The following is a 72089-nucleotide window of genomic DNA, read 5'->3' on the forward strand; positions in this document are numbered from 1 at the left end:
ATTCCAATTTGGACAATCTTTGTTCATATGTTAATTTGGAAAGATTTGGTGCCAACTTTGTCATTGCTCTTTGTATTCTTTCTTACATACATACATACATATACCAAAGGCTTTTTCCCCCTTACACAGGGGGGTAGCCAAAAAGAAAAAGGCATAGAAATCACTCCCACCCATTTCATTTCCCATATATTCCACTCCCCTCCACCCTCCCTCCTATCTTGGCACCTCCTGGATGACGGGTCATCCCTGCATCCTGTCCACTGCCCTGGGTCAGAAGCAGTGTCGCAAGACACAGCACATCCACAGCAAGGCCGCTTCATAAATTCGGCGACCCCCCCCCCCTCTCCATCCCCTCATGCAGGAAAGGAGAAGACGGGGAGAAATCCCTTCGGGCTGCGTCAAATTTTTTTCTCATACATACTTCCTTACCCCCCATCCCCCACCCACTCCCCCTCATGCATCACAGCCTCATCTATACACAACCCTTCTCCATTCACCCCTATCTTCTGTCCCCTCCTGTCCTTCCTCTACAGACATTCCTCTTTTGTAAAGCCCCTTTCACCCCATCCATCCATCTCATCCTAGGACACCCCCTCATATTCACTCCTTCCACCTCTGCCTTCCACACTTCTTTTACTAATCTTTCTTCACTCATTCTTTCCATGTGTCCAAACCATCCCAATACTCTTTCATCAACCCCATCTCCCAGCTCCTTTTCCACCCCTGTTCTCCTCATCTCCTCATTTCTCACTCCAGCTAGCCTAGTAACCCCCATCACACCCCTCAGACACCCCATCTCAAACACATTCAAACTCCTTCTCTCTTCCTCTCTCATGTTCCATGTTTCTGCCCCGTATATTGCTGTTGGCACAATCACTCCTTCATATAACTTCCTCTTGGCATCCATTCCCAGATGTCTATTTCTCATTACACTTTTCAATCCACCAAGGCATTTACTCGCTTCTCTCAATCTACATTCTACCTCCACCCCCACTCCTCCCTTTCCTGTCACATTCGCACCCAAGTATCTGAAACTATCCACTTCCTCCAGTTTCTCACCCTTAATGCTCACTTCCAGCCTACTGTCACTCTCTCCCCTTGTACATCTCATCACCTTACTTTCTTAATTTCTTTGTATTCTATTTAGTACTGGGTGTCCATAGTATTGCTGCATACTCCAGTTTTGGTCTTATTAGTGTAACTAATATTTTTTTAATCATTTCCTCATCCAAGTAGTCAAATGCCACTTTCATTGACCTTAATAGGTTGAAGGTTTCTCTGACTATTTTATTTATATGTTTGTTCAGTGTCAAGTCTTTGCTGACTATAACTCCAAGGTCTCTTTCAAAGTTCATTTTTTTTACTTCTTCACCAATTTTATAATTTCTTGATATTCTGTTTTTACTTTTTCTCTCAATCTACATTCTACCTCCACCTTCACTCCACCTTTTCCTGCCACATTTGCACCCAAGTATCTAAAACTATCCACTTCCTCCAGTCGCTCTCCCTTAATGCTCACTTCAAGTCTACTGCCACTTTCACCCCTTGTACATCTCATCACCTTACTTTTACCCACATTTATCTTCAGCTTTCTTCTATCACACACTCTCCCAAACTCTGTCACCAACTTCCTCAATCCCTCCTCCAATCCTGTCATCTGCAAAGAAATTCATATAACACTCGACTTCTTCATCCTGTCATTTATCAATACAGGTAGTTCTCGATATATGCGACTTCGATATATGCGAATTCGCGTATATGCGATTCAAGAATTTGCACCACTTTTCGATATGTGCGGGGATATATTCGAAGATATGCGATTTGACCTAAAAAAAATAAATAAATAAAAATAGTCGCGGCCGATTATTTTTTTCAAAATACCTATTATATATTTGAAGTTGGTGCGCATAAAGCCGTGTGGTAACACTGGCTGCATCAGCTAGGTAGAGCTGGCATCACTGCGGCGTTATCACAACAACACCGGCAGCTGTACAGACGGCATCGTCTTAGGCATCCTTCCTGTTTCATAGGCCAAACCATTGTCTTTCTGCAGGTAATTAAGCTTTTTTGATACACAAATTAATTATTTTTTTCACAAACAAATTAATTTTTGATACTTATTACTGCCCCAATTAATTTCGTCAATTTTCACTCTCTGCAAGAATTATCGTTTATTCTCCGCACTGGATAAACTCTAAGCAGTAAGCCTGCCTGTGTATCTCCAGAGCACATCAACAGTCAGTTTAAGTGTAGCAAGCAGTCTGAAATGTGAATTGTAAACAGACTGATTTTTCAAACAGCTGAAGAAAATACGCTTGGCGAAATAAGTGATGTTTACGGTAGCGTCTTTTCCCGAGGTTAATACTTACATGTCAGCCCCTAATCCATTGCCTTGTGCTAAAATGTATGTAAACATATATGAGATGCAGTATGTAAGCCCTTTGCCAAAATAAAATATGTAAAAAAAATAAAATAAAATAAAAAAATAAAAAATAAAAAATAAATCAATCCGAGTTGAGAACGTATCCCCCTTTTTCCCATAGGTTCAATAGTTCGATATATGCGAATTCGTTATATGCGGGGGGTCCGCGGAACGGAACCCCCGCATATAACGAGAACTACCTGTATATGGAAAACATGATTGAAGCCAGTACTGGACCTTGCGGGACACCATTTATAATTTCTTCCCAATTCGAATACTTATCTCTAATTACTACCCTCATTTTTCTCCCAGTCAGAAGTCTTCCATCCATTCCAATAATTTTCTTCTGATGCCACCTACTGATTCTATTTTTCTTATTAGTTTCTTGTGTGGTACCTTATCAAATGCTTTTTGTAGGTCTAGATAGGCACAGTCTGCCCATCCATCCCTCTCTTGTATTATTTCTATTAGTCTCGAATAGAAGCAGATCAGGTTTGTTGTACATGATCTTCCTTGTCTAAATCCAAATTGATTTGGATTCAGTATAGTTTTTTCTTCCAGACGTTTAACCCATCTACTTTGATAACTTTTTCACATATTTTTGCTACTGTGCTTTTTAGGGAGACCAGTCTGTAGTTTGTTGGATTTTCCTTGTTTCCTCCTTTTTATATTGGTACAATATTTGCATTTTTCCAGTCTTGTGGTACCTTTCCTTCTTTGAGTATTTAATCATATTGTATATTTTATCTGTTAATTCCTGTATGTATTCTTTCAGTATCCAATTTGCAATTCCATCCAGACCATGTGATTTTCTAACTTCAAGGTTTTTTATTTGGTCACTGATTTCCTTCTGTGTTACAGTTATTTCTTTCATTGGGGGGGGGATTTCTCTCTATTCCCTCACAGTTAGGTGAGTTCTCAATTTAGATATTCCCTGTATGCATTTTACTTTTTAGTTTATTTTCCTCCTTTTTCAAGTCATATGACATTTCTGGGAGAGTGAGGTAACCAGACTATATCAAAGGCCCATTCCTCTTTATAAGCTGGGTGGCCAAATCAAAGTACACCCCCACTACCTTGACATGGAAACCCATTTAGCCAGACGAATTTTTACCTTATCTTTCCATTTTCCTCGTTCCTGCTTCAACCATTGGACAAATACACAAGCTTCAATCAATTGAATCTTCTCCGATTCAGTCAACCAAGAGCATTTTCATATGTAATATATTTTTCTTGAATTGCACTAAAAAGACAATTTCAAGGGAAACATAAAATCCACAATAAGATTTATTTGTAATATTTCTAAATGTTACAATGCCACCTTTAAAAAATTTGCATAATCTGGCATTATATTTAACATTCGAGCATTTACCAGTTTCAGAAAACAAACCATGACCAGTCCGCATGAGTTATTTCACTGCAAAAGGAAAATTTTTGAAAAAAAATACAACCAAGAATACATCCTTGTAAGGAATACATTTCTACAACAAGAAAATTAAATCATGATGAAAATTGGTGATATATGTCTAATCACAGTTAGAAGCAGTTCTTTTACCTACTCACCTATTATGCCCACACACCTTTGCTTACCCACCATATTGCCTCATCAAAACAGTGCATTTCATAGGCAGTCTTGAAAAGTTTGATTAAATGTGTGTGAATGAGCATTAACCTACTTGTGATTTACATCAGTCACTGAGAATGTCCAGAGAGAGTAAAATAGAAAAAGGAAGAGAAAGAGATACACCATCCAGCCCTCTCTCTTGAAGTACATCTACTGCTTCAAGTTCAATACATATGATCGCCCAGTTCTGAAACTAAAGTGATTGTCTACCAAAATGTTCTATTATTTCAAAATATTCTACCCACCTGTCTTTCACAATCCTCCTACTCAATGCTGATCAGACAGTCTGGAATTCAAGTAAGTCTTCTTCATTCCTTTCTCCTTTATAGACTGGTACCACATTGACCCTTCACCAATCCTGTGACATTATTCCTTCTTCAAATGAATCCAATTTGGCTGTACATCTTGTCGTCTCCCAATTCTTTTCTGTATTTTTGAAGACCCAGGGAGTTTTCTCACATCTAGCACCTTTAGTAATTTATATATTTCCCTCATTTCTATTTATTTCTTTTTTTCTATCCATTTTATCCTCTCCCTTTTCATTCACAATCTCATTTTCCTCAGTAAAAACTTATTGAAAATTTTTATTCCTCATTTCAATTTGTGTTGATGCATATTTATGTATCTATTTTAAGTTTAGTGATTCCTTTCCTATGTCTACTTCTTTCTTACTACTACTAAAAGCCAGTGACAAAGAAATGGCCACACACTAACACAACACAGACACAGTCTAACATTTCTTCCCTCAGAGATCTATGGGAATGTCTGACAACCATTGCAGGCCATTGGGGTTTCAGATTTCCAAATAAATGTCAGATTTTCATGCATTTATAACTTATTTTTGTGTATTCTTGTTCTACTATTTCTTTTCTTTCTCCATTTTTTCTTGCCACATCTCATATTTTGCTGTTTCACAACTTCTGTTGTACTTTTTTTTTCACTAACCCTTGGCAGAAAATTTTCCAAACCTGAGTAGTAGAATTTTTGGAAAGTTTCCAGTTTTTCCATTTATTCTCAGTTGGTGGATTTCCTCCAATCTTCAAAGATCAATCAATGTGTTACTCCAGGTCTCTCTTGCAGAAGACTCATGACCCCAAGGTAACCAGCCACAGCCACTGGTTCAGCCCATAAGTCACTCAGAGAGGAGATTTTGTGTTGTAGTCTGGACATGATGAGAGTAGGGCAGTGCAGAATAAGGTGCTCAGTGTCTTTCATGTGGTGGCTGCATCTGGGGCAGTTGGAGTCTGTGGCCAGGCCAAGTCTTTGTTAAATATGTTAGCAGGGTACATACATGTCTTGGAGGTAATTCCTCAGTCCAACTGATGCCAGGGGTAATTTTCTCACACATGTAAAATATGTTTTCCAAGAGTTGTATCTGGCATGTATATATAATCAATTTCTTGTTTTCTTCTATCAAATGAAATTTTAGTACTACACAATTACTTTTTTCTATAAGATAAAGTGTTGAAGGGACCTATGTTAGGTACATGTGAGTGATAATCCTGAAAGATTAATGTTAGAAAGTCTTATCTCTCTGCCATCCATCTTCAAAACCCATTGAAACCCTTACCTCCGTTTAGAAGTGCAGCCCCTTGTGCTTATTACTTGGTCTCTAGACCAGACCCAAGATCTCTGTCAAGTTCCCTGTACTTCCTCCACCTTTCCAAATAAGGAGAGCCAACAACCAGCAACTGGTCCTCTCCTCCTACAACTATAAGCCAGTGAAACAGAAACTGCCCTATACTAATAAATCACAGACAACACACCAAAGATTCTTCCCAGGAAGATCTAAGGGAGAACTAGAGGACTGCTGCCACCCACTTTGATACTGCAGGTTTCCAGTCAGTCAAACTTATGACAACAATTGCACACTTATGTACTTTAATTAGTTAACTATACTGTATCAGGTTCTTGGTAAACAATGAATCTCTTCTATCTGGCGTGTCATATCCTCTTGACCTTGTCATACCTTTGACCCACTGGGGCACTGCATTTTCTGTCTACCTATATACCAAGGGCTTTTTCCCCTTATAAGGAAGGAAACCAAGTCAAAAGGCTAGTACCCACTCCCATCCACCACCATTTCCTCCTCATCTTAGTACCTCATGTATGACAGGTCATCCCTGTATCCCACCCACTGCCCTGGGTCAGAAGCAATGCAGCACGACACAATATAATTTGATTGCATTTTCCATTACTATATATTCACACAGCATACCCCAAAGTCACTACTTTCATGCGCTTCCCACTTTGGTCAATCATGAAAGAGGCTGGGACAGGCCATGGTTCTGAAGTGAAATTTGAATGGACAATGTAGTATACACACATGCCACTGCATGTACAAGGTCCTTCTGAATCTATTTCATAATAACATTTAATCCATTCATGCATCCTCTCTCTGACAGAGCAAACTCCTACATTCAAAATAATGAAAATCGTTGCCTTAAGTTTCACTGGCTACCTGCAGCCCCACAGTGGTTGGCAATAGTCACTGGGCCCTCCAATAGATCTCTGGGAATCCATCAATCCACTGTCCCAGGTCTCTGAGATAAAACACTGGACTGTTGGTTGTTTTAGTGTGGGACAATTACTATGTCACCAGCTAACAGAAGGGAATCAGTCAGAAGTTGTTACCTTTCCTCACAAGAAAATGTAGAGGTACTGTTAAAATTGACAGATTATTGGTTCAGTCTAGAAACTGAGTATCAGCCCTCTGGTGCCGTACCTCTACATATTGGTGATGTTGACGGCTTCTATAGATGACTGGCAAGGAGCTGATTCTCTCCAACATACGTCTTGCAAAATCACAATTTAAAAGTACCCATCATTGGCTCCAGTATATTTTCATACTACAAGCATATTATGAACCCTCATAAATCCCTGTGTAAAAGTGCAGGTCTCCAGAAGTACACTTCACCAGACATATTGTATTCGTGTCTGCATGTTACCAGTGCTGTTCAAGCTGTGAAAATATGTATGGGCATGCATCACCTTTTGTACTGCCTATTGGTATGTTCTTTGTACTGTGTGTCGACCACAGCAAAATCTGCTTTAGTATACTCCATCTGTCTTGATTATATCTGGGCCACTAGTGTAATGGAAGTTGGCCAAAGATCTTGTTTAGTTCCAAACCAACCAGAACTCTGTTTCAGAGTACTGTAAATATGTTTGCTCATGTTGGTGTGCTGATGCAGAGGTGGTGGGATGGTGTTACATAATGTTCTGTTATAACGTTCTGGAGTCTGTTGAATATGTTTATGTGTTGGTGGGTGGTCTCTCATGTAATGGGATGGGTGTTGTGGGTTTTGTTGATATATGCTATGTACTGTATTTCATGCACATCAAAGTGTTTGATTTCATTACACAATATTCACAAGAACCAACAACAAGCAGCAGCAAATGGTGGTCCTGGAAAACAGACATCAGGTAGAATCATCTCTTTAGCAGCTACCTTCAAAACCCATCAACACGTTCACCTCTATTTAGAGGTGCTGAGCACTAGTCTCTACACCTGACCCAAGATCTCTTTTTATTAACTTCAACTATATTTCCTCCACCTTTACATGTGAGTAGAACTGAGAACTGGTGGCTGCTCCCCTTCTCCTACGGACCAGTGACACAGAATCTCACTTCAATGCAACACAGACTTTCTTCCTAGGGAGATCTATGGGAGGGCCCAAGGACCACTGACAGCCACTGTGGGGCTGTGAGTTTTCCAGTCAATGAGGCTCAAAGTGACTATCAGTTATAAATATTTACATACAATCTTTCACACTTGATTATGATATGATGTAATGGAGAATGAAAGTTTTCAAGCGCAGCACAAACATCATATTTGTTACTCCACTCACAACTTCTAGTAAACTTTTGATCATTCCAGATAAAAAAAAAAAAAACTCTTGAATTAACAAAAATATCTAAATTAGGAAAACATATATCTATTGAAGACACATAAAACCAGTTAAATGAGCTACATCAGGCAAATTATGGTCAACACATGAGCAGACATGAAGTTGGAGGGTCATTCTGTTATGCCGTTCTGTTATGCATCATTTACACCAGACCAAATCCTTCTGCCTGTTGAATTGCCTGCAACAGTTTGTAGCGCAGTTTCTCCTTGGTATTATACTTGGGTAGATCTAGCTGTGCAACACATGTGTGGGCTACTGGAAGATAATTGGTGTCTGCAGTAGGCTGTATTACCAACTTGATAGTCTAAAAATAGAGAAAGTTAAATGTTAAGGAAGAAAAGTGTGGAAAAAAATTGGATACAGGCATAACCCATCACCCACAAGAAGCTAAGACAAAAGGGACAACAAATGAATATTAGATGGGTGAAGGGCAGGTGTATGCCATGGCTGGGCCACTCCCTTTATATGGGATAGGTGGCCTTTTGATATATCATCATGTATCTACTCTTTTGTGGTTGGGACACAGGGAAGTTTCTGTCACTCCATGGGGGGAGGGATGAGAGGAAGAAAGAAAGAAAGAAAGAAAGAAAGAAAGAAAGAGAAAGAGAAAGAGAGAGAGAGATAGAGAGAGAGATAGAGAGAGGGAGGGAGATAGAGAGATTGAGATTGAAAGAGAGATTGAGATTGAAAGAGAGATTGAGATTGAAAGAGAGATTGAGATTGAAAGAGAGATTGAGATTGAGAGAGAGAGAGAGAGAGAGAGAGAGATAGAGAGAGGGAGAGAGATTGAAAGAGAGATTGAGATTGAAAGAGAGATTGAGATTGAAAGAGAGATTGAGATTGAGAGAGAGAGAGAGAGAGTGAGAGAGAGAGAGAGAGAGAGAGAGAGAGAGAGAGAGAGAGAGAGAGAGAGAGAGAGAGAGAGAAGAATAAGAAAATCAGCTACTCACCCTATCAGCCCTAAAGAAATTCGAAGATTCCTTTAAGAAAACAAAAATACTTACTTTCATGCCAAGGATGGGGATTCTGTCCGTTCCAGTAAGGAATAAAAGAAACTGTTTCTTCTGGAACAAATTCAGGTCATGGAAAACCTCCCAGAACAATTTGATGGTGGCATGATCAGCATAATACTCCCCCTGGAAAGCATAAATGGAAAAAAAAAAAAAATATATATATATATATATATATATATATATATATATATATATATATATATAAATTAATGCTTCAGTACAGTATCTCAGTACCTATCTGCTACTAATATTTCAGTACCAGTTAAAAACATAAAATCATATTTCACAACCATTCTCCTCTTCACACATAAAGACATGTTTACATTTTCATCTAGTATGGTATTCAACATTTCTATGAATACTTTTTTTATATGTTTTAGCTGGTGATAGTTCATACACAAAAATGAATCAACATTTTTAACTCCAAATCAATCAATCCATTGTCTATGGTCTCTTGCAGAAGACTTGTGGGTTCCACTTTAACTCCAACATCATTATCATGAATTCTTTTTTATCTGTAATTAAGTGGTGATTGTGAGGAGCACATGCACAAAGGTATGGAGCTGTGACTCAAGTCATCACCTTTGCCCTATGTGGTGGAAATCAAAGAGAAGTGTGGGGCTAGAACCCAAAACTATGAGGATGTGAGACCCAAGTTCCCAATTAAGCCACAAAGATAAGAACTGTTATTGTAAACCAACATATGATAAAAATCCTCATACTTTAAAAACAGAAAAGGGACATGACTCGGTGGCATGGTTGGTGGAGTCCCTGTCTGTCACTATGGTGGTCCGGGTTGGAATCCTGCCCAAGGCTGAAATAATTTCAGCATCGCTGCACTTCGAGTTGTTACTCCAACTCTCGTGGGCGGGGAGTTTGGGGTGTATGTGCATGTAAGGTCACAGCATTACCCACAGATTGGTCATATGAGCTCTGAGCTCTCTTCCAAAAGGGAAATAGCTGTCTATCATGAGTCCAACACGTGATCCAAAGACCATGGCGAATCCCATACACACGACTCGACTTTGCAGTGGCAGCGTTTGTGGCCACCAATACAGTGGCCCAATTTCAAATCCCGCCCAGGGCTGAAATAATTTCGGTATTGCTGCACTGGAAGTCATTACTCCAACTCTCGTGGGCAGGGAATTGTGGGTGTGTATGTGTGTAAGGTCAGAGCATTACCCATAGACTGGTCATTTATGAGGTCTGAGCTCTCTTCCAGGAGGGAAATAGCTGTCAATCACGAGTCCAACATGTGATCCAAGACCATGGTGAATCACACTGTGTGGCACTGGGTCTGCCAACTTTGAAAGATTGAAAATAATGAAGCGATATGATTACAGTTATCAGGTCACTAAAGAGGATAGATTGCATTGACAGAAGAGATCTGATTAAAGATGGAAGGGCTCTAAAAGGTCATAGGAGGAAATCAAGAAAGACCACATGTCTAATGGAAGACACAGTTTCCCATATAGATGCATAATTACATGGAATTGCTTAGGTGATATAGCCCAATCTCAAACAATACACGAGTTTAATTCTAAATATAATTGGAAATCAATGATAGATTAAGTTGGAATTGTACATGAATTTGAGGCTAAGTACGATAAAAAAAAATTGGAGAATAAAAGACAGGACTCAATGAGCTTTGCTCCTTTCCTGTATACTACAATTAGGTAAATACATACACACATGTGACATGGCCCAAGCTCAAACAATACATGAATTAAAATCTAATTATGATAATTGGAAATCAAGGATATAGGTTAAGTTGGAACTATATATGAATTTGAGGCTAGGTAGGATAAATTGGAGAGTAGGTGACAGGACCCAATGATCATTACTCCTTTCTTGTATACTACAATTAGGTAAATACACACACACACACACTGGATGTGGAGAGACACGAAAACGGGTCACTAAGAGCATAGCCCTCATCCCGTAAAATGAAACTCAGTAAATACACACAGAAGAGGTGTATTCATTCTATTTCTTCATTATTCTCTTCTCTACCACACAATGATTTATTATTTTAACATCAATATGAGGCATTTACATTTCACTAAAACAACTCACCAGTCACCTCATATTTTCTCCTAAAACAATTTATGCTCACCTTGTACTCTGTATTTTGTTGGAATTCTTTCCAGTCATAATCCTCATTACCCGTAACAAGAGCCATCAGTTCCAGAGGAAAGAAGAGCTTGACTATCTCGCTACCACATACACGGTGGAATCCATCATGGAACTTCCGGTATTGCTTCTCAATACTTTTGTTTAATTTATAGTCCACATAAAGATCTGCATATTCCTGCCTAATAAAGAGTAAAAATAAGAAGGGCTTCTTCAGTGAATAAAAAATTAATTCTGACTTAATTTGAAAAATATCTGTCAATATACAAATCTACACACTATGGCTGGGAAAGGTGAGTCTCCCATGACTTAGAAAAAAATAAAATAAAATAAAATAAATGAATAAGAATATATAAATAAAAATAAAATAATAATAACAATAATAAAAATAACATTAATAATAATAAATCAATCAATCAAATAATCTACCTATCTATATACCAAGGCCTCTCTTTGTATGGGAGATAGCCAGTCAAGGCACGTACCCACTCCCACCCCCCCACCCACCCGTTTTTTCTCTCTCATTTTAACTCATCATAGATGAAGGGTCATCCCTGTCTCCTGCCCACTGCCTGGGTCAGAAGAAATGCAGTAAGACACAACACATCCACAAGAGGGCCACTTCACTTACTCAGCAACCCCCACCCTCCTCGTCCCCTCACACAGAAAATAGAGATGACAGGGAGAGACCCCTTCAGGCTGCATCAAAACATCATCCATACACAACAATTCTCCATTTACCCTTATCCCCTGCCTTCTCCCTTCTTTGTTCAACAGACATTCCCCTCTTGTTCAAAGCCCCTTTCACCCCATCCCTCCATCTCATCCTCAGGTGTCCCCTCAAGATCATTCCATCCACCTCTACTTGCTACACATCTTCCCCCCTCCCCCATCCTCCACTAAAGAAAAAATAAATAAAATTATATATATAATAAAAATAAATAAATAAAATAAAACAAAATATGGGGGACAAATAGGTAGGGTGAAAACAAAATCAACACACCTATTTTCAGTTGTGACTGGGCAATTCTCACCATTCTTCTTCAGTTCAATGACTTTACTCTGCCCAAAGAAATCTTGTGTGACAGTGAAATTAAGGCAAAATACATCTTCCAAATCAGCACCATCATAGTCAAGAAGCTCTTGGATACCTCTGGGGAAGATCAAATAGATTTCAATCACTAATCCTCTGCATGGCATACTGATTGTGTAAGTTTTATACAGTCATACTTTAGGGACTTCAGTGACACTATTATTAATCGATCATGCAATATTCTTTTATCACAAGAAATTAATTAAAGAATATTCATTTACAGCATGTAAACAAACTTCACTACCTGACCCCTCCCATCTCAGTACTTTATGGACAAAGGGTCATCCTGTCTCTGTCCACACTACTTGAGTCAAAAGCAGTGAAAGAAGCACATACACAATTGGACAAACTTAGATTTAACCCCTTCCATATGGTGACGCCTACATAGGCGTCATGAGGAGCAAGTGGGTACGTGAGGATGCCGATGTCGGCATCTTGATTATATTGTAGTTGTACCTGCGTGACCCCCATACTCTGTAAACTGGCTTCATCATATTTTCTAGTTATCAAAATTCACGGGTGAAAGAGAGAATGTATTATGACGCAACATCGCACGTCTGGCAGCTAATGCCACCCGCGAGATTTTGGCCCGGAGTGAAGGGGTTAAGAAAGAAATATGGAAGAACTAATTTACCAACTGAGTGGTTAACAAATGGAATAAACTTAGTAATTATGTAGTGAGGACTGAAACAATTGCTTAAGAGAATACTAGATAATTTTATGGATTAAAATGACAAGTGGTAAGGGAGATGGAACTCCCTAGTGTAGGCCTTTTGGTCTCTTGAAGTCTCCTCCATTCTTATGTTCTTGAAAGGTCAATACACTGCTTTATATTCTAAATAGTTGAAATCCTAAAGGAAAGAAAACATGACTAACCTTGCAACATGGGGATCCATTTCTCCCAGGTCATCAAGGCATACAGACTCACCTAAAAGCTTCTTGTAAAGAGCTAAGGGGAAGGGAAGGTTGATGATGGTTGTATTGTAGATAGCAAGTCCACATATTATGCCTGCAAAATTAAAAAGTATTCTCATTAATGATTTGGTTTAATGTCGCAAAAATCCCCCTATCAGGATGAATACAATTTTCCCTGACCACTTCCCCCTTGAAATGGGTGTGATGAAATGGGTAGGAGTAGATTTATGCCTTTGACTTTGGCTACCTCCCTTGTATGGGGGAAAAAGCCCTTGGTATATGTATGTACTTCCCCCCCTTTCTTGTTCTCACATAATTATGAAAAATAAATTATTTTATAATGGTCATATTACATACATATATAACTCTTCCTCCTTATAATAATGGGAGATGGACACATCAAAGTATACCCATCCAAAACCCATCCCACATCCATTGGTTGTCCCTACACAACATAATAACACAATAAGTTACAAAAGTATAGGTTAATAATGTGAACCTTTAAATATCTACAAACAAGACATACTATTGACCCAATTCATTCTAGACAAATCCAAGCACCAGTCTATGACACTGTATGTTCAGGCACATCTAACTTTACAACTCTCACTACAAAAACTGATTGTGACTATGCATGAATATTAACCCTTGAAACTTCCATGACTTTAAAGATTTTCTTCTGGATAATGCCAGATAACTTTATTCAGGATGCTACAAGGTTACAAGTCTTGATTAACTCTTTAAGCACCATTGATGGTAGTGAAGGTGTTGAGGGGGGAAGGGGGTATTCATGGATTTATGAAAAGCAGATACAAATATATATACATATATATATATATATATATATATATATATATATATATATATATATATATATATATATATATATATATATATACATATGTGTGTGTGTGTGTCGGACTGACAGTGAAGATTGGAACTCCGGAAAAAATGCAATTTTCGTGGATTTCAGTGAGGGAGTACCTGTGTTGTATTAGTAGAGAAGGAGAAAGCTTGTGGTGTAGTAGGCAGGTGAAGAAAATGGAGAAGTGGAGACATTATTGAGGAAAATGGAAGAAAATGAGGAAGTGGACAAACGGGCCCCGGACGTCAGAAGGGGTGTCAACAAAAGGTGTGCAGATGACACAGACGAGGTTGAACAGGTGAACAGAGGTATTAAAAGTAGAAATATAGATAATAGCAGCTCAATGGAAAGAGGAAATAATTACTTCTACGGCTTCAATGAGGGGGGAGATGACCTCCCCAGACTAGTAAGTCTAGAGGAGAGACTAAAACAAATGAACGAAACATGGGAGGTTAGGTTTAACCAACTAACACAAGTTACACAAAGAGTTGATAAACTGGAAGAACTAAAGAAGGAGAATCAAAACCTAACTAAAGAAATAGAAGAATTAAAAAGACAGTTAAGAAGCAAAGGATGAGAATGAGGAATTAAAGAGGAATAATAAAGAGAATAAAGAGTCCATAGCAAAAGATGTAAGTGGTTGGAAAAAAGTCCAAGAGAATACCAAAACTGAATTTAGAGATATAGTGAAACAAAAGCTGAATGAACAAACTAAGGACACAGTTATTAAAGTGATGAGAGAAGGAGAATATAGTAAGAGACTTAGCAGATAAAAAGAAATATATAATTATATTAGGAATGGAAGAGAAGCATAATCCAAATAGGACTACAAGAGTAAAGCAGAAGGAAAAGTAAACAAGGTATCAAAAGTAGTTCAAGAAGATGAACAAGAAATAGGGTAAAAAACTGAAGAAATAGACTATGGAAGTACAACATTGACATGACCAGGCCAACTAAGGTTAAATTCAGGTCACAAACGACAGCAGAGAATATCTTAGCAAAAACAGGGAAACCGGCAAAAAGTGACTAGTATAAACAGGTATGAATAAAAAGAGAGATGAATAAAGAGGAAAGACAGGAAGCAAAAACAAAAAGAATAGAAGCTAAGGAAAAAAACAAGAACAGAACAGTCAGAAAAAGAGAAATTCTATTGGAGAATAGTGGATATGAAAGTGAGGAAATGGTTCATAGAGAAAAACGGAAGGAAAACAGAAAACACAATGAAGGTAACAGAAAATTAAAAGAGTCTTTCATAAATATAGATGGCTTCACAACAGGATTGAATGAACTCAATGATTACCTGAAAGAAAAAGAACTGAACATAATTGGAATTGTACAAAATTGAAAGGTCCATTACCACCCAACAGTGTAAGACATGGTGCATATAATTATTGGATTAGAAACAGAGAGGTAAAACAAGGGGGTGGAGTTATGTTCCTGACTAAGGATATAGATGTGAGGAATGTCACATATGGAAAGAATAGAGTAGAGATGATTATGATGGAAATAGAGGACAGGGACAAGAAGAGCAGGAAGTTTGTGGTAAAATATGTGCCTCCTAAAACGGCTTTGTGGGAAGAGAGAGAACACAAAAATATGTTATAAGACACAAGGATAACACTAAATAAGATAATGGAAGATGGAGGATGAATAGTTATAATGGGGGACTTTAATTGTAATGAAATCTACTGGGAAGAGATGACAGTGAAGGGTGGAGACAACCTATGGGGAAATGTACTACTTGATATGATTACACTGGGTAACAGCCAAAAAATCGTCAGGGGTTTCTCAGCTGATTTAGACTAATTTTGGTGTTCTGAGTCCGAATATCACATTGGTTTTGCTCAATCAGGTCAACTTTTTGAGATACAGCCATAGGCCTACCTGACGAGCTATACATATGATAATTTGAAGGGTTTTGAGTTCAATCCTATTTTTCTTGAAGAATATAGCGCATTATTCATATATAAATGGTTGCTTCTGGTGTGTTTCTGTTTGAAATTGACTAATTGACTTATTTCTTTCTTTTCAGGGTATTGATATGGCTTCGGCACGACGGTCATGCAGGAATAATCCTGACATTTTCTGCTACATTTGCGGAGAATACACGCTGTCAATGCACAGGAAGAGCATCACAAGCTTTGTGAAGCGCGCATACCAGGCTTACTTTCAAGTCAAGCTGGGTGACCAAGATAAGTCCTGGGCACCGCATACGGTGTGCATGACGTGTGTGGAATACCTCCGGCGGTGGACGAAGGGCACGAAAACTTCACTGAAGTTTGGGATTCCGATGGTTTGGAGGGAGCCGTCTGACCATGAATCGGATTGTTACTTCTGTGCCATCAATACTACTGGCATCAACCGGAAGAATCGGAGCAGCCTCCAGTACTCCGACCTTCCATCTGCCCGCCGTCCAGTTGCTCACTGCGAAGAACTTCCTGTACCAGCGTGCAGAGAGCTTCCTGACAGCGACGACGAGGCCACCACTGCATATGAGGGAGGAGATACAGAAGAAGAGTATGAAACACAAGATGGTCCGCAGCCCTTTTCACAATGTGAGCTTAATGATCTGGTTCGGGATCTCAGCTTGTCGAAGACTTCCGCCGAGCTGTTGGCCTCCAGACTCAAAGAGAAAAATCTACTCGGCGAGGACGCGCGTATCACGTTCTTTCGTAGAAGGCATCAGGACTACATGGGCTACTTCTGCCAGGAGGAAGACCTCGTGTACTGCCGAGATGTCGCCGGTCTTCTTGTTAAACTCGGCGCTCCTCAATATGATCCGAGAGATTGGCGACTCTTCATAGACAGTAGCAAGCGCTCTTTGAAGAGTGTGCTCATCCACAACGGGAACGAGTTCGCCTCAATTCCTCTTGCGCACTCCACAACTCTCAAAGAGAAATATGAAGCAGTCAAGTATGTGCTCGACAAAATCCAATATGAGCAGCACCAATGGCTCATCTGCGTTGACCTTAAGATGGTGAACTTTCTACTTGGTCAGCAGTCCGGGTACACAAAGTACCCATGCTTTATATGTAAGTGGGACAGTCGAGACAGAGCCCAGCACTATGTGAGTGGCCGGCGCGAGAGCAGTTAGTACCTGGGGCGAGCAACATCATAAACGAACCTCTTGTTGACCGGGAAAAGATTTTGTTCCCACCGCTTCACATCAAGCTTGGGTTAATGAAACAGTTCACGCACGCTCTGGACAAGGATGGGAGGTGCTTCAACTACCTGTGGCGAGCCTTCCCTGGAGTGACCATTGAGAAGCTGAAGGCCGGCATTTTCGATGGCCCACAGATACGGCAGCTCATCAAGGACACAGAGTTCGAAAACTCCATGAACACGCTAGAGTGCGCCGCCTGGAGGTCGTTTGTGCAGGTGGTGAACAACTTCCTGGGGAACAAGAAGGCAGCAAACCACGCCACACTCATCAACAGCACGATAAAGAACTTCCAAAACCTCGGGTGTTTGATGAGTATAAAGATGCATTTCCTGTTCTCACACATGGAGAAGTTTCCTGAAAACCTTGGTGCGGTCAGCGACGAGCAGGGAGAAAGGTTCCATCAGGACATGCGTCAAATGAAGGAGAGGTACCAGGGGAGGTGGGACGCAGTCATGCTCGCGGACTACTGCTGGTCGCTGAAGAGAGACAACCCAGCAGCTGCTCACACACGGAATTCAAGGAAATGGCGATTTACGCCGTGAACTCCGAACTTTTGTGTCACGTAACGCTCATGTACATGTATTAAGCTTATCAAATGTAATCGAGTATATAAAAAATGAATGAATTTGGATACGTTGACTTTTATTTCCCCAGGAAAACGAAAAAACCGAATTTTTATGATCCGCAGAAATTGGGTTTTTGGACGAAAAATTGTTTTTTTCTTAAATGTCTGTAGCGAACAATCCTGACCTGATTGAGAAAAACCAAGGGCATTTTCGGACTCAGAGCATCACAATTAGTCTAATTCCGCTGGAAAACCCTGGACGATTTAAAAAAAAAAAAAAAAAAATTGTTACCCAGTGTTATAGAACATACAATGACGCAATGGATACAAGAGAATACTAGGTATAGAAATGAGGAAGAACCATCGAGACTGAACCTAATAATCACATCAGAAACTGAAATGGTGGACAAGATTGAATATAAGATGCCAATAAGTAAAAGTGACCACATATTGGTTGAACTGGAACTAAATGAGGAAAATACATAGAAAAAAACAAACAATACAGAAATGGAAGATTGATGTATGGATTTTTTTTTTTTTTTTTTTTTTTTTATAAAATAAGAGAATTCTTTCAAAAAGCAGATTGGGAAAGGATACACAAGGAGGAAACAACAGTAGAAGAGAAATGGAATATTTTGACAAAAATTTATAAAGGAGTGGAAAAGTATGTTCCAAGACAAAAACAAGAAAAAAAGATATGTAAAGTGTTGGTACAACAAAAGATGTAGGGAGTTAAAAGACAAAAGGGATAAAGCTTGGATAAAATTGAAGAAAGACAAAAGACCTGAAAAATGGAAAATATATACTAGTTATAGAAATCAATATGTACAAGTGCACAGAAAAAAGAGAAAATATGAAAAGGATGTAATAGAAAAATGTAAAGATCATCCAAAACTATTTTACAGATTTGTAAACAACAAACTGAAAAACAAACAAGAATTAATGAAACTACGACAAGGAGTTGAATACACAGAGGAAATAGAGATGGCAGAAATTATGAACAAACATTTTAAATCAGTGTTTACGAGGGAGAATATACAACTTAGAGATGTCAAGTGGGAGGAGAAAGTCCCCCTATGAAAGAGATAGAAGTAACAAGGAAAGAAATAATGAATCACTTGAGTATCTCAATGTCAGAAAATCGCATGAACCAGATGAAATGGCAAACTGGATTTTGAGAGAATGCAGGAAAGATCTAACAAATAAAATAGTCTAATAAGCAGTTCACTGAAAGAAGGAAAAGTTCCACAAGAAGGGAAAAGAGCAAATATAGTACCAATATATAAAGGGGGAAACAAGGAAGACCCCACTAACTATAGACCAGTCTCTCTTACAAGTACGGTAGCAAAAAATTGTGAAACAATTATCAAAATTAGATGGGTAAGGCATTTGGAAAAATGCAATGCACTAAATCCAAGGCAATTTGGATTTAGACAAGGACAATCATGCATCACAAACTTGATGTGTTTCTATTCAAGACTAATAGATATAATACAGGAAAGAGATGGATGGGCTGATTGAGCATTTCTAGACCTGAAAAAAAGCTATTGATAAGGTACCACATAAGAAGTTGCTAAAGAAATTAGAAACTGCAGGAGGAATACAGGGCAAACTGCTGAAGTGGATGGAAGACTTCTTGCATGAAAGAAAAATGAGAGTGGTGATAAGAGACAAACATTCTAATTGGGATGAAGTGATTAGTGGAGTTCCACAAGAAACAGTTTTGGCCTCAATAATGTTTGCTATATATATTAATGATATGGATAAAGGAATTGAAAGTTATATGAGCTTCTTTGTGGATGATGCAAAATTGTTGAAAAAAGTGAACACTGTAGAAGATTGTGAATTGCTGCAGAAAAATCTCAATAAAGTATGGGAATGGAGTAGGAGGTGGGAGATGGAGTTCAATATTAAGAAGTGTAGTATAATGGAATTTGGAAGAAGAAAAAAAAGAATAATGGGATCATATAAATTGGGAGAGGATGAAATTAAAAAAGAAGAAAATGAGATGGACCTGGGAGTCATTATTATAATATGTCCCCTGAGAAACATATAAACAACATTTTTGGAGAAATTTATAATTCAATAAGAACAATCAAAGTGGCATTTACATACCTGGATGAAGAAATGGTGAAGAAAATACTAGTCACTTTGATAAGACCAAGATTGGAATATGCAGCGACGATGTGGTCACCAAGTACAAAAAAATGTATAACAAAACTTGAAAGAATACAAAGAGCAATTACGAAATTGGCACCAACACACTCAGAACTATCATATGAGGGGAGACTGGCAAAACTTGAGCTACAGACATTAGAGCAAAGAAGAGAGACTTGATAACTATTTATAGAATCATGAAAGGCATAAAAATTATTGATAGAGAAGATCTAATAAAATGGGATAGTAGAGATACAAGAGGACACATAAAGAAAATCAAGAAAGACAGTTATAAAAAACCTGAAAAAGAACAGCTTTCCCCACAGGGTAATAGACGTTTGGAACAAGTTAGATGAAAATGTGGTGTGTGCAAAAACAATACATGAATTTAAAAACAGTCTAGATAAAACGAGATATGAAGATGGGACTCCACAAACATAGCTCCCCTTCCCGTAAAATACAACTAGGTAAATACACACATCAGCTACAACAGGAGGAATGTGTAGAGAGAGAAATTATTGAGTATACAGTGACAATGTGGATCAATTAATTTTGTTCACAACTTATTACACTTAATTCATCTATCAAATACACAATATATTTTTCTTTCACATATAATATTCACTACAATAATGGAACTAATTTAGATATATTGTGTGGTACATCATGGACTTGACTGTGAAAAAAAAATTATATATGAAAATAAATAAATAATTTGATAAACATACTGAAATCATACCAATAACTGGCTTCAGTCAGCAGAAACACTAATCACAACATAGTTACCTATCTACCTATCTATATACCAAAGGCTTTTCTTCCCCTTAATAGGGATGTAGCTGTTACCTATCTACCTATCTATATACCAAAGGCTTTTCTTCCCCTTAATAGGGATGTAGCTAAGTAAAAAATTAAGTACCCATTCCCAACAATTTCACTCTCACCCATTCCACTCCCATCCACCACCCAGTTACCATAAATTAAACAACAGACACCTTACAGACAACACAAAACAAAGCTTTGATATAATAACCAGACACACTAAAACCATTCGAATACAGTCTATACAAAGTCACAGAAACCAAAATCCTTCTCACAAAACATCACTCCAAAATGATAGGTACATAATTCTATGCAAGAGCTTTCAAACTGCACCCATCCTTTACATTTCACAAATACAAACAACTTAACATAAAAGAAACATAACCCTAATATCATACTACTCAACATCTACAACAACCTCCCACCTTCACAACACATCCATACAAAAACCATACACACTCACATCAAAACAAACATTCCAAGAGACTAAGACCAACTCACAAATGCTATACTCCACCACTCCCCCAAACATTAGCCTAACAGAGAAATCCTTCCTGAGCAAAAACCACACTGGTACAATAGTACAACAGGCCACCACCCAACACTGAAACAGTACATCATTCTCGCCAACAACACGATATATACTCTATAAAGGATTTGTAGGAAAACCCTGTTCCTGATCTGGGAGACAGAAATGCTAGGCCAGACAGTCTTGGGAGCAATAATAACAACAATACAAACATTGAACAAGCCTGGGCATGGATTCAAATTGTGCTAAGTGTAATTAACAAGCAGAAGACAAAAAAAACTAATACTACACAGCCCCACTCTTGCCCTACCCAAAGAACAATACACCCATCCTTAAATAACTTGTGTGCAAAATTGGTGGCTGCTGCTGATTATGTAGGAGCCATGGTTCTACTGGGAGACTGATTGATATTAGCCTTTGAATGGCAGTAATCAGCTCTGCCTACAGAGGGTATCAATACACTTCTGATAACTTCATTATAACCCACTTTGTTAATCAATTAACAAAAATAAATAAGAAAATAACATATCAAAATCAAAAGGAGTACAAGAAAAATTAATACAAAAAAGCTTAGCAATAAATATCTGCCAAATCATAAAAATGCTACACTAATAAAACAAATTCTATTTCATACTTCATATTATGTAAGCTCACTGGCCAAGCAGGTTAAAGCATCACTACTTGTAGCAGAGGTCAGGAGTGGAGATATTTCAAGTCCTGCCTGGCAACACACAAGTTTGTAGTCAGGGCATACTACATTAATGTCCCCGCAAGTAAACACCATCTTAGCCCTCTCTATGAGGAGTTTATGACATCAAACCAAATCAAACTGAATAATTCCTTACTACACCATATGCAAACATAAATATCATACATTCCATTATTAATAACATCAACAAAAAATTAAGCATAAGCAACTAATTCAAATAATTTCAAGATGCAAAATCAATGAGGTCTAAATAAAACCAAGTTAAAAAAAAAAATATATATATATAAAATAAATTAAATAAAAGATAAAAAGTCCTAGAGCGCATAACACACATCATCTTCTACTCCTGTACTTACAAGCATTACTGGTATTTCACTTCAATGCAGAGATCTAGATGGTGAAGAAGGAGAGGAAGAAGTGAAAAAAAAAAATAATGTTCTACAAACCTTTGGCTTTTAGAAAAGAACAGAAAAATATCCACATAGATCTTTCTAACATGTAAACATGACATGATAGAGTGACCCTTCACCACCAAGATGATGAAATAGAAGTGGTGGTTAAATGGGTCTTGTATGTAATGAGATGAAGTGTTTCAGAAATGTAGAGGTGAGGTAGAGCATGAAGGTAGAAAGAGCTGCCAGATAGGGCAGATCAAAGAATACCAGAGTTGGTTCCAAGTACATGTACTTGTACTTGGACTTAGGTACAGATTTATATGTACTTGTACTTTAAAAATTTAGTATTACTTGGACTTGTACTTAGACACAAAGTAATTGAAAAATACAAAGAACATTCAAGTACAAACAATTACATTGTATTTAATCAAGAGTTATACACTGTATGTAGATTCTAGCAAACTTTGTGATGATGCTATTGGGTACATTGAGTGTTATGATGCTCTAAAAAACAATGAAAGGATTTCTTTTATCACATAAAGTACTTGTACATAAGTACAATGACATGTACTTGGACTTAGACTTAACTAAAGTGCAAAATGACTGTACTTGTACTTGAAAAATATCCAGGTACAGGTACTTGGACTCAGACATAAGTACAGTTGCCTGTACTTGGACCCAACCATGAAGAATACTGAAATAGTTTGGGCATATGAAAAGAATGAGTGACAAAAAAATAGTGCAAAATATGGGAAGTGCAAGTGAATGGAGTGAATCTGAGAGGAAGACCAAGAATGAGTTTGATGGATAGAGTGATGGGGGTTTTGGATGTATGAGGAACGCCTGTTGAATAGGGAAGGAGGACTGAAAAATTGTATCAATAGATGTAATACAAGAAAGAGATGGATGGGCTGATTGTGCATTTCTAGACCTGAAAAAAAGCTTTTGATAAGGTGCCATATAAGAAGTTGCTAAAGAAATTAGAAACTGCAGGAGGAATACAGGACAAACTGCTGAAGTGGATGGAAGACTTCTTTCTTGAAAGAAAAATGAGTGGTGATAAGAGGCAAACACTCTAATTAGGATGAAGTGATAAGTGGAGTTCCACAAGGAACAGTTTTGGCCCTAATAATGTTTGCTATATATATTAATGATATGGATAAAGGAATTGAAAGTTATATGAGCTTCTTTGCGGATGATGCAAAATTGTTGAAAAAAGTGAACACTGTAGAAGATTGTGAGTCACTACAAAGTGATCTCAATAAAGTATGGGAATGGAGTAGGAAGTGGGAGATGGAATTCAATATTAAGAAGTGTAGTATAATGGAATTTGGAAGAAGCAAAAAAGAATAGTGGGATCATATAAATTGGGAGAAGAAATTAAAAAAGTAGAAAATGAGAAGGACCTGGGAGTCATTATACTGAATATGTTCCCTGAGAAACATATAAACAACATTTTTTGAGAAACTTATAATTTAACAAGAACAATCAGTGGCATTTACATACCTGGACGAGGAAATGGTGAAGAAAATACTTGTCACTTTGATAAGACCAAGATTGGAGTATGCAGCGACGACGTGGTCACCAAGTGCAAAAAAATGTATAACAAAACTTGAAAGAATACAAAGACCAATTACGAAATTGGCACCTAAACTCTCAGAACTATCATATGAAGACTACCAAAACTTGAGCTACAGACATTAGAGCAAAGAAGAGAGGAGACTTGATAACTATCTATACATACATACATATACCAAGGCTTTTTCCCCCTTACAAGGGAGGTAGCCAAAAAGAAAAAGGCATATAATCATTCCCACCCATTCCATCCGTAAATACACTCCACTCCCCTCCACCCTCCCTCCCATCTTAGCACCTCCCAGATGACGGGTCATCCCTGCACCTTGTACACTGCCCTGGGTCAGAGGCATGAAAGGCATAGAAACTACTGATAGAGAGGATCTAATAAAATGGGATAGTACAAATACAAGAGGACACGAAAAGAAAATCAAGAAAGACAGTTATAGAAGAGACCTGAAAAAGAACAGCTTTCCCCACAGAGTAATAGAAGTTTGGAACAAGTTCGATGAGAAAGTGGTGTGTGCAAAAACAATACATGAATTTAAAAACAGTCTAGATAAAACGAGATACGAAGACGAGACACCACGAGCATAGCTCCCTTTCACTTAAAATACAACTAGGTAAATACATCCTACAACTATACAAATCCATTCATTGCTACTTCCATCTTATCATACCATACCAGACTACTCAGGTCTATAGCAATACATACATACATATACCAAGGCTTTTTTTCCCCTTACCAGGGGGGTAGCCAAAAAGGACAAGGCACAAAAACATTCCCACCCATTTCATCCCCGAAAAACCCCTCCACCCTCCCTCCCATCTTAACACCTCCTAGATGACGGGTCATCCCTGCACCCTGTCCACTGCCCTGGGTCAGAAGCAGTGACGCAGGACACAGCACATCCACAGCAAGGCCGCTTCATTAAATCGGCGACCCCCCCTCTCCGTCCCCCCATATAAAGGAGAGGGCGGGGAGAAATCCCTTCGGGCAATACAGTGAGACAAATTACTTCCACAGCAGCTAAAGTTCTCCTCCTAGACTCTCATATGCCACGACACTTAACTGGAGAAATATACAGAGAGGGGGATCCCTAGTCCTCATTATCTGTCCCATTTAGTTACAGTCTTTGACATGCACAGGAACATCTATCTATTTATATACCTTGGGCACAAACCCACTCCCACCCATTCCATTCCCATCCACCACCCTTGTAGCAATATTCTTCTAACCAACAAAGGAGGAACTTTCAATGGTAACTATCTGTAGCAAACCCTTAATATAATGAGGGGGGGGGGATTTGCTTATTTATAGTGATTTTCAGATATAACAAATTACATTTCCCATCAGAACTACCCAATGATATAATGAACTTGGTTCATTATGTATAATGGAAATCTGCAAAGAATGATGCTGTCAAATATAATGAACACCACATTCCTTCCAAACTACCCAATGCTACTGGTGATACCATCTGAGAAACTTACTATGACTACAGTTTACTTCACAACACGTCCAGTAGAGTACTGTAAAAATACCTTGTAGTACATTACACTTTATTGTTACTATTGAATTTACATATGTATCTATATGTTTTAATGAATGTGACAGCAAAACATAACCTTGGGTACAATTACTTTTTGGTTATAGCATCAGACCCTTCACTCAAAATGGTTCCTTATATTGAGGAGTGTCTGTATCTATACACTATGGGCTTCTTCCCCCTTATTAGGAAGGCAACCAATCAAGGCATACACACACTCCCAACAATTCCTCTCCCATCCACTCCAATCTATTTGATTAAATTTTATATATATCTTTTTATTGTTCATTTATCTTACTTATTCATTTTATTCATTTATTTACTTTCTAAGAGTAACTGAAAAAAATAAAATAAAATACATATATATACCAAGGGCTTTTTCCCCCTTACAAGGGAGGTAGCCAAAATCAAAGGCATAAATCCACCCATTTCATCCCCACATACTCCACTCCCATTCACCACCTCTCCCTGCCTTTTTTCTTGGCTCCTCCAGGATGATGGGCTATCCCTGCATCTTGCCCACTGTCCTGGGTAGGCAATGCAGCAAGACACAGCACATCCACAGGAAAGCCACTTCATTTAATCAGCAACCCCCCTTCTCTGTCCCCTCATGCAGAAAAAGAGAAGACAGGGAGATATCACTTCAGATTGCATCAAAATATCATTCACACATACTCCCTTACCCCCATCCCCTACCCATTCCCTTTCATGCATCACAGAATCATCCATATACAACCATTCTCCACTCACTCCTATCTTCTGTCTTCTCCCTTCCTCAACAGACATTTTCCTTCTTCCCAATGCCCCTTTTACCCCATCTATCCATCTCATCCTCTGCCTACCACACCTTTTTTTACTAATCTTTCTTCACTCATTCTTTCCATGTATATAATGTAAATACATACATACATATACCAAAGGCTTTTCCACCTTATATGGGAGGTACCCAAAAAACAAAGGCATAAAAACCACTCCCACCCATTCCATCCCCTGCATACTCCACTCCCCTACACCCTCTTAACTTGGCACCTCCTGGATGACAGGTCATCCCTGCATCTTGTCCACTGCCCTGGCTCAGAAACAGTGTCACAAGACACAGCACATCCACAGCAAGGCCACTTCATTATATCAGCAATCCCTCCCTCTCTATCCCCTCATGCAGAAAAGGAGATGGGGAGAAGTCCCTTCTGGCTGCGTCAATTTATTTCTCATACATACTCCCTTATCCCCCATCCCCCACCCACTCACCTCATGCATCACAGCATCATCCATACACAACCTTTCTCCATTCACCCCTATCTTCTTTCCTCTCCCGTACTTCCTCAACAGACATTCCCCTGTTTCCCAATGCCCTTTTTACCCCATCCATCTAACTCATCCTAGGTCGACCCCTCATGTTCACTCTTTCCACCTCTGCCTTCCACACCTCTTTTACTAGTCTTTCACATCCACAGCAAGGCCACTTCATTAATTCAGCAACTCCACCTCTCCGTCCCCTCATGAAGAAAAGGAGAAGACAGGGAGAAATCCCTTTGGGCTGTGTCAATTTATTTCTCATACATACTCCCTCACTCCCCATCCCCCACCCACTTCCCCTCATGCATCAAAGTATCATCCATACACAACCTTTCTCCATTCACCCCTATCTTCTGTCCTCTCCCGTACTTCTTCAACAGACATTCCTCTCTTTCCCAATGCTCCTTTTATCCTATCCACCCATCTCATCCTAGGACGCCCCCTCATATTCACTCTTTCCACCTCTGCCTTCCACACCTCTTTAACTAATCTTTCTTCATTCATTCTTTCCAGGTGTCCAAACTATCCTAATACTCTTTCATCAACCCTATCTCCCAACTCCTTTTCCACCCCCATTCTCCTCCTCACCTCCTCATTTCTCACTCTATCTAGCCTAGTAATCCCTATCATACTTCTCAGACACCTCATCTCAAACATATTCAAACTCCTCCTCTTCTTATGTTCCATGTTTCTACCCTGTACAGTGCTGTCAGCACAATCACTCCTTCATACAATTTCCTCTTAGCATCCATTCCCAAATGTCTATTTCTCATTACACTTTTTAATCCACTAAGGCATTTATTCACTTCTCTCAATCTACATTCTACCTCCACCTCCACTCTGTTTCCTGCCACATTTGCACCCAATTATCTAAAACTATCCACTTCCTCTAATTTATTTCCCTTAATACTCACTACCAGTCTGCTGCCACTCTCTCCCCTTGTACATCTCGTCACCTTACTTTTACCCACATTTATCTTCAACTTCCTTCTTTTGCACACCTTCCAAAACTGTCACTAACTTCCTCAATCCCTCCTCTGATCCTGCTACAAGTGCAAAGTCGTCAGCAAACAACAACTGGCTTATCTCCCACTTTTCTCCATTTTCCTCAACCAACTCTAATCCCTGACCCATTACCCTTGTATTTACCTCTCACACACCCCATTCATATATAAATTGAACAGTCAGGGTGACATAACACATCCCTGATGAAGTCCTAACTTTACCTCAAACCAGGGCCCTGACAAGGGGAGGGGCAGGGGGGGGGGGGCAATGCCCCGAGGCGGCACGTTTTTGGAGAGGGCGGCACTTTTGGTGAAATGAAGGTAAAGCAAATTCCCCCTAATGTACTTTTAATGCATGATTTATTTATTATGAGTTGTATGTATGAATGATATGTGTATAAACATTGTTTTGTGAATGAATGTTACATGTGAATCGTGCTAGTGACCATCAGATGTGGAAAGTGGTGGTAGTAGTGGTGGTGTGTGTGTGTGTGGGGGGGGCACTTTTCAACTCACCCCAGGGCAGCACTTTTTGACTCACCCCGGGGCGGCACTCACCCACATTGGGACCCTGCCTCAAACCACTCACTCTCTCCATTTCTACTCCTAACACAAGCTCTACTACGTGCATAAAAACTCTTGACTGCTCTTAACAGCTTTCCTCCTATCCCATATATCTACAATACCACTTACAGTACTTTCCTGTCTACCATCATAAGCCTTTTCCAAATCCATAAAAGCCTAAAATACATCCTTACCTTTTCCTACAGGTTTCTCACATATCTGTCTTACCACAAACATCTGATCTATGCAACCTCTACCTGCCCTAAATCCACACAGTTCCTCACCAATTACTCCCTCTGTTCCTCTCCTAATCCTCTTAATCAAGACCCTCCCATAAGCCTTCCCAACTACACTTAACAAGCTGATCCCTCTGAAACTACTACACTCACACTTGTCCCCTTTTCCCTTGTAAAGTGGAACTATACAGGCACTCCTCCAGTCCTCTGGCACTCTACCCTCTCTTAAACAAACATTAAATAACCTTATCAGCCACTCCATCATCACTGTACCTTTTTTCAGACATTCTGCATGACATCCATCCAACCCAGGTGCCTTACCTGCTCTCATCATCTTAACAGCTGCCTTCACTTCATCTTTCTTTATTTCTCCTCCATTTTTCTCACTCATCACAGTCATTTTCTTTGCACTTCCCACTGCAACTACCTTTCCCTCCCTACCCTCCTTCACATTTAACAACTCCCCAAAATACTCTGCCCATCTTCCTCTTACTGCCTTCTCTTCCATTATCTTCTCCTCTCCATCTGCACCTTTTACCTTTTCTTCTCTACTTGATTTGCTTCCTCTTCCTCTTAATTTCTTTCCAAAACATTTTTTTATTACTTTCAAAATTTTATGTCATACTCTTACCCCTTTTCACTTCTGCTCTCCTCTTTCCTTCCTTTATCTTATGCTTTGCTTCTCTTTACTTTGTACCTCTCATATGATTTCCTCATCCTAATTTGTAACCAATCTATGAAAGCTTGCTTCTTCTCTTCTACACCTTTCTTTGCTTCCTTATCCCACTATTCACTACCCTTCCTTCTATTTCCTCCCATCCTTGTTCCACACACCATCTTTGCACACCTTATGACTCCCTCCTTGAACCATCCCCATTCCTCCACTCCACTCTCAGCTTCTAATACTCCTTCTCCTATTCTTTCTCATTTAAAAAGTTCACTCTAAGTACCTCCCTACCTTCTGTCCTTTTTCTCTTTCACTTATCCTCCACTCTCAACTTACATACATATACCAAAGGCTTTTTCCCCCAACATGGGGGGGGTAGCCTTACTTTCCACCAAAAAATTATCTGATATTACCCTACTTTCTCCCCTTAGCGCATGTACATCCTTAACTCTTCCTACTATACTACTGGTTACCATTATATGGTCCATTAACACTCTATCTACCACCCTTCCATCCACCACCATCTCCCATGTGTACTTATGCTTGACTTTCTTCCGAAACAGACACATCTCCACAATCAACTCTCCACTACAATTTTTTCCTTGAACTCCACACTTCCCAATCACTCCATCTATTGGTTCATTTCCTACCCTAGCATTACCATCTCCCAATACAACTACATTGACATTTCTCCCTCATCCCCTCTATGCACTCATTTAAATCCATTCAAAATAATGTAAATAATAATAAATAAATAAATATAAATATTGTAATAATACATACATACATATACCAAGGCTTTTTCCCCCTTCCAAGGGAGGTAGCCAAAAAGGGAAAGGCATAAAAACACTCCCACCCATTTCATCCCTAAATACACTCCACACCCCTCCCACCCTCCCTCTCATCTGAGCACCTCCTGGATGGCGGGTCATCCCTGCACCCTGCCCACCGCCCTGGGTCAGAAGCAGTGTCGCAAGACACACATATTGTAATAATAGTAATATAAATAATAATAATAACATAAATAATAATAAAATACTATCTATCTATACATCAAGGACTTTTTCCCCCTTACAAGAGAGGTAGCGAAGTCAAAAGGCAAGTACCAACTCCGCCCATTCCGCTCCAATCCACCAAGCTTTCCTCTCATTTTAGTTCTTCATGGATGATGAGTTATCCCTGTCTCCCACATATTGCCCTGGGTCAGAAGCAATGGGTGGGATACAGGGATGACCTGTCATCCAAATAAAACACAAAATAAATAAATATATAAATAAATAAATAAAAATAAATAATAATAATCTGTATAGTTTTTGCCAAGTAAAATCAACTTACCTATGAGGTTATACATTGCATCATTTTCTAGAGGTTCTTCTCTGAACCATATAGTATTTGTCTCACTGAAGTGAACAAACATTCCGTAGTTTGGATTAAGTATCTCTCGAAGGAGTAACAAAAAGAATTCTTTCCTAACACCTCCTGCATCTTCTGCTTCTTCACCTATAAATGTTACCTGCAACCAAAAATAAAAAACATAAACAAAATGAGTTCTAATTATGTGCAACTTAAAACACAAAACATGATTCAGTTTAACGTCCTGAACTCCCCCTTATCAGGAGGCTAGGATGGTGCCCCTTACAGAGGGCTCTGTAGCATGGAATTTAATGAACCACACCCTTAGTCCAACATGCTTGCAGCAGGGTTTGAACAGCAGTTACCATGACCTCCTTTGCAAGAAGCAACACTCTTAACTCGCTCAACCAGCGATCCTTTGTGCAACTAAAAACATAAAACAAAACAAATTTAAGTTTTAACATTTTGTGTGCTGCATTTCACTGCACTACCCTCTGGTATAATGACTGACTGAAACTAATAATGTTCCCAGCAATCAAAACAAAATAAATCATACACATAACAGTTCAAACTTAAATGAAAAAGCAAAACCTTCATAAATTTACATTAACTCCTCCAACTTTGTGACGTGTCATTTTTTTTTTTCTACTTAACCCTACTCCTCCTACTAAAAGCTCATGAGGCAAAAACATTCCCACACTAATATAACACAGACAACAGTACAAAGTTTCTTCCCAGAGACCTGAAGGAGGGTAGGACAGTGCACTACCCTATGCATTATACCCTCTGGTATAATGACTGACTGAAACTAATAATGTTCCCAGCAATCAAAACAAAATAAATCATACACATAACAGTTCAAACTTAAATGAAAAAGCAAAACCTTCATAAATTTACATTAACTCCTCCAACTTTGTGACATGTCATTTTTTTTTTTTTTACTTAACCCTACTCCTACTAAAAGCTCATGAGGCAAAAACATTCCCACACTAATATAACACAGACAACAGTACAAAGTTTCTTCCCAGAGACCTGAGGGAGGGAAGGACAGGACCACTGCTGACCAATACTGCAGCGAGTTTTCAGTCATCAAAACTTAAGGCGACAATCATTATTTACCCTTCCGTATCAAAGACACAAAGATTAGTAAAAGAGATGTGGAAGGCAGAGGTATAGGGAATGAATTTGAGGGCACAACTGAGGATAGGATGAAGGGAGCATTAGGAAAGAGGGGAATGTCTGTTAGCAAGGATGGGAGAAGGTAGGAGATAGGGATGAGTGGCGAGTAGTTGTGTATAGATGATATTGTTATGTAAGGAAGGGAGGGGTGGGGAATGGTGGGGCAGGGGGTGTTTATGTGTTAATGATATTTTGATAGAGCCCAAAGGGATTTTTCCCCGTCTTCTCTTTTCCTGCATGAGGGGATGGAGAGGGGGGTTAGCCGATGAAGTGAAACAGTCTTGCTGTGCATGTAGTGTCTTGCTACATTGCTTCTGACCCAGGGCAGTGGGCAGGATAACAGGGATGAGAGGGAGGAGGGTGTGGTGGAGGGGAGTGGAGTGGGTGGGAGTGGGTACATGCCTTTGACTTGGCTACTTCCCTTATAAGGGGGAAAAAGATCTTGGTATATAGATGGATCAAAAACCACTAACCTTTTATTCTAGCCACCATCTGGCTATCTTATTCACCTCTGTGGAACCCCTTAATTTGTCTATCTATATACCAAGGCTATCTCCCTTGTAAGGGGAAAAAGCCTTGTTATATGTATGTATGTATATACCAAAGGCTTCTTCCTTCTTATATGGGAGATAACAAGCCAAGGGATGCACCCACCTCCCCACCCCTCCCACTCCCATCTGTCATCTATCTGTTTCCCTTTTATTGTAGCTCTTTAACAAGATTACAGTACAAGCTACAAAAGCCAATAACTCACTTTCAATGGTTTTTTAAGATCATGGAAATCTTTGCTCGTAATCTCGGCAAGAGTAGTTCCAACGATATCTTCCCGAGACACAACCAGGTTCAAGAACTGCATGGAGGGGTTGAGCATTACTGAGAGAGGACCAGCTCTCCACACTTCTTCTTGTATTGCTCCTTGCATCTGTTCAAGAAAAGAAAAAAATGTGTGTAAGACACAAAAACATGCTACTTTATGCTTACTTAGTATATAAACACCAAAGGCCCATTTGATTTTATAAAGGGGATGGCCATGTCATTGCACACATCCACTTCATAAGCAAACAAAACCTATACAAAACCCCCCACCTTATAAGCACCTTGGTTATGAAGGGTTGCCCTGTTTCCCATCATATTCATTGGGAACACAATGTGACAACTCCTCCACAGAAGAAAATGACAGCTGGTATAGCCCCACCACCAAACATTGTAATAACCCCACTCCTCATCCACTCAAAAAAATCTATGAAACAGAAGGGAACATCCCTTCAGGCTGTATCATCCTTTCATCAATTCATAACTTCCCTGTGCTGTGTCTTACTGCATAGCCTCCAACCCAGGCAGTGGGCAGGAGATAGGGATGACTCTTCATCCATGAGAAGCTAAGAGGGAAACTAGGGTGGTGGATGGGAGTGGAATGGGTGGGAGTGGGTGTGTGCCTCTGACTTGGCTACCTCTCTTATATGGGGGAAGAAACCCTTGGTATATACATACATATATATACCAAGGCTTTTTCCCCTTTACGAGGGAGGTAGCCAAAAAGGAAAAGGCATAAAATCATTTCCACCCATTCCATCCCTGAAAACACTCCACACCCCTCCACCCTCCCTCCCATCTTAGCACCTCCTAGATGACGGGTCATCCCTGCACCCTGTCCACTGCTCTGGGTCAGAAGCAGTGTCGCAAGACACAGCACATCCACAGCAAGGCCGCTTCATTAAATCGGCGACCCCTCCCTCTCCGTCCCCCCATATAAAGGAGAGGACGGGGAGAAATCCCTTCGGGCTGCGTCAAAATTTTGCTCACACATACTACCTCACCCCCCATCCCCCCGTCCATTCCACCTCATGCATCACAACATCTTCCATATACAACCATTCTCCATTCACCACTGTCTTCTGTCCTCTCCCGTCCTTCCTCAACAGACATTCCCCTCTTCCCCAAAGCCCCCTTCACCCCATCCATCCATCTCATCCTAGGACGTCCCCTCATGTTCACTCCTTCCACATCTGCCTTCCATACCTCCTTTACTAGTCTTTCTTCACTCATTCTTTCCATGTGTCCAAACCATCCTAATACTCTTTCATCAACCCTATCTCCCAACTCCCTTTCCACCCCTGTTCTCCTCCTCACCTCCTCATTTCTCACTCTATCTAGCCTAGTAACCCCCATCATACTTCTCAGACACTTCATCTCAAACACATTCAAGCTCTTTCTCTCTTCCTCTCTTATGTTCCATGTTTCTGCTCCATACAGTGCTGTTGGCACAATCACTCCTTCATACAGTCTCCTCTTAGCATCCATTCCCAAATTTCTATTCCTCATTACACTTTTTAATCCACCAAGGCATTTACTCGCTTCTCTCAATCTACATTCTACCTCCACCTTTACTCCACCTTTTCCTGCCACATTTGCACCCAAGTATCTAAAACTATCCACTTCCTCCAGTTGCTCTCCCTTAATACTCACTTCCAGATTACTGCCACTTTCACCCCTTGTACATCTCATCACCTTACTTTTACCCACATTTATCTTCAGCTTTCTTCTATCACACACTCTCCCAAACTCTGTCACCAACTTCCTCAATCCCTCCTCCGATCCTGCCACAAGCGCAGTGTCGTCCGCAAACAACAGCTGGCTCACCTCCCACTTTTCTCCATTTTCTTTAACCATCTCCAATCCCTGACCCACTACCCTTGCATTTACCTCTCACACTACCCCATCCATGTATAAGTTGAACAGCCAGGGTGACATAACGCATCCTTGACGAAGTCCCACCTTTACCTCAAACCACTCACTCTCTCCATTTCTAATCCTGACACAAGCTCTACTACTCTCATAAAAACTTGGTATATAGTCAGATATAAACTTCCCTACACTCACTCCTTTTTATATAAATAAATTTGATAGCATATAAAAAGTGCCTAATTTGTTCCCAGTCTTGAAGATAAATTGTGCTAAAAGACTAGAACCATTGGATCTACCACCATTTAAAGAAAGAAGGGAAAGAAGTGACATGATGCTGTCTATATATCACTGAACAGAATGGTCAAAGCTGACAGAAAGGATCTCTTGGTTTGAGATGGAAGGAAACCATGAGGTCACAGAAATAAATGGATGATCACATCTGAAGGATGTCAAGAAATCATACTCACCAATCTTGTGGCATCAATCCGTAGAAGTAAAGTCTTTGCTGCAGCATCAAACAGAAAAGGGAACTCACAAAACAAAATCTGCTTCTTCTGTTGAAAAGACCAAAAATAATTAAAGGTTTCTGATAAATAATGGAATAGTACTTCTTGAAAAAGTACACAACACATACACACAAGCCTCAATCCCCTCCAATCTCCGTGGTTGAGTCAAAGTACACATTCACACCAAAAAACTCAAATAGCCTTACTATGACCTCAACACCTTGGGGATGAAGAGTAGCCCCACCCCAACCACTCTGCATGAGTATAATGCAGTGCAGAAAGGCACAGCTCAATCACAGCACAGTCCAACAGACAAAACTGGTTTATCACCAGCACTGCTCCATTCCTGTGTACTACAATTAAGTAAGTACCAAGCTCAACATCAAAGTTCCTTATGGTCCCAACCAGAAGACGGTTTCTTGAAGGTTGCAGGTCTTCTACAGGACAGACCCAGGGCAACAGATTGATTGATCACCATAAAGCAATTCCCTCTTCATCCATTCTTTTATAAAGCAGATGTGGGGAATATTCCTTTGGGCTGCAGTATCCATTCAATCCATTCTCAATCTCTCTCTACATATTCCTATTTCTTGCAGTGTTGATATACTAAAATCATCTAAAACATGATGATGAAGCAATAAAATAGTGAATATGAGTTTGACAAGTCCAAAGTTTATTTCAACAGTGTGCCTTGCATGTAATGGTCATGTGAGATGCTAGTTCTTTTTTTTTTTTTTAAATAAAAAACATGCATCATGTTCAACTTACCATTAGTCAATCTTACCTCTTTGCATACTCCTCGCTTACAAACCTCTACCCACACAAGGTAATCGTCACGTAGGTTAATCTTCTCCGTAATTTCTGGGATATAAAAGCACTGGTACTGAAGCTGGGCTATTTTGGGTCTGTGTTTCGTGTTTTGTATATGTAACCACTTGAGCATATGAAGGGATGATTTCATAACCTCCACCACCTCCTCCTGTTAAAACAATGGAACTAAATGTTTCAGAGAATTTAATGGATGGTCCCCAAAGAGGAGAAGGCTGTGAGTTGCCAAGTTCTAAGGAATAACAACAACAACAAATAAATATGAAAGCAATATCCAACACTCTTATGAACAAAATCATGTTGAATATTATTCAAATGAAAAGTTCAATATTCACCAGCTAAACAAGAGACAAAGCTATCTTTCCCTATAAACATACATTACCTCTCTCTCCCTTTCTATCTTTTGTAGGTTGGTGAGGTAAAAGAGTACTACTTTCTTGTACACATCAATAAGGTGCTTCATAAAATCACCAGGAAGTTTATTCACCCATTTCCCTGAAATATAAAATATTCGTTTTTGTATAAGATGGGCAAGTTGCAGGGATGATCCATCATCCAAGAAGAGCCAAGATGAGAAGGAGGGAGGGAGAGATGGTGAATGGGGGATTGGGTGGGGATGAAATGGGTGGGAGTGGAATTATGCCTGTTGACTTTGGCTACCTCCCTTGTAAGGGAGCATCTAGTTCTTTTTGCAATAGTCTACTGTCCTCATTTTTCACTCTTCTCGTGATTTTTTCATCATCTACACACATGCTGGCATAGCTTGTTGTTCCTTCCATCATGTCATTGACATACACAAGAAACATTATTGATGCAAGCACTGAACCTTGTGGAACTACACTCTTTACTGCTCTCCATCTTGACATCTTATCCTTTACTATTGTTCTTATGTATCTTTCCTTCAAAAAATATTTCATCCATTCTAGTAATTCGCCTTTCAGTCCTCCTACTTGCTCCAATTTCCACATAAGTCAACTGTATGGTACTTTATCAAATGCTTTCTCTAGGTCAAAGTACACACACTCCACCCATCCCTCTCTCTCTTGCAATGCATCAATCACTCAAGTAAAAGCTTAAAAGGTTCAACACACACAACCTTCCAGATCTGAAGCCAAATTGACTGTCTGTCAGAGTGTTCATCTATTCAAGATATTTGATCCATTGACTTTTCACAATCCTTTCACATAATTTCGCTATTGTGCTGGTCAGTGATAATGGCCTATAATTTAGTGTACATGTGTCTGTGGTCAAAGAATACTGGAATAGCTTGGGCATATGAAAAGAATGACTAGCAAAAAGAGTAAGAGAGGTAAATGTGGATGGAGTGAACTTGAGGAGAAGACAAATGGGATGGATGGTGAGGATGGGAGGTCCACTATATAATGAAGAGGTGGTAGTAAACTAGTTTCACCAATCAGGCCCTACTGTTAAGGTGCTGTGTCTTGTTGTGTAGCTTTTGACCCAAGCAGTGTGGCAAGGAACAAGGATGTCCTCTCACAGATGAAGTGTTAAGATGAGAAGGCCAACATACGCAAGGTTTTAGATGGGTTTTGGATGGGTGTATACTTTGACTCCCAGTCAAGGGAGTGGACAAGGTGCAGGGATGACCCGTCATCCAGGAGGTGCTCAGATAAGAGGGAGGGTGGAGGGGTGTGAAGTGTATTCAGGGATGGAATGGGTGGAAATGATTTTATGCCTTTCCCTTTTTGGCTACCTCCCTTGTAAGGGGGAAAAAGCCTTGGTATATGTATGTATGTATGTATATTTTGACTCAGCCACCCTTCTAAGAGGGGGGGAAAGGCCTTTTGATTAATGATGATTCAGTTTAATGTTGCGAGTTCCCCCTATCAGGAGCCTACGACACTGCCCCTTACAAAGGATTATGTAGATGGAATTTAAAAACCGATGACCTTAGTCTATGTATGTATTAATAACAAGAGCACTTACTGAGAACTGAATTGTTGGGCCCATCCAAGTTTAGAAATGCTGATGCATATGGAAGCTGAAAGACTTTGATGTTTTCTATGTTCATAAAATGTTTATACAATGGTAACAACAAGAAAGGTCTTAAGCTCTCGGGTGAAGCAGGAGCTGCATGAAGATCTTTCAAACATTTCTGCATGCCCTGATGAATCTGAAAATTCAAGGATTCCGTAAGTTATCAAAAATAGTTGTTGTTGTCCAATTTATCATGTACAGTAAGCCAGTAAGAACTAAAAGATTTAATCATACAACTCTTTGAACATACAAATCATGATAGGTACTATATAAATTTATCATAAACATCTCAAACCATAACATCCAAAAATACCATAAAACCTCTTTTTCACAACAATTATACATACTATTTTTTACAAGTCTGATTCTTACACTAATGAACTATTCTCATCTGTGTTAATTATACCATACATACAACTGGAATATCACAAGTACAAATACTATACAAAAAACCATCAACAAGAAATGACTACTATACTCACAACTTGACTCATTGATTCCCTGGCTATACGACCAAGCTTGGCTATGCAATCCTCGGCTAAACCGAAGTCAATGCCATGTTGATGTTTGGTTGATTCTTTGGATAAAAAGCTCTGGCTCCAGCAAGACAAGGCACTAAACACAGTCTCCATATAACTGCAAAGTCATATAAAACTTGACTCAGTTGGCAGCTAACCATATTACCAATGTCATTTGATCCATTGTCCCTGGTCTCTCTTGCAGAGAAAATCACCTCATTGCCACCCATATTCCAAACTCATCTACGCCCTCATCACCATCGGGACATGCTGCCCAGAAAGTCCGGCACTCAGTCTCTAGACCCCTGAATCTCTCTGTATCAACTTCAACTGTATTTCTTCTACTTTTTCACATAAGGAGAAATGATAACTAGCCACTGCTCCCTTCCTTATACTACTTTAAATCAATGACATAGACTGTCCCACTGTCACACTGATAAAACCAAGATTGGAGTAAGCTATGGACACCCAGTACAAAAAAGAATATAAAGAAATTAGAATGAATCCAAAGAGCAATGACAATGATGACACCAACACTCTCTAAATTGACATATGAACAAAGATTGGCCAAAATGGAACTACCAACCCTGGGGCAAAGAAGAGAAAGAGGAGATCTACTGGCCATTTACAGAATTATGAAAGGGATGAAAGTCCTCGACAGAGAAGATTTATTAAAGTAGGATAAAAGAAAAAAAAGAGGACATGAAAAGAAACTTAAGAAAGATAGTTATAGAAGAGATCTGAATAAGAATAGTTTCCCATACAGTGTGGTAGATATCTGGTTCAAATTAGAAGAGGCAACAGTGTGTGCAAAAACTATACAGTGGTACCTCTACTTACGAAATTAATTCATTCTGGAAATCGTTTCGTAATGTAAAAATTTCGTAAGTAGAAACGCTTTTTACCCTATAAATGCCCTAGTCGGTTCCAAGCCCCTTAAAAATCAGACATAAATTTTTTATAAATTACAAAAGTGCATCAAAACCTGTAACAAATACATGTTAGAATTAAATTACTGCACAATAAACATAAAAATGAGAGTTGTACATAATGTAAAGAATAATTTTTTTTTTTTTTTTACATTTAATTTTTCTCTTGTTTTAACTGCTATCGTTGTCACCTTTCGCCTTCTTCGGTTCAGGTTCACTCTCAGCAGTGGTTTTTGCCTGACGTTTTGTAAAGAACCGATCCAAGGTCGTTTGCTTTTGTCGGCTTTTAACAATCTTTCGAAAATGTGCAAGGCAAACATCATCATAGTGAGCAATAGCCCGACTAGTGAACACTTTTTCTGGGCGATTCTTTTCAACAAATTCCAAAACTTCATAGAATTTTCCTAAAATGTCTTTTATTCGGGCTGTCGGAATAATGGCTGCCTCCTCTTCGTCTTTACTGAACTCCTCTTGCACTGCAGTGTGTTGCATTGCCTCCAACTCCCTCAGCTCCTCAGTCGAAAACTCCTCGTGGTGCTCCTGAATCAACTCGTCGATGTCCTCGTCATTCACCTCAAGCCCCATGCACTTTCCCAGCGAAACAATTTCGTCAACTTCAGGCTCAACTTTACCCTCCAACTCCACCTCGAACCCCTCAAAATCTCGTGGGGCAACAGCATCAGGCCACAGCTTTCTCCAAGCCGCATTAAGGGTACGCCTGGTCACCTCCTGCCAAGCCATGACGATTATCTTGAGGCAAACAACAATATCGAAGTGCTGTTTCCAAAACTCACGAAGGGTAAGCTGGGTGTTTTCAGTGATGTCGAAACACCTCTTGAACAAGTGTTTCGTGTAGAGTTTCTTGAAGTTCGAAATGACTTGTTGGTCCATGGGCTGGAGGATAGTGGTGTTAGGTATGAGGTACAGCACCTTAATAAATGAGAACTCCTCCAGGATATCATCTTCGAGGCCAGGTGGGTGGGCAGGTGCATTATCGAGAATGAGGAGGCAGTTGATGGGAAGATTGTTCTCCTCTAGGTACCTCTTAACAGCAGGGCCAAAAACCAAATTGACCCACTCAACAAAAAATTGTCTGGTAACCCAGGCCTTGGCATTGGCCCTCCATAGCACCTGAAGTTTTTCAATTAATATTTTGTGGGCCTTAAATGCTCTGGGATTTTTGGAGTGGTACACCAGCAAGGGCTTGATTTTACAATCCCCACTGGCATTGGCACAAAGAGCAAGTGTAAGGCAGTCTTTCATGGGCTTGTGGCCTGGCATTTTTTTCTCTTCTACTGTGATGAAGGTACGGCGAGGCATCTTTTTCCAAAAAAGGCCAGACTCGTCACAATTAAAAACTTGCTGTGCAACATAGCCTTCATCAATCACCAATTGTTCAAATTTTCGCACAAATTCGTCGGCCGCTTTCTGGTCAGCGCTAGATGCCTCGCCATGCCGAACAACAGAATGAATTCCAGTCCTCCTTTTGAACTTCTCGAACCACCCACGCGATGCCTTAAACTCCTGGTGTGGTTCTTGCGCCGAAGTTCCCTCGCCTGCATCCATCTTTACGAGGTCATTAAAGATGGCGGTCGCGTTTTCGCAAATTATGGTCTCGGTCACTGTGTCTCCAGCTATCTCTTTCTCCTTTATCCACACGAGTAACAACTTCTCCATCTCATTGTTCACTGCCGACCTCCTCTTCGAAATGACAGAGAGGCCTTTGGAAGGAGTCGTAGCTTTTAGGGCTTCCTTTTGTTTTAATATCGTGCCGATCGTAGATGGATTACAGCCATATTCTTTGGCGAGATCAACCAAACGCATCCCTTTTTCGTACTTTTCTATTATCTCTTGCTTTGTTTGTATGGACAAAACAACTCTCTTCTTCTTCTCACCACTTTTCTCCATCACTTTCTTGGGGCCCATAGTGAATAAAAGTTAATACACACACGTAAAGTTGCAATAAACACTAACAAAAGCTGATGAAAAACTGTCTGAACACTTTGTGCTTTACTGAATTTCGATAGTGTGAGACTGAGGCTTCGGTGATCCTCATGGGCCGACGAGAAAACGAAGAGGATTCTGGGTATACGCACATACACACAGAGGTCCCTCCTAGCCAATGGGATGCCAGGAAGATGCTGGGCAATAGCCAATGGCAGAGCAGCTCGGACGCGCCACTTTCAAACCAAGATACAGGATGCTACAACTTGTTTACGTTCGGTGGACTCTGGGAGCTGTGAGTAGCAGCGCGTATTTTGAAATTTTCGCCTTTCGTATCCTGAAATTTCTTTCGTAACAAGAGGCAATATTTTTCCAAAGAAGTGTTTTGTAACCTGAAAATTTCGTATGTAGAGCCTTTTGTAAGTAGAGGTACCACTGTACAAGAATTTAAGAACAAACTAGATGCTGAAAGATACTAAGACAGGTCACTACGAGCATAGCTCTCTTCCTGTATAATACAACTAGGTAAATACAGTCCAAAGTGGGTCCCAGGATGGTTGTCAGCCAATGTGGGGCAGTGGGTTTCCAACCTGTGAAACTCAAGGCAACAGCACAATTGTGAACTTCTGAAAAACCCTTAGTGAGAGCTCAAAACCATGTTAAACTCACCAGAAGAGATCATCATCGATCATATCCTCTTCTCCAACACCCAGCATTTCGTCAATTTTCTCTGGCTGTACAATTAACGGTCTCACTAACTGTGACTGAAGACAAAAGTCTGGGAACCTCTCTTCCTGGTCCCTACAGCTTTTAACAAAACATGTGTTTCCTCCTGCAAAGACCTGTGTGTAGCAATATAATTATCTTACTTAATAGAAGCAAATATTTCTCTATATTCAATATTTCATTTCACACTATTATTAAAAGGAGAGGGAAACAAGGGTGGTGGAGGGGAGTGGAATGGATGAGAGTGGGTGCTTGCTGTGACTGGCTACATCCCTTATAATGGGGAAAAAGCCTTTGGTATATAGGTAGATTATGACTCATAATAATCACATCACAAGAAAGTGAGATCACACAAAACAAGGCTAACACCTAAGAAACCTAATACTGTGGACTAGTCATCATTCAATCTTGAAGTAAAGAAAGTTCCTCAGATTCAGAACCTGCAAGTATTCATCAATAGTTTTCAGGGTCTTTCTCAGCTCTCTCCATGAAGAAACAATGGAATAATGTAGACAGGAGGGATGGTAAAGGATATAAAAGTGATCACCACATCACCATGGTAATGGACAATCAGTTACATAAATTTATACTGGCAAATGCCATACAATTTTATTCAATTTTGGCAAGGAGCCTGAATAACAAGATGCTTCACACCCACTCTCGCCTAAAATTTAGACATTGACCCATTTTGCTATACATGAAGTGTCAAGATATCTAACCTGTCTAACATAGTACTGTTCTTCTTGCTCTTCTCGCTGGCCTAGGACGCTGACACCACGCGGCGAAAGCCAAGGTCCTGCTACCACTTGAGGTACGTTGCTGTTTCTTGGTGTTACAATTCCCAGCTGTCCAGACAGGCCTTGACCAAAGCAGTATACCTGACCCTATAAATTTTATACTCCACATCACAGTATACAATTCATAAATACTTCCCAAGAAGCTCTATTGTGATAATTCAAATACAGTGGTTCCAAAACTGTGGGCCTTACAGGTGGTACATGAAGACTTTCGGGTTATGTGCAATTTTCAGAGGCAACTTGATGGCCAACAACTGAAAATGCATCACACAGCAGCCCATTGACACAGCCAGTTCACCACCTGCCCCAAACTATGAAAGTGTACATGTTTTATCACTTTGTAAAGTAAAAATTTATTTTGTGTTTCTTTTCTTTACATCCCTTGCATCAACATTTAATAAACAGTGTTCTTTGTTGTTGGTTCATTTGTGTTCTACTTATGAAAACATTTATATCCAATTGAAATGTGTTTTTCTGGAGCCAGGTGGTACACATCAATGGTGCTAGACCTCCAAGTGGTACTCAATAAGAAAAAGTTTGAGAACCACTGTTTTTATAGGAGTGTTCTCTATCAGTAAATTTATCACAACACAAACCATTCTATAAATTAAAATTGCATTCTAATGTAAAAGAATTAATCTGATATTTACTTGTGATGGAATGTAGACAACAGTGTGGTATAAGCCACACGCCACTTGTGTTACTTTAGACCCAACCAAGTCTAAAACAGTCCTGGGAATACAGCTGGAGGTATATGAGCCATGTCCTAACTCACCATATCGGCCATGACCAAATGTCCAAACCTGTCAATATATATACTCATATCAATATATACATATACATAGATTCACTAGAGAAAAATGTAATAACACATCTGTAAAACACACATAGAACTTTCTGTCAAGGAGAAATAAAAACTTGAGAGAATGCTAACTTCTCCATTTCTGCTACCAACTCCAGCCACTTTCAGGAAAGTACTTTCCTGAAGAAGGCTGCTGTTGGCAGCCAAAATACAGAAGTTAGCATTCTCCCAAGTTTTTCTTTCACTCTGACAGTGGGTTCTCTGTGTGATATACATATATATATACACACACACACACGTCGGTCAAAGTGACAACGAAGTTTGGAACTCCAAGAAAACTTTAAGATTCATCAATCTCAACAATGAGGGAGTACCTTTCTTGTATTAATAGGGAAGGGGAAAGCTCATGGTGTAGTGGGAAGGTGAAGAAAAAGGAGAAAGAGAGGGATTACTGAGGGAAATGGAAGGAAATGAGAAAGGTGACGAACGGGTTCCCCCGGACATCAGGAGAAATGTCAACAAGAGAGCTGCAGACGATGCAGGTGAAGTCGAAAATATCAATAAAAGCATTAAATATCAGTAAAAGCATTAAGTTTAGAAATATAGAAAAGAACAGCACGATAGAAAGTGGAGATAATAATTTCCATGGATTTAATGAGGGGGGATGCCAACCTCCCCCAATTAGCAAGTCTCGAGGAAAAACTAAGAGAAAATGACCAAACATTGGGAGGCTAGGTTCAGCCAACTTACACGGATAATGGAAAGAGTTGATAAATTGGAAGAACTAAAGAAGGAGAACCAAAACCTAACTACAGAAATAGGAGAATTAAAAAAACAGTTAAAAGAAGTAAAAGATGGGAATGAGGAATTAAAGAAGAATAATAAAGAAAATAAAGAGTCCATAGCAAACGAAGCACAGGGTTGAACAAAAGTCCAAGAAAATAACAAAGTTGTATTTACAGATATAGTGAAACAACAGATGAAAGAACAAACTAAGGACACAATTATTAAAGTGATGAGAGAACAGGAATATATAGTAAGAGACTTAGCAGACAAAAAGAAATGTATAATTATATTAGGGGTGGAAGAGAAGTATAATCTATATAGGACCACAAGAGTAAAAGAGGAGAAGGAAAAGGTAAAAATATATTAGAAGTAGTTCAAGAGGATGGACAGATAAGACCAGACCAATTAAGATCAAATTCAGGTCACAGACGACAGTAGAGAATATCTTAGCAAAAACGGAAACTAGCAGGCAGTGAACAATATAAATAGGTATGGATAAAAAGAGAAATTAATAAAGAGGAAAGAGAGAATGAGAAAACAAAAAGACTAGAAGCTAAGGAAAAAAACGAGAAAAAAAACAGTCAGAAAAAGAGAAGTTCTATTGGAGAGTAGTGGATATGAAAGTGAAGAAATGGTTCATAGCATAAATAAATATAAATATACAAATATAATAACAGGCTTGAAGCTTGAATGAACTGAATGATTACCTGAAGGAAAAAGAACTGGACATAATTGGAATTGTAGAGACAAAATTGAAAGATCCACTACCACCTAACAGTGTAGGACATGGTGCATATAATTATTGGATTAGAAGCAGAGAGGTAAAACAAGCAGGTGGAGTTATGTTCCTGACTAAGAAGGATATAAATGTGAGGAATGTCACATATTGAAAGAATAGAGTAGAGATGATTATGATGGAAGTGGAGGACAGGGATGGGAAGAGCAGAAAGTTTGTAGTAAATTATGTGCCTCCTAAAACGGCTTCATGGGAAGAGAAAGAACACAAAAGTATGTTAGAAGACACAAGGATAACATTAAATAAGATAATGGAAGATGGAGGAAGAATAGTTATAATGGGGGACTTTAATTGTAAAGAAATCTGCTGGGAAGAGATGACAGTGAAAGATGGAGACAACCTATGGGGAAATGTACTACTTGATATGATTATAGAACATACAATGACACAATGGATTCAAGAGAATACTAGGTATAGAAATGAGGAAGAACCATCAAGACTGGACCTAATAATCACATCAGAACCTGAAATAGACAAGATTGAATATAAGACACCAATAAGTAAAAGTGACCACATATTGGTTGAACTGGAACTAAATGAGGAAAAACACATGAAAAAAATGAACAATATAGAAAGGGAAGATTAATGAATAAAAAAAAATTGATAAATTAAGAGAATTCTTTCAAAAAAGCAGACTGGGAAAGAATACACAAGGAGGAAACAACAGTAGAAGAGAAATGGACTATTTTGACAAAAATTGATAAAGAAGTAGTGGAAAAGTATGTCCCAAGACAAAACCAAAAAATGTAGGGAGTTAAAAGACAAAAGAGATAAAGCATGGATAAAATGGAAAAAACACAAAAGACCTGAAAATTGGAAAATATATACTAGTTATAGAAATGAATATGTAAAAGTGTGCAGAGATGAAAAGAGAAAATATGAAAAAGATGTCTTGCCCAATGCCCTGAGTCAGAAGCAGTGCCACAACACACAGCACATCCACAGCAAGGCTGCTTCATTAAATCAACAACCCTCCACCCTCTCCGTCCCCTCATGTAGAAAAGAAGAAGACGGGGAGAAATCCCTCCAGGCTGCGTCAGATTATTTCTCACACCTCCCTCACCCTCCATCCCCCCACCCATTCCACCTCATGCATCACAGCATCATCCATACACAACCTTTCTCCATTCAACTGTCTTCTGTCCTCTCCCATCCTTCCTCAACAGACATTCTCCTCTTTCCCAATGCCCCTTTTACCCCATCCATCCATCTCATCCTAGGTCAACCCCTCATGTTTATTTCATCCACCTCTGCTTTCCACACCTCTTCTGCTAATCTTTCTTCACTCATTCTTTCCATGTGTCCAAACCATCCTAATACTCTTTCATCAACCCTATCTCCCAACTCCCTTTCCATCCCCATTCTCCTCCTCACCTCCTCATTTCTCACTCTATCCGCCTAGTAACCCCTATCATACTTCTCAGGCACCTCATCTCAAACACATTCAAACTCTTCCTCTCTTATGTAACATGTTTCTGCCCCATACAGTGCTGTTGACACAATCACTCCTTCATACAATCTCCTCTTAGCATCCATTCCCAAATGTCTTATTTCTCATTACACTTTTTAATCCACCAAGGCATTTACTTGCTTCTCTCAATCTACATTCTACCTCCACCTCCACTCCTCCCTGCCATATTCACCCCCAAGTACCTAAAACTATCCACTTCCTCCAGTCTCTCTCCTTTAATACTCACTTCCAGTCTGCTGCCACTTTCTCCCCATGTACATCTCATCACCTTACTTTTACCCACATTTATCTTCAACTTATTTCTTTCGCACACTCTCCCAAACTCTGTCACTAACTTCCTCAATCCCTCTCCTGATCCTGCCACAAGCACAGTGTCATCAGCAAACAACAGCTGGCTTATTTCCCACTTTTCTCCATTTTCTTCAACCATCTCTAATCCCTGACCCACTACCCTTGCATTTACCTCTCGCACCACCCCATTTATGTATAAATTGAACAGCCAGGGTGACATAACACATCTCTGACGAAGTCCCACCTTTACCTCAAACCACTCACTCTCTCCATTTCTAACCTAACACATGCTCTACTACTCTTGTAAAAACTCTCGACAGCTCCTAAAAGCTTTCCTCCTATCCTATATATCTGCAATAACTCCCACAGTGCTTTCCTGACTACACTCATAAGCCTTTTCCAAATCCATAAAAGCCCAAAAGACATCCTTACCTTTTCCTATAGCTTTCTCATATATCTGTCTTACCACAAAAATCTAATCTACGCAACCCCTACCTGTCCTAAACCCACACTGTTCCTCACCAATTACTCCCTCTGTTCCTCTCCTAATCCTCTCAATCAAGATCCTCCCATAAGTCTTCCCAACTACACTTAATAAGCTGATACCTCTGAAACTACTACACTCACACTTGTCCCCTTTTCCCTTGTAAAGTGGAATTATACAGGCACTCCTCCAGTCCCCCAGCACTCTATCCTCTCTTAAACAAACATTAAATAACCTCACCAACCAGTGCACCATAACTGTACCTCCTTTTTCAGACATACTGCATGGCATCCATCCAACCCATGTGCCTTACCTGCTCTCATCATCTTAACAACTGCCTTCAACCCATCTTTCCTTATTTCTCCATTTTCCTCACTCATCAGTCATTTTCTTAACGCTTCCCACTGCAACTACCTTCCCCTCCCTATCCTCTTTCACATTTAGCAACTCCCAAAAATACTCTGCCCATCTTCCTCTTACTGCCTTCTCTTCCATTATCATTTCTCCATCTGAATCCAAAACAATTTGGCTTTAGACACAGATGATCATGTGCCACTAACTTGATTTGCCTTTACTCAAGGCTAATAGAAATAATACAAGAAAGTGATGGATTGGCTGATTGTGTTTCCTAGATTTACAAAAAGTATTTGATAAAGTACCCCCTTGTAAGGGGGGAAAAAGCCTTGGTATATGTATATGTATATATATGTACCAAACAAAAAGCTACTATGAAAAATTGAAATAATAGGTGGTGTACAAGGAAAGTTATTGAAATGGATGGAAGATTTCTTGAATGGGAGAAAAATTAGGGTGGTATTTTGAGAAAAAAACTCAACTTGGGAAGTAATGATAAGTGAAATCCCACAAGGTTCTGTATTGGCTCCGATAATGCTTGCCATACATATAAATGACATGGATGAAGGTGTGGAATATTATATGAACTTCTTTGCAGATGACACAAAACTGCTAAAGAAAGTAATTACAGAGGAAGACTGTGACACAGAAAGACCTGGATAAAGTCTGGGAATGAAGTCAAAAGTGGTAAGTGAACTTCAAACATCAAGAAATGTAGTATAATGGAGTTTGGAAAAATGTAAAAATAGAATATCAGGGCAATATAAAATTGGCACAAAGGAAGTAAAAAAAAGTTAACTCAGAAAGGGACCTAGGAGTAATTATATATCAGCAAAGACATGTCACCAGACAAGCCTATCAACAAAATAGTAAGAGAAACCTTCAATTTACTAAGATCAATGAAAGTGGCCTTTAACTACTTCAATGAGGAAATGGTAAAGAAAATATTAGTCACACTGATAAGACCAAGACACTGCGACATTATGGACACCCAATACAAAAAAGAATATAAAGAAATTAGAAAGAATCCAAAGAGCAATGACAAAGATGGCACCAACACTCTAAATTGCACTCTAAATTGACATACGAACAAATACTGTCCAAACTGGAACCTACCAACCCTGGAACAAAGAGGAGAAATAGGAGATCTACTGGCCATTTACAGAATTATGAAAGGGATGGAAGTCCTCAACAGAGAAGATTTATTAAAGTGGGATAAGAGAAAAACAAGAGGACATGAAAAGAAACTCAAAAAGATATCTGAAAAAGAATAGTTTCCCACAGAGTGGTAGCTATCTGGAACAAATTGCATGAGGCAACCCTGTGCAAAAACTACAAAAATTTAAGAAGAAACTAGATGCTGAAAGATACACAGATGGGTCACTACAAGCATAGCTCTCTTCCCATATAACTAGGTAAATACACATGTGCTTGCATGTGCACATACATGCACACATACACAAGAATGGGAAAAGAAGTTAAATATAAAAAAAAATTCAAAGTACTGGGAATGGGCAATAGTGGAAAAAGACCATCCTTAAACCATTCCTTGGGAAGTGAACAGATTACAAAAACAAAACAGGAGAAAAACTTGTGTCTTGATGAAAGACAACCTGTCACCTGACAGATATATCAGCAGGATTGTGGGAGAGACATATGGACTATTGCAGATGATTAAAGTGGTATTTCACTATATGGATAAAGAGATAATGAAAAAACTCATTGAAACCATGATCCATCCAAGACTGGAATATGCATGAGTAGTATGGTCCTCACAAAGAGTGGAGGAGATAACAAGATAAAGTGAATACAAAGGGCAGCAACCAAACTGATCCCCAGCCTGTCAGATAAACCACATGAGGAAAGACTAATAACGCTAGGTCTGCCAACTTTGAAAAATCAAAGAGAAAGAGGTGATATGATTACAGTACTCAGGTCACTAATGGGGATAAATTGAATTGACAGAAGAGATCTCCTAATTAAAGATGAGAGGGCTCGAAGATGTCATGAGAGCAAATTAAGAAAGATCACAAGTCTAAAAGATATGAAGAAATACAGTTTATCATATAAATGCGTAGATACTTGGAATAGCTTAGGAAGTGAGGTAGCCCAAGCTCAAACAAGACATGAGTTCAAATCTAAATAAGATAAATGGAAATTGAGGATATAGATTACATTAGAACTGTATTTGAATTTGAGGCATGATAAAAAAAAATTAGAGAATGGGAGATGTAACCAAACAAGCATTGCTCCTTTCCTCTATATAACAATAAGTAGATACAATTAGGTAAATAAATACACACACCTAAGCTAAATTAATTGTCAATCATACCTTGCCATTGGAGTCCAGGACAGCTGTGTGGTTTCCCCCACAGGAGACATAACGAACTGCTTCAGAGTATGTCGCAAGGTTTGGAACTAGTAAGGGCCTGAAACTGTCACAGCAAAAAATTTTAACCCAATTTTCATAAAAACTGCTTTTCTTGCTATTCCTACCCCTAAGCAGCTGATACAAAATTTTATACACTTGATATTCAATTAAAGGCAACTTACCTTTTAACTTGGCTATCTCCCTTGTAAGGGAGAAAAAGCCTTTAGTATAAAGATAGATGGATATATGTTCAATTAAGTTTGGTAATTAAGGTTTGTAATACAAATAACTTCATAAGTTTTTTGGTCATGACACAAATTAAACTTTTGCAAAACTACCATATTCCATCACAGCAAGAGATTAAGATATTATTTCCCTAGGCCATTTCTGTATGAAGGTGTGTGGATGTTGCAAGAAGAGTAAGAGAGTTTAGTATATCAACCAATCAACTGTTGCCTCAAGTTTCACTGACTGAAAATTTGCAGCTCCATTGTATGGTTTGGAACATACAATCATACATACATACCAAAGGGCATTCTTCCCCTTATAAGGCTAGTGGTTGGGAGGCAATTCAAAGTATACATCTATCTCACACTCACCAAAACCCATTCACTGCCCCTCTCATCCTAGCACTTCATGGATGAAAGTTCACCCCCACTGCTTAATTATAAAGTGACTCCTTTCTTCATCCACTCAAAAAATCTATAGAGACAAAAAAATATCCCTTCATGCCATGTCATTCCCCTATCCACTGACAATCTCTCTCCACTCACTCCCACCAGCCCCTACACTCCATCCTGCCTCTTCAACAGACACTCCTCTTGCATCCAGTGCCCTTCCACCCACACCAACTCAGTCTACCCACCTCACTCCCAGTTTAGTGATTGATAATGATAATTCGGTTGAAGATCACAAACTCTCCCTATCAGAAGGCTAGGACAGTGCCCCTTATAGAGGGCTTTGTAGCATAGAATATAATGAACCATGACTGGTCCAACTCACTGGGTTTGAACTACTGTCACCTTGACCTTCACCACAAGTAACACTCTAACCCGCTCCAACAGCAAGCATAACCCAGTTAGTAAAGATGCATATTTACCAAATTGGATTTACCCAGTAAGCTTACAAAGAAGAAACAAGTATGCACATGAGACATATATAAGGTGGAAACAAAACGCAAGGTGAGGGAGGCCAAGAGAAGAGCACATACAAGATGGCATAGTTATTTGACTAAGGATTTTGGAAAGAATATGATGTTTTGGAAGAAAGTGAAATGAGTGAAAAAAGCCTGAGAGGAAAAGGTGGTGAGAGGATGATGAGTAAAGGAAGCCAGCGAGGCTTTGATTGTAGCAGTAGGAGATGCTTGGAGAATGAATGTGAATGGGAGAGGAGAATGATATGGCTATAGAAAAAGAGGAGACAAAAGTAACATTGAAAGAGATGAAAGCTGGTGAGGCATCTGGGTTGGGTGGGCATCATGTGAAATGTCTGACAAGGGTGAGAGGGTGGGAGTAATTGCAAAGCAATAACTGGTGAGATTATTCAATGTGTGTCCAGAGGAAGGGAGTGTACCAATGGATTGGAGGGTCTGACATTAGGTTTCTGGATTGCACCTAAGTCCTCTATCAACTTCATCTGTATCTCCTCCATCTTCTCATATATGAAGGGCTAGCAACCAGTAACTGCTCCCCTCCTACCACTGTAACAGAAAATGTTCCACACTAATACAACACTGAGAAGAGTCCAATATTTTTTTCCAGAGAGATCTATGGGAGGATCCACAGACCACTGCTATACATTATGGAGCTATGGGTTTCCAGTCAGCCAAACTCAGGGGAACAATTATTATCATTATATATCATTATCTACATGAGGGAGACGATGGAGCAGCAACACAAATATGTACACAAAAGACCAACATTTACCTTGTGGCCTTTATTTCTGGTGACACTCCCAGCTGACCATATTTATTTGATCCCCAAGTGAGGAGAAAGCCTGCCTGGGTAGTAATGGCTGAATGCTGACCACCTGCTGCCACCTGGACAACTGGGCATCCTACAACGACCTTCACCTGAGTGGGAAGCAGGATGTGCTTTCCCTGCTGCCCCAAACCTAGCTGACCATGATTGTTGAGTCCCCAAGCATACAACTCACCATCTGCAAAACATTTATTTCTAATATATTTTGACCCGTGTAAATCACTACAAAAAGTATTCTACAAGAACTATAACTGCAAGCTGGATCTGAAGAAACATTTTTCTTGTAACAAGATTGTCCACAGTTGCCCATATTTCTAAGCACTTAATAGGTTGACATCTCCTGAAGACCCATGAGAGGACTGAGAGAGACCACTGATTTATGTAAATGACAGTTCCATGACAAAATATCTATTCACACTACCATGGATCAACAATGCCTAAAGACACTCACCTCGTGTGAGAGCCAAGACATGATGTGAACCACAGGCAATTTGGATGACCTGTTTCTGAGCAATGGTCTTGACCAGCTTGGCACTGTGTTCCTGAGCTTCATAACTGTTCAAACCAAGCTGTCCGAACCCATTCCCACCCCAAGTATAAATCTGCAATAACAAGTGCCAGGCATTACACACACTCCATACAAAAATACACATTGAAGTGTATACATAAATATATATATATATATATATATATATATATATATATATATATATATAAAAAATTATGTTTATATATATATATATATATATATATATATATATATATATATATATATATATACCTGCAATCATCCCTTTTTACAATGTTTTCTTTATGTTCATCCCCTAGATACCTATTTCTCATGATACACTGGTGCATGCCTTGGCTGGCTACTTCCCACAGAAAGGGGATGGGGTCTTTGGAATATTGACTGATTGACTTTTCATTCCCCCCCTCCCCCAAATATTTACTTGCTTGCCTTGCCCTATAGCTTACCTCTATTCTAACTCCTCCACTCCTTGCTACATGTAACCCTGAATACTTAATCCAAATGTAAGTTATATGACTGCTTATTTTAGCTCCAACCAAAAATTGAATTAAGTCATTATGTCCTGATTTTCTCCATGATAGTCTATTTCTCAAGTTCTTGTCCTAAGTATAACCTTCATTTAAATAACATCATATTTTTTTTTGGCCAGACCAAAAACCTATAAGGGCTGAAGGGCTTGACGTTAAAAATGCTGTTGTAAACCTCGATGAAAACTACTCTCTGTCCATTCTTTGTTATACTAAAGAAATGAAAAGAGGAAAAAAATATGCAGTTACTTACAAGTCCCCATTTGGTCAAGGCAACTGAATGTTCATCTCCAACAGCAACTGATGTGACACAGAAGTCCTCTAAGCTCTCCACCAAAGCTGAAAAGCAAGTGGTCATTAGTTTGGCTCAATCCTTTCAACCCTAAATACTGTAATTTCAAATATCTCTCCTATCTCAAGTACTGACAAATCATAACTGTGATTATAATCTACTTGACTTTCACAAAATGAGGTTTAGGAGGAAGACTACAACCAGAATCCTAGTAATAAGGTCTTTGAATGATTGATCTGGACTGAGAGAAATCAAAAAGGATGTTGGCAGTATGTGAGAAGAAAGATGGATGTGAATGAGTGAAACTATGAGTGAAACTAAATTGAAAAGAAAAGGAGTTTGATTTTGAAGGTAAGGTAGGCAAGCTTTTTGGGAGTGGAGAGTATCCTCTTCAAATGCACAAGATCTCAACAGAGGTATTTTTGTTCTCAACCAATACCTCTAATCCTGTACTTCCAAAAACAAATTTCAAGGTATCTCTATTTAGTAAAACCCCATGATATTCCATCCTAAAATTTTCATTTAAAGCTATCTAAATGATGTAAAAATGTGCACATGTGAAATATATTCCTCACCAGGTCTCGTAGTTAGCCCTGTGCGTCCCAACTGCCCGTGTTCATTGCTTCCGCAGGAGTATACATGACCTTCTTCATTCAGAAACAAGGTGTGAGTTAGGCCGGCAGCAACTGCAGAAGGTTCAAATTCTAAACAATTACACTGACAAAAACTCAATTCAAATGATGTAAAACACACATTAATGATAACAAAATAGAAATATATCAGCAAATGTTCAGACCCTGATCCTCCATTAAATCTTTCAAGGAGGAAACTTTGGACCTTTCTGTGTTGTATAAGTATGGGACTGTATGTCACTAGCTTATAAGAAGAGGAAAGGAGCAATCACTGGTTGTCAGCTCTCCTTATGTTAAAATCAGAGGTTTAAATAAGGTCTTTACAGAACAATTTCATTTTCTTCCTACTGTAACATTAAAATGTCAATAGTTCACAAACAAGATTGAACTACTGAATCAGACATAAATATTACTTGTTTTACCTTCACAAATGTTCCAAGTATCCTGAAAATTATTGAAACGAGGTAGTATAACTTGCTCTTCCTCTTGTGCCCCTAACCCCAGCTCTCCATTTGCTGTGCTACCCCAGCAAAACATTGCAAATGGTCTGAAATTAAATAAATGAATAAATAATACATACATACATATACCAAGGCTTTTTCCCCCTTACAAGGGGGGTAGCCAAAAAGAAAAAGGCACAAAATCATTCCCACCCATTCCATCCCTGAATACACTCCACACCCCTCCACCCTCCCTCTTATCTTATCTTAGTTCATGAAAGTCAGGTTATGTCTAGTTAGGTCAATATCAATCTATAAATGCATGTTAGTTGTTCTGTGCCAGTAAGAGTTGTCACATAATAAATGAGTAGTTTTATTTTTTGTATGAAACCATAATTTTCCAATAATTTTCTTGTTGATATGAATGAGTCTGACATTCACTTCTATAGTATACATGTGGGAGAAAATAAAATAATTATTATCATTGCTATTATTATTATTATGATTGTGTGAAAAATAATTTGATGCACTAAGCAATAGAGAGGGGGGTCGCCAATTTAATGAAGCAGCCTTGCTGTGGATGTGCTGTGTCTTGCGACACTGCTTCTGACCCAGGCAGAGGGCAGTGGGCAAGATGCAGGGATGACCCATCATCCAGGAGCCAAGATAAGAGGGAGGGAGGAGAGTGGATGGGAGTGCAGAATGTGGGGATGGAATGGGTGAGAGTGGTCTTTATGGCTTTGTTTTTGGCTATCTCCCTTGTCAGACTGGGAAAGCCTTTGATATATGTTTGTGTATACATATTACTATTAATATTACCATCATTATTTTATTGCCATTATCATTATCACTATTTTCATTTTTACTATTTCTATCACCACCATCAGTATTATCATTAATATTATTGTTATTGTCATCAGTACTATTATCATCACTATTATTACTATTTACTTACAATTATCATTATCACTACCATTATCATGATTATTACCATTATTGTTATTATCATTATTACTATTACTATCATTATTATTACCATTACTACTAACACTACTGATAGTTCACCAAATTCACAAATTTCATCAATTCACCAAGTTCACCAATTCACCCTTGATAAACCAAACCTACCCTGATAGAACACCTACATACAGAAACCAAAATCCTCCCACAGACCACCTTAATTAAGTAGAGCCCTCTTCACTCCTCTCACTGTCACAAAGTGATGCAGCAGCAGGTCTTTGGGTCTGAGAGGCCCACTGCCCCCTTCCTTGTTGTTATTCTTTTATTGTTTTTTGTCATAGTTCCTACTAAAATTATGGATGGCCTCATTGGGGTGGGGTGCCTATACCCCAGCAAGGCTAGATTAAGGGGGGTGGGGCTATGTTTAAGGCACCTTTCCCAATGTCCCCCTCCATACAGGATAAATAGAAATGATCCTGGATAAGGCTGGTCAGTCATGCAAATTGCCGCAAAGCTGTACTGTCCCCATTGGTTGTAGTATATGGCAACCACTCAGTCTGTACCACCTGCTATATGGATTATCATTATGACTAGGTCTAGCTTTCAGAGATCATCAACTCAAGCTCCCACTGTCACCAGTGGAAAAAGGAAGTATTGGTCTATACTTAGGGAAAAGTTCTGAGTTACTGACTATACTGTCAGTCTTAGGTGCTGCCACACATAGGACCCCATGAGCATAATTTCCTTCCTGTATGTTCCAATAAGGTATATCTAACTATATGCAGCATCAACCCCTGGTAATAAGTAATTCAACCCAGGGGACACCATAAGGTGGTGAGACAGCAGTTGATCTTTCTCAAAATATCATGTCTCCAATTTCCTTGATGAATTCTTGTTATCCTCCTCTTTGGTACAAGAGGATAATTGCAAGGATAATTGCAAGGCCTCGAAATAAAACAGCAAAACTCTAAAAACATTAGGGTAACAAAACCTCGCCCCCTCAATCATGGGAGAAATTACAAAACGAGTGATTTCCGACAGAAATTAATGTCATGCCCGGTAGTATTAACAATAATTTTGTCGATAAATTATATTTTACAAAGAAGAAAACAGCCTGTATGTCAAATAATAAATTTCTTCCCTACATACCGTACACTGTTTACAGATCCTCGGCCAACATCACAAGACGTTTATCTGAAGTAGAACAAATTATTCTGTAAAATGAGTCGTCTCTCTTCTCCTTTTAGAAACTACTGCATTTCTTCTTCCTCCTTGTTGGTTAAATTAAATATGCCGAACAAGACTAAAATAAAAAGTTAATTTCTTTTCCGTTGCAACTACCTGAACTTCAAGTCTTTAGTACAAGCTCTCTGATTCAAGTTTACAATTTGTGTTTGAAGAGGGAGAGACTACCTAATAGAAAACAAAATACATACTTTCGTAATACTCATACCAAATTAGAACGTTTTATATTATATGTCTACACATGTCTTCATAGTCGTAAACTAATTTATTCTACTGCTTTAATAATTTGCTGTAACAATATAATCATATTGTTCTGATGCAGATGAAAGTCGTGCGCAAGGTGACGGATGACGACATAACTTCTAGAATTAAAGTAATGAAATGAAAATATGGTTCGTACATGCGGCAAATTTATATAGATTCATAAAGTATACAATAAATACAATTAATCTAATAAGAATCTAAAATGTGACTTATAACTTATAAGAAAAAGTGCATGTCGCTCGACTATCGCACCGGCTAAATTATGAGCGCCTTCACACTCGTAATTCTCGAACCTTCCTCCCATCCATTTAAAGTCGTGACAAAACATTCTTGCATTATCGTATCTAACACAACCTTGCGATTTACCATCAACAAACTCCTTATCTCCCAGGGATATTTCAGCCTCCAGGAAAATATTTTCAATTATTATTTAATGGAACTACTTTTATTGTATTTATTTGGTTTAACATTTTAGAAAAGTTCCATCCTGCAGCGCCTACACATCGAAGTCCCTACAACCTCCATGGAGGATCCCACAGCCTCATGTCACCTTCACACCCACTTCAAAAATAGGCATACCGCTCTTCCAGAAACTACCTTGGAACACACCACCGCAGTGTCCTCCGTCCCTGCCGCGCACTATCTCTACGTAGACGGGTTGCGCCGTCTACTCACCAGATGTGGAGCCATCTGAGGGAGGCTGGGTAGGTCGCAGGTTACCCAACTCATCCAACTCTACCTAATGCGAACTACAGGCACTCCTGCTGGCTGTTAACCTACAATGTCAGCGGCGACTGAATGGCATAGTAATGTGTGACCCCCAGTCCACCCTACAGGCCATCTCGACTTCACACTTTACAACAGCTAGTCACAACTCAAAAACATTCTCTCATCATAAGCTTTCTGTGGATTCCCTCCCACGTTGGAATCTCTGCCAATGAAAAGGCAGATCTCGCCAAAAATGCCTGTGAACTGCCATTGCCCGACGATGCCACCCCCACCCCCCATCTGCTACAAGAAGATCGTACACCCGCTCTTCTAACCACTCTCCAGCGCATGGATGCAGAGCGCGCACAAAGCGCATCAGTACAGCACTACGACCAATTCCGTCTTTCCCTCTTCTCGTTCACAAACACATCGTGACTGCACGGCTTCGCATAGCTTATAGACCACAGTGGCAATTCTCTTAGGTGGACGTACCACATTACTCCACCTGCAAGCTATGCGGCACTCCCAACGCCAACAGTCTCCACCACTACTGCCTCGAATGTTCCTCAGTAAAGACCTATTGCCCCAAAGCAATGACCTAATACATGTGTCTCACTTTCTCTTACTGACAATAATCTGGACACTGTCCTAATTCCACACCCACACTTTGATGCTAAAGCTTACCTCACCTTGATTACCAATATATTTCCCCTTACAGAATGTAATGGAACTGCCTAGTGTGGGCCTTGTGGTCTCGTGTTGTCTCCTTCTTTCTTATGTTCTTATGCTCTTATAATTGCCGTGCAGCTTCATTGTGCGTAGTAACGTGACCTGCGTGCGCGTCACGCATACTATGTATAAATAGAGATTACCTACTGTACTAGGTTTGTCACTTTATGAGCGTAATAAATTTACATAAACAAAAACTAATCTAGAACAAATGAGGCTATCTTTTAAAACTGTCTACCTGTCTACCTGACACATGATCAATTCAGGGTGACAACCCGTGTCTCGATCTGGGTCACAACAGCGCCTCATAATACGCTGTGTAGGTTTATCGAAAGAATGTAGACGCGATGTATAAGCCTTAGTAAGGAAGTCTCATATTATACTGAAAGAGAGAATTTACGATGGACTTTGAAAATGCAGACCTTATTTTGTTTTATACATCCATGCATACATGAATACATACATACATACATACGCGCGCGCGCGCACACACACACACACACACACACACACACACACACACACACACAGGTACCTCATAGGAAATTAATAAATAAGATATCAAAGGGTGGCTTCAGAGGAAAATTATTGGAATGGATGAAAGACTTCCTGGTTGGGAGGAAAATGAGAGTTGTAATTAGAGAAAAATTCTCCAACTGGGAAGAAGTAAAAAGCGGTGTCCCGCAAGGATCGGTACTGGCCCCGATCATGTTCGCCGTATACATTAATAACATGAATGAAGGCGTGGAGTGCTATATGATTTTTTTGCAGATGATGCAAAATTACTTAAGAAGGTAAAAACGGAAGGACTGCAACTCATTGCAACAAGATCTGGACACGATATGGAATTGGACTCAAAAGTGGGAAGTGAAATTTAATATAAAGAAATACAGTATAATGGAATTTGGAAAGAGTAAAAACAGAATATCAAAAGATTACAGAATTGGAGAAGAAAAAAAAAAGCAAACTCTGAAAAAGATCTTGGAGTGATGATTGGAAAGGACATGAAACCTGATAAGCATATAAGTAAAATATTCGGAGAAACCTACAATTTATTGAGGTCAATCAAAATGACATTTACTTATATGGATGAAGAAATGATAAAGAAAATACTGACTACACTGATAAGACCAAAACTTGAGTACGCAGCATCACTTTGGACACCCAGTACCAAAAAGAATATTAAGAAACTAGAAAGATTACAAAGAGCGACAACCAAACTAGCACCGACTCTCGCCGAACTAACATATGAGCAAAGACTATCCAAACTGAACCTACCAACTCTGGAACAAAGAAGAGAAAGAGGAGATTTGCTGACTATCTACAGAATAATGAAAGGAATGGAAGTTTTAGACAGGAATGACCTGTTAGTGTGGGACAACGGTAAAACGAGAGGACACGGGAAAAAAACTGAAAAAAGATAGTTATAGAAAAAACTTGAAAAGGAACAGTTTCCCACACAGAGCGATTAATACATGGAACAAATTAGACAACAAAACAGTATGTGCAAACACTATACAAGATTTTAAGATAAAAATTGATGCGGAGAGATACAAAGACGGGTCACCACGAACATAGCTCCCCTCCTGTATATTACAACTAGGTAAATATATATACACACACACACACACACACACACACGTAGACGGATTCACAGCGAAGATTGGAGCTCCGAAAAAGAAGGGAAATTTTCGTGGATCTCAATGTCGAGGAAGTACATTATTGTATCTATAGGGAAGGAGAAAGCTCGTGGTGTAGTGGGAAGATGATGAAAAAGGAGAAGGGGAGGGATTACTGAGGGAAATGGAAGGGAATGAGGAAGGGGAGGACTTGGTCCAGGCAGGCAGACGCCATGTCAACAAACGCGGCCCGGAGGATTTTGGTGATGAAGAAGGGATTAACAAAAATGTAAAGATTAGAAATATAGGTAAGAGCAGCACAATGGAAGGTGAAGATAATAATTTCCGTGGATTTAATGAGGGGGGGGGAAGCCAACCTCCCCCGATTAGCAAGCCTAGAAGAAAAAAAAAAGAAAAAAATTTCAAACATTGGGAGGATAGGTTTGGTCAACTTACGCAGATCACGCAGAGAGTTGAAAAATTGGAAGAATTAAAGAAGGTGAACCAAAAAATAACTAAAGAAATAAAAGACAGTTAAAAGAAGTAAAAGATGAGAATGAGGAATTGAAGAGGAGTAATAAAGAGAATAAAGAGTCTATAGCAAAAGAAACACAGGGTTGGAAAAAAAATCCAAGAGAACAACAAAATTGCATTTAATGATATAGTGAAACAGCAGATGAAAGAACAAACTGAAGACACAGTTATTAAATTGATGAGACAGAAGGAAATATAGTAAGAGGCTTAGCAGATAAAAAGAAATGTATAATTATATTAGGGATGGAAGAGAAGTATAATCTAAATAGGAATACAAGAATTAAGGAGGAAAAAGAAAAAGTAAATAATATATTAGAATTAGTTCAGGAAGATGAACCTGAAATAGGGAAACAAATTGAAGAAATATATATAGGCTCGGGAAATATAATACAGATAAGACCAGACCAATTAAGGTTAAATTCAGGTCAAAAACGACAGCAGAGAATATCTTAGCAAAAACAGGGAAACTAGCAGACAGTGAACAATATAAACAGGTATGGATAAAAAGAGAAATGAATTAAGAGGAAATAGAGGAAGAGAAAACAAAGAGACAAGAAGCTAAAGAAAAAAACGAGATGAGAACAGGCAGAAAAAGAGGAATTCTATTGGAGAGTAGTGAATATGAACGTGAGGAATTGACACATAACAGAGAAAAACAAAAGGGAAACAGAAAATACAATGGAAGTAGCAGAAAATTAAAGGTGTCTTACACAAATATAGATGGCTTAATAACAGGGTTGAATGAAATGAATGGTTATCTGAAGGAAAAAGAACCGAACATAATGGGAATTGTAGAGACAAAATTGAAAGGTCCACTACCACCTAACAGTGTAGGACATGGTGCATATAATTATTGGATTAGAAACAAAAAGGCAAAACAAGGGGGCGGAGTTATGTTCCTGACTAAGAAGGAATGTCATATATGGGGAATGTCATATATGGAAAGAATAGAGTAGATGATTATGATGGAAGTGGAAGACAAAGATAGGAGGAACAGAAAGTTTGTAATAAATTATGTGCCTACTAAAACAGCCTCGTGGGAAGAGAGAGAACATAAAAGTATGTTAGAAGACACAAGGATAACATTAAATAAGATCATGGAAGATGGAAGATGAATAGTTATAATGGGTGACTTTAATTGTAAATAAGTCTGCTGGGAGGAGATGACAGTAAAGGGTGGAGACGATTCATGGGGAAATGTACTATTTGATATGATTATTGACCATGCAATGACGCAATGGATTCAAGAGAACACTAGGTATAGAAATGAGGAAGAACCATCGAGACTGGACCTAATAATAACACCAGAACCTAAAATAGTGGAAAAGATTGAATATAAGACACCAATAAGCAAAAGTGACCACATATTGGTTGAAATGGAACTAAATGAGGAAAAATACATAAAAAGAAATGAACAATATAGAAAAGGAAGATTGATATATGAAAAAACAAATTTTGATAAAATAAGAGAATTCTTTCAAAAAGAAAACTGGGAAAGAATATACAAAGAGGAAACAACAGTGGAAGAGAAATGGAATATTTTGACATAAATTTATAAAGAAGGAGTGGAAAAGTATGTCCCAAGACAAAAGCAAGAAAAAGAATATGTAAAGTGCTGGTACAGCAAAAGTTGTATGGAGTTAAAAGACAAAAGAGATCAAACTTGGACAAAATTGAATAAAGACAAAAGACCTGAAAAATTGAAAATATATACTAATCATAGAAATGAATATGTACAAGTGCACAGAGAAGAAAAAAGAAAATATGAAAAACATGCTATAGAAAAATGTAAAGACCAACCAAATCTATTTTACAGATTTGTAAATAACAAACTGAAAAACAAACAAGTTTTAGAGAAACTACGACAAGGAGTTGAATACACAGAGGAAATAGAAATAGCAGAAATTATGAACAAACATTTTAAATCGGTGTTTACAAGGGAGAACATACAACCTAGTGATATCGAATGGGAGGAGAAAGTCCCCCCTATGAAAGAAATAGAAGTAACAAAGAATGAAATAATGAAACACTTGAGTAATCTTAGTGTCAGAAAATCGCATGGACCAGATGAAATAGCAAACTGGATTTTGAGAGAAGGCAGGAATGAACTGGCAGACAAAATACATAGTTCATTCACATAAACAGTTCATTGAAAGAAGGAAAAGTTCCAAAAGATTGGAGAAGAGCAAATATAGTACCTATGTATAAAGGGGGAAACAAGGAAGACCCTACAAACTATAGACCAGTCTCTCTAACAAGCACGATAGCAAAAATTTGTGAAAGAATGATCAAAAGTAGATGGGTAAGGCATTTAGAAAAAAACAACATACTAAATCCAAGGCAATTTGGATTCAGACAAGGACGATCATGCGTCACAAACTTAATATGTTTCTATTCAAGGCTAATAGATATAATACAAGAAAGAGATGGATGGGCTGATTGTGCATTTCTAGACCTGAAAAAAGCTTTTGACAAGGTGCCACATAAGAAGTTGCTTAAGAAATTAGAAACTACAGGAGGAATACAGGGCAAACTGCTGAAATGGATGGAAGATTTTTTGCAAGAAAGAAAAATGAGAGTGGTGATAAGAGACAAACACTCTAATTGGGATGAAGTGATAAGTGGTGTTCCACAAGGAACAGTTCTGGCCCCAATAATGTTTGCTATATATATTAATGATATGGATGAGGGAATTGAAAGTTATATGAGCTTCTTTGCGGATGATGCAAAACTGTTGAAAAAAGTGAACACTGAAGAAGATTGTGAGTCACTACAGTGATCTCAATAAAGTATGGGAATGGAGTAGGAAGTGGGAGATGGAGTTCAATACTAAGAAGTGTAGTATAATGGAATTTGGAAAAAGCAAACAAAGAACAGTAGGATCATATAAATTGGGAGAAGAAGGAATAAAAAAAATGGAAAATGAGAAGGACCAGGGAGTCATTATTATGAATAATATGTCACCTGAGAAACATATAAACAAGATTTTTGGAGAAACTTATAAGTTAATAAGAACAATCAAAGTAGCATTTACATACCTGGATGAGGAAATGGTGAAGAAAATACTAATCACCCTGATAAGACCAAGATTGGAATATGCAGCAACGATGTGGTCACCAAGTACAGAAAAATGTATAACAAAACTTGAAAGAATACAAAGAGCAATTACAAAATTGGCACCAACACCCTCAAAACTATCATATGAAGAGAGACTAACAAAACTTGAGCTACAGACATTAGAGCAAAGAAGAGAGAGGAGATTTGATAACTATTTATAGAATCATGAAAGGCATAGAAACTATTGATAGAGAGGATATAATAAAATGGGATGATAGAAATACAAGAGGACACGGAAAGAAAATCAAGAAAGACAGTTATAGAAGAGATCTGAAAAAGAACAGCTTTCCCCACAAAGTAATAGACATTTGGAACAAGTTAGATGAGAAAGTGGTGTGTGCAAAAACAATACATGAATTTAAAAACAGTTTAGATAAAATGAGATATGAAGACGGGACAGCACGAGCATAGCTCCCCTTCCCGTAAAATACAACTAGGTAAATACACACACACACACACACACACACACACACACACACACACACACACACACACACACACACACACACACACACACACACACACACACATATATATATATATATATATTTATCAGAACTTCGAGAACATGTCGCAACCAGTCTTTGCCAATGAAAGAATTAATGAACATATTCCCTCGACTGAATAAAAAATCGCTTTAGGGTCTTGTCCAGATTTTTCACGTTGCATTAAGAGTTCTTCGTCGTTCCTTCTATTTCTATTATATATCTCCGGCTAAAACCACCAGGAAAATGAATTTCCATTGTCTAAATATAAATACACATAAATGAAATAAAATGAAATAAAATAAAGAGTATATACTGTATTTCCTTTCCTGTCCATTAGTATTCTTTAGATATCCACATACACCTGTTCATCCCTTTTGCCATACAGATCTCTTTTATTTCTTTAATTATTTTTCACCGATGCCCTTCTCGGTCAATCCACAGTCCACCTTCCATCTGTCTACCACTTCACACATCAATAACTTTTTCACATATGTTTCCCTTATCTTTCCATATGGTATATGGTTTACACATATAAACTGAAATATGCGAATGAATAAATGAACAGACTAATGATATAATAAGTGAACGAACAAACAGATAAGCGAAAGGGCTCCTAGAGATACCAGTGTGGAGGGTTGACCATCGGCACTTACTTGAATTTGATAACTCTGGCATGCTCGATGTACACTTAAAAGTACACGGTCGTTCTATCTCATTTAGTCCATTTTATAAATACTTATATGATACATTCAACTTGCAGTAGGTCAGTTTCCGTATGTCACCTTTTTTATTAACATAATTTTCAAGTCTAGGTTTATGTCGCCATGTAAGGCGACATAAACGAACGAATTTAGCTAAATTTGTGAAGTTTAGTCTATTTGAATGTCGGCATAGACGAACGAATTTGAGCAACTGAATAACTAATACATGTAACAAGTTGAAGAAAAGGCAGGGAGGTAGAATAAACAAAAGGAAATAAGTTGAAGAAAGGAGAGGGAGGTATAAGAAACAAAAGGATATGTATGAAAAAATAAGTGACTCACATTTACAATACAGAGAAATGCAAGCGAAAAGTTAACATATAACAGAACAAGAGGTATGTATACAACTGCAACGCACCATGCATGACAAAAGAGAATCAGGATATACATAAGTGAGGGAAATCTAGCCTACAGTATGTGACTCACACGACTGCCAAAGATATAAATGGACCGGTGCTCGGTCACCTTTATACACAGTAAGCGAAAGGGCGGCGGGGAAGAGAATCCAGTCTTTTATGGTACTGCATAAGGTGTTAGATTCCTGACCTTTTATATTGTGTACAAAACTGGGCTAGTGCTCGGGCACCTTTATAAACAATGTGCTCAGGGTGGCGAGTGGGTCCAGATTTTTATTTATTTATTTATTTATTTGTTTATCTATTTTTATTGTTATTATTATTTGATTTATTATGTGAGTGGTTTGAGGTAGAGATGTGACTTAGTCCGGGATGTGTTGTGTCGCATTGGCTGTTCAAATTATACATGGATGGGGTGGTGCGAGAGGTAAATGCAAGGGTAGTGGGTCGAGGATTGGAGATGGTTAAAGAAAATGGAGAAAAGTGGGAGGTGAGCCAGTTGTTTGCTGACGACACTGCGCTTGTAGCAGGACCAGAGGAGGGAGTGAGGAAGTTAGTGACAGAGTTTGGGAAGGTGTACGGAAGAAAGAAGTTGAAGATAAATGTGGGTAAAAGTAAGGTGATGAGATGTGCAAGGGGAGAAAGTGCCAGCAGACTGGAAATGAGTATTAAGGGAGACTGGAGAAAGTGAATTGTTTTAGATACTTGGATGCGAATGTGGCAGGGTGAGAGGAGTGGAGGTGGGGGTAGAATGTAGATTGAAAGAAGCAAGTAAATGCCTTGGGGGATTTAAATTTGTAGTGAGAGGTGGACTTTTGGAAGTGGATGCTAAGAGGAGATTGTGTGAGGGAGTGATTGTGCCAACAGAACTGTATGGGGGCAGAAACATGGAACATAGGAGGGGAAGAGAGGAGGAGTTTGAAGTTTGAATGTGTTTGGGGTGGGGTGCCTGAGAAGTGTAACGGGGGTTGCTGGGCTGGATAGAGTGAGAAGCGAGGAGGTGAGGAGGAGAGTGGGGGTGGAAGGGAAGTTGGGAGATGGGGCTGATGAGCGTTGGGATGGTTTGGACACATGGAGGGAGTGAATGAGGAAAGATTAGTAAGGGAGGTGTGGAAGGAATGAACAGGATGGGGCGACCAAGGATGAGATGGGTGGATGGGTTTAAAGGGTTATTGAGAAAGAGGGGAATGTCTACTGAGGAAGGAAGGGAGAAGACAGAAGGTGGGGGTGGGTGGAGAATGGTTGTGTATGGATGGTGCTGTGATGCATGGAAGGAAGTGGGGTTGGGGGTAGGGTGTGAATGACATTTTGATGCAACCCGAAGGGATTTCCCCCCGTCTTCTCTTTTTCTGCATGGGGGGGGGCGGAGATGGGGGGTTCGCCTTGCTGTGGATGTGCTGCGTTTTGCTACACTGCTTCTGACCCAGGGCAGTGGGCGAGATACAGGGATGACCCGTCACCCAAGAGAAACCAAGATAAGAGGGGTGGTTGGGAGTGGAGTATGGGGGGATGGAAGGGGTGGGAGTGGATTTTATACCTTTGTTTTTTGGCCACCTCCCTTGTAAGAGGGAAATAACAACTGGTACATGTATGTATGATACCTTTTACATTTTTTTGGAAACTTGTCCACCACCCACTCTAGATACACTACAACTCCTGGACCTAAACTATAGGACATTTAATGTCGCCATGGGTCTATAGCGCTCTAAGGATTTCAGTATTAGTGAAAACCGGACTTCAGTTTAGTGCAGGGCAAGCCTTCGAATCAAAGTCACTAGCGATCCGCACACTTCCTAAAAACAGAAACAAAAATTGCTTTGACGTCACATGTTATTTTGCACGTGTTCTTAAGACTTGCGGACAAACGGATGTGTGCGCCTCGCAACAGTATTCTTTTTCTTGTGAAAAATATCCACAATTAAAATGCCAGCCACTACCCTCCTTGGTAGCCAAAGGAGATGAATGAATTTTCCTCTATCTATTTTCAATCAGTTCTGCTAATATGGAGGTGCCATTCCATCAATCCTTGATTGATAACGGAACTCAGAATTAAGAACTTCAAAGGCCACTTCGGGCTGAGAGGAAATTAGCAATACTGCGTTTCGTTTCTTACATAATATGGATTTTTCTCTTTGGTCAATGTTTGATTTCAACCCAGTCCGCGTGTACACAAATATCATCTCGCGATTTACCGTGTATATGTTAATATGTGGACATAAATGTGTATATAAAGTTATATATATATATATATATATATATATATATATATATATATATATATATATATATACAGACAACGAGCAATTCACATACACAGTCGCAGGACCCACTGCTAACTGGCACGTCCCTGATGGCGAACAGGGAAATTCCCCATAGATATATGGGGTACCGTCATAATGACGGCGTGGACCATTGGGCACCCTATAGATATATAGGGCTTCACCGAATATAATGAATAAGGTGACACCAGAGAAATATCTCACCAGAAACTAGTTGGCAGGGAGGTGAGATTACTGCCAAAAAAAGCCCTTCATAGCAACCATGAAAAGTACAAACAAAACAAAACCGGGCGTTCCTGTTGGATCATCGTCTCCTAAAGGTCCAACCGCATTGCCTCATGTGCTTACGGGCAGTGTGCCACCGAATGTGAGTAAGCACTGTCCAAGCAGATCCAAGCCTTGGACATTAAACAGCATGAAGAAAATGAAGATCTATACTTACAACGTGAGAACTCTCTCAGAAGATCACAGGCTGGAGAATCTAATGGAAGAACTAGACAACATCAAGTGGGACATCGTAGGAAAGAGCGAAGTCCGAAGAACGGAAGAAAAGATAATACAATTACAAGATGGTCACCACCTGTTCTACTATAGAGGTAAAGACAAAGAAAGATCTAGTGGAGTACGATTCTTGATCAACCGAGAAGTTGCTGGTAACGCAGCCAAGTTCAGTAGTTTATCAGACAGGGTAGCTTGGATTGTGGTTAGGCTATGTAAAAGGTACACTCTAAAAATAGTTCAAGTTTATGCACCAGCTTCACAGAGTACAGACGATGAAATTGAATCCTTCTATGATGATTTCAGTCAGGTAATGGTTCAAGAAAAAAGTAAGTACACGTTGGTAATAGGCGACTTCAATGCTAAAGTTGGAATGAAGATGGGAGACGAGTCGTGCATTGGGAAGTTTGGAGTAGGCGAAAGAAATGGCAGAGGCGAGATGTTAGTCAATTTTGCAGACAACTACAACATGAATATAATGAACACTTTCCTCCAAAAGCGCGTAGGTCGTAAATGGACCTGGAGAAGTCCAAATGGAACAACAAAGAACGAAGTAGACTTCATATTAGATGAGAGCAAGAGCGTTAGCAATGTTACGATGATAAATAAAGTCAACATAGGTAGTGATCATTGAATGATAGGTTGCACAGCTAAATTCAATTTCAGAGCCGAGAGAAATAAACTAGTTTTAAAAAAGAAAATCAGCCTAGCAAAGGTTAAGGATAATAAGAAGGAATTTCAGTTAGAAATTAAAAATAGATTTGAAGCTCTAAGAACTAACGAGGACACAGTCGAGGATATGAATTTGAATTTAGTGAATATCATTAGGGAATCGGCAGAGAAAGTAGGAAGTACAAAAAGTATTAGAGAAAACAAATATTCCAAAGCTACAAATGACCTAATTAAAAGAAGGAGGACAATGCATATTAAAGGCAGGAGAGACGAAATAGAAAGAGTAGAACTAAATAAGCTTTTCAACAAAAGTCGGAGATAAGAGAAAAGAAAGAAAAAAAATGGATGAAATAGAGGAAACTGTTCGGAAAGGAAAAAGTATTAAAGGGACTGAGCGCAGACATGCTTTAGAAAGACAGCAAATGATATGTTTGAAAGATAGAAATGGAGAAATCATTAACTGCACAGACAGAATGGTAAAAAGAGTAGAGGAATTTTACCAAGAGCTTTACTCATCGAAGACCGTAGTTAAGTCAGTAAATTCATCTGTAGACGTTAGTAGTGTACCAGAGATTACAAAGGAAGAAGTAGAATTTGCTCTAAAAAATATGAAATGAGGAAAAGCACCTGGGGAAGATGGTATATCGATAGATCTGTTGAAAGACGCAGGGAAAGAAGTTCATATTAAGTTAGCTCAGTTGTACACCCTGTGCTTACGTCAAGAAAGCGTTCCTGAATCGTGGTGCAATGCTATAGTGATTTTACGTCAGCAAATCACTTCTCTGCTAGAGGGTGCTTTCCTATGAGATACGCTTTGCTGCTACAGTACTACACACCGTCATTGCTTTCACGATGACCAGACGTTTAGCTCGCCGTCAAGGATCAAGATTTGGCTGCCTTCTTCCCGTTATCCTTTGGAGCGGAAAGGCTTCGCCACAGCCTGTTATCCGTTTAGGAGCAGGCTGCAACGACACCCGTTATCCATGTAGGAGCGGGTGAGTGCCCTGTTTGGTGCACTTGTGGAGTTTACGACTCTGACTGTGCCGGTACACTGCCTATAGCGCCGCCATGTCTAATGCCCCGGATGGTTCGCTCGGCAAACGGCTTTCGGGCGCGGAGGAAAACTCTGGCCATGGAAAGCATGCGAGGACAAGCTCCTCGCATAGGAAGGGCTTGTCTAGGTCCAAAAACAGCTCTTCCCAACGGAATGTTCTAGGAAGGTACGTCGGCATACCCAGGATAACATATCTGGCAGTGGAGGTGAGTCTGACCTCACGGGATGAGGTTAATTCTCCACCCTGGACTCTGGTGATGGAAACTTTGACTGAGCTGCGGAATGATATGGAAAAGTTGAAGAAAGAGAGAAGCCTGGCTAATGACGGCGGGACCGGCGTTACCGCCACACAAGACTGTGCAAACAGTCGGCCCGCGGAGGTGCTTTGTTCAGACTCGACCGCTGGGGTTTCTGGTTTTCCATCGGGTGTACATTATGTTTCCAGTGATGACGGTGACTCTCAGGATGACGTGCTGCCTGCTAGTGTCCTCCTGCAGTGCGCCAAGACTTACGGTCCTGTGGATGATGTATCTGCTGTAATTGACGGGCAGGTCGCCGACATGGTAAATCATGTGTTTGGCAACGGCTTGCGGGAGGAGGAGTACAAGGAAATTTTGGAGGACGACTCTACCAAGAGACCTGGCAACTGTCACGCTTTGGCTCCAGTGGAGTGTAATTCGCAAGTTTTGGATGCGCTGAAAACCGATGCCACGAAAAATTGACTAATTCCCTGTTCGGGTGGAGTGAAATCTATGGTGGGTCTCTGTAAGAACCCGGTCTATGAACATTTATTCTATAGACGGTATGTATACCAGGGTTCAGCGCTCAGACTATACGCCCGTAACGTACGTATAGTCTGCTTCAAGGTTTCCCAATAGGAAAGAGGATAGCTCACACATAGACTGTCGCTGAATCAGAATATGGCTAACTAAAGGTCTGAATCTTAGAATACACGGCTTACTGTGCAGGTATAGTTAACTTTCGAAGCTGTGGGGGATAGTATAAATCTCCTAGGCACAGTTACTGAGGAAAGGTCACTATAACGGGGTCGTAACTATTGTCCGACGTTAGGGCTACAGCAAGTGGGTAGTTTAGGAAGATCGCTAGACTCGGGAGGGAGGTGGAAGTTACATACCAGTAAATTACTTGGATGAGTTACTGCGAACTTATTGAATAGAGGTTCTCCTTTGGAACCGGTTGAATATATTGGACATATGAATGTCGGGGTCTCACACACTTCGAATAATCGATACCTTATAAATTTACATCCTATCATCTAACCTAACGTAATATTGAAAATTTAAATAAAGCATAAATAATTCAGTGACAGTGAGTGTATCGTAATGAACTAAGTGACAATCGCATGTATTACTGATAATTGACGTTAAAGAGATTAGCAGACTTCGATATTACCTACGGGTCACTAATCTATTTCACGTAAATAGATAATACCATCCCTTGGCAGGCCCCCAATTGTCATGGGTTGCTTGCTTGGTTTGGCCTGAGTTAACGTAACGAGTGGAACTTGTCGAGTCTAGGAGTAAGTCGAGTTCCAGTGGGGAAGCAGGCCCACAACAATAACGTTGACCTTAGACACGCTTACTATTCTGTCAAAGTAGCTGAAGAGCAGCAGAAGTTTCTGTGCTTTAAATGGCAGGGGGAAATCTATCAGTTCACCTGTCTTCCTAATGGGATTGCAGAAGGTCCACGTCTATTCACCAAATTAATGAAACCTATTTTTGCTAAACTGACAGATGGGTCATTTCATCACCAGTTTCATTGATGACACACTTATTTCCCACAGCTCCTTAGAAGGATGTTATGCGAGTGTACATGCCACTGTTAAGTTTCTCAGGAAGATGGGTTTCTGTATTAATGATGATAAATCTGTCTTGGTACCCACGAAACATTTGGAGTATTTGGGGAACGTCATTGATTCAGAGGCAATGACAGTAACATTACCAGAACGGAGGAAACGGAAAATAGTTCTAAGCTGCAAGCAATTATTTAATTGTGACAGAGCAAAAATCAGGGATGTTGCCAAAGTCATTGGGTTATTGGTTGCGGCCATTCCAGCAGTGGAAATGGGAAAACTGCATTATAGGAGGTTGGAATCTGCAAAGATTTCAGCATTGAAGAAAGAGGAAGGAAATTTTAACAAATGGATGGCTATCACGCATGAAATGAAGACGGATCTGCTTTGGTGGTTAAATCACATTGCGGTGCAAAGCAGGAACATTTTTCGGAGTGGTACGGAAATAGATCTGTATACTGACGCGTCAAATTTAGGTTGAGGTGGTTGCCTAAATCAACAACAAATTAACGGAAGATGGTCCTTAACAGAAACAGACTTGCACATCAACGCAAAAGAACTCAAAGC

The 72089-nt window shown here is 39.3% G+C and overlaps 1 protein-coding gene across 2 annotated transcripts; it reads right to left on the minus strand.

Moving 5' to 3' along the window:
- Positions 1-3696: 3696 nt before the first annotated feature.
- Herc4 (HECT and RLD domain containing E3 ubiquitin ligase 4) lies at positions 3697-56772 on the minus strand. Of its 2 annotated transcripts, XM_076186824.1 has the most exons (23): positions 56727-56762; positions 56535-56579; positions 54408-54532; positions 53929-54039; positions 53315-53400; positions 52457-52607; positions 51952-52183; positions 49988-50090; positions 43322-43474; positions 42594-42758; positions 41818-41990; positions 38240-38393; positions 37707-37893; positions 36142-36254; positions 35716-35910; positions 34893-34979; positions 32495-32662; positions 30544-30721; positions 13073-13205; positions 12107-12256; positions 11087-11285; positions 8962-9093; positions 3697-8261 (listed from the first exon to the last, which is right to left on the minus strand). In XM_076186824.1, the coding sequence occupies exons 3-23, from the start codon at positions 54520-54522 to the stop codon at positions 8100-8102; spliced, it is 3147 nt and encodes a 1048-aa protein (XP_076042939.1). In that variant the 5' UTR covers positions 54523-54532; positions 56535-56579; positions 56727-56762; the 3' UTR covers positions 3697-8099. The 2 variants fall into 2 exon arrangements, with proteins under 2 accessions (XP_076042939.1, XP_076042940.1); XM_076186825.1 differs by having other exon boundaries at positions 42594-42752; positions 56535-56772.
- Between the last annotated feature and the right edge of the window lie 15317 nt (positions 56773-72089).

Source organism: Oratosquilla oratoria, chromosome 6 (assembly GCF_046742065.1).
Source record: "Oratosquilla oratoria isolate Oo_2021 chromosome 6, ASM4674206v1, whole genome shotgun sequence".
Classification (NCBI taxonomy): Eukaryota; Metazoa; Arthropoda; class Malacostraca; order Stomatopoda; family Squillidae; genus Oratosquilla; species Oratosquilla oratoria.

Coding starts and splice junctions, on each gene's coding strand:
- Herc4 (XM_076186824.1), bottom strand. CDS start 54,522: ATGTTTTGCTGGGGTAGCACAGCAAATGGAGAGCTGGGGTTAGGGGCA. Junction 32,663..34,892: donor GGATTGATGCCACAAGATTG/GTGAGTATGATT, acceptor TTTCTTGAACAG/ATGCAAGGAGCAATACAAGA. Junction 30,722..32,494: donor ATCTTAAAAAACCATTGAAA/GTGAGTTATTGG, acceptor TTTTGGTTGCAG/GTAACATTTATAGGTGAAGA.